This window comes from Oryctolagus cuniculus, chromosome 3, assembly GCF_964237555.1.
Source record: "Oryctolagus cuniculus chromosome 3, mOryCun1.1, whole genome shotgun sequence".
In the NCBI taxonomy this organism is placed as follows: domain Eukaryota; kingdom Metazoa; phylum Chordata; class Mammalia; order Lagomorpha; family Leporidae; genus Oryctolagus; species Oryctolagus cuniculus.
Genome location: NC_091434.1, coordinates 73717475 through 73789563, shown reverse-complemented (window position 1 = coordinate 73789563; position 72089 = coordinate 73717475).

Below are 72089 nucleotides of genomic sequence, written 5' to 3'. Positions count from 1 at the left end.
CATACAAATAGATGAGAGCTAGCTAGCTAGATCCATTTACATAAAATTCAAAAACAAACTAATCTCTCATGTTAGAAAAAAATCAAAACAATGATTACCTGCTTGGAAAAAGGAGAGAAATAGTGATTTGAGGAGATCCAAGGTTTTCTGTGGTAATACTATTCCTGACATAGCCTGAAACACTCTTTGTACAACTGCAAGAATTATAGAAGCCAATTGCTCGGATATGAAGCTATCCATGCTGTCCTGAGAAGTAGCATATTATAGTGATTGTAACTGTGGACTCTGGAGACAGCATATTGAAATGTCAAAACCCAACCCTTCCCCCTGCCAGGTTGGTAGCTTTGGGTATTTTACTTACTTCTGTGATTCTTTTGGTTTCTCATCTGTAAAATGGGGTTAACTTTATTTATCTACTTTATGGAACTATTAAGAGGATTAAATGCATTAATGCTTTTAAATGATTTTGAATAGAGCCTGCCACCTCATATTTAGTATGTCTTTATTTAATAAGTAATATCTTACAAAAATAAAATTTGAAATATTGAGTTTTGAGATACTAAGTTTAGAATTCAAAAGGCTTATTCATTTTTACTAAGTAGTACATGGGTACACTTTAACAGTACATGTGAATAAATGTATCCATAATAAGAAACATATTCTGAATCTAAATAAATTGTACCTTAAATTACCAGTATGAATACAAAGTAATTTAAAAATGTTATATAATAAAGGTTAAAAAAAGGATCTATACAAGTATGAAGACTTCAATGATACACTGTCAGCAATAATTTTTGTGCTACAGACAGGTCATCTAGCAGGTAGGCTGCTACTTCAGACTCCTAAGTTCCACTCAGAGTACCTGGGTTATATACCCAGCTCTAGCTTCTGGTTCTAGCTTCCTGCTAATGGCGACCTTGGGATGAAGCAGTGATGGCTCTTATAGTTGGGTTCCTGCTACCCATGTGGGAGATGTGGATTGAATTCCTGATTCGTGGCATTGTCCTCTCTGGCTTTTGGGAGCATTTGGATAGAGAACAAGTAGCTGGGAGCTCTTTCTCTCTGTCTCTTTGTGTTCCCAAAATTAAAATTTAAAAAATGTTATTTTGGGAACATAAAAGTATTCTGGAAAACAGTTTCCACTTATTCATATTTTTAGATTTTAATACATGATGTAAATAATATACATAATTATTTTTAAAATTCATGGCTGGTAAAACAAAACTATTGTAGCATTTTATAATAACTAGCCTGTTATACCTCTAAAACCTATGCAGATTGTCAAATATTCTCTATCTCCTTGTTAATAGCAAATTATATAAAATTATTTTTGTAGAGTTTGCAACAAAAGACTATTTTTTCCCATAGTGTTGATTATTAAGAGTTGTTATTTTTTTGTGCACACTCATTTTGTCTACTTTCAGAAATAAACTCTCAGCACAGTAGCTTTCCTCTGAACTATAGTTGTGCTGTATATTCATGAGCCCCAGCATCAAGGGCTCAGCAGTACAGCTCAGCGTCTTCAAACACCCGTGTCTCTCTACTTGATTCCTGCTATATCCTAAAGGGAGGGTATTTGATGCCATTAATTAATAATGCCAAGAGGATCCTCTAAGTTCACTGTATAATCATCCCAAACAATAGTCCCATTAGTCATTTTCTGCTGTCAGATGCTTCCAGAAATGATTAGAAATCTGTGAACTCATTTTTCTGGGTTTTAATGATTAAAAGTTAAACAGAAATAAAAATAGTAGTTTTTATATGTTCTATCTTCATTTTCTTTAATTAGAGTATAAATTTTAAATTCTAAACAATATTGTACAGTTATTTTTGTAATCCAAGCAAATTCATGGAATATGCTAAAGATTTGGATTCGAAATGATGCTTTATAGAATGTTGAGGTTATTTAATAGCTACAATGGATATGAAGTGTTCTGTTTTCTTTTAAATCAATGTTGATATCTAAGTTGCAGCTGGAAAGAGAAGGAGCTTTTCTGAAACAGGAGGAGGGAGTGGAGCTCATCTTCAGGAGTTGAGATTGCCCTGTCCCCATAATCACCACAGCCCATTCCTACTTGACTGACTGCACAGTACCATAGTCCATTCAATTCATGTTGAAGATGCGGCTGTGATTTCAGTTTATATCCACCTCTCTTTTAGCTTTGCTTTGTGACATATTTCTACCTTCTGGGCATTTACTTCTATTTAAATCACTGAGGAAATGTAAAACTAAAAATTAGTACCTACTTTGCCATGTATTTTGATAAATTTCATATAGCTATTATAAGGGAGTATTTAGAGCCTCTGTTCTCAAGATTCATTATTCTACATAGAAAATAAGTTTTGTGGCTTTTGGCAGCTTGATATTTTGTTATCCTTTATACAGGTAGGACAGAGAGTGGGCTGATTGAAGAGATTCATTATAATGTAGTTTCAGCTCCTTGATCCTGTCCAATGGGAAATAAATGAAGAAGAATCTGCTAAAAATAGATAAGCAGAATGTTGGATAAACAAAAAGAGAAGACACTTTCTTCTTTATTTTTTTTTGAGAAGGTTGATGGGAACTTTTTTTTTTTTCTTCCTGTACAGGACCCATAAATTAATAAGCACATAAAATATATATATTTTGAAAGTAAAACTGACTTTTGATTCATTTATGCACATAAACAGAACTGACACTTGGTAGAAAGGTACATTCCTAAATAAAACTATTCATAGATGAAATAGTTTTATCCTTTCAAAGTTAGCTGAAAAAGAAAAAAGGAAAAGCCTATATACTAAATCACATCTTCTAAATTACTTCATTGAAAATGGAAGATGGGTTTTGAACTTGAAGATTTAGAGAGTAGATATAGAAACTGAAATTTTGACAACCTCTACTAGAAACTAATGCACTTGGGAAAGCCAATGAATTTGGCTACAGGGTGTCTAGTGTCTAGAGGGCACTGCCGACAAAGTGATACAAGGAAACTGAGCAGAGGTAGCCTTTCCAATTTATTTACAGGGAAATACAACATTATAGAGCACCACCCAATGACGATTATTCAAGATGTCTAAAATTACCTTTCTATTCATACCGATACCATAAATACACACACAAGGGAACTTCAGAAAGGTCATGGAAAATATTATGAAATGATTATACATGGGTTTTGAAATTTTTCACACCCAAATAAGCATCAAGATTTATTTATTTACTTGAAATTCAGAGTTACACAGAGAGAGAAGGAGAAGCAGAGAGAGAGCGAGAGCGAGAGAGAGAGGTGTCCTCCATCTGCTGGTTCATTCCCCAATTGGCCGCAATGGCTGGAGCTGTGCAGATCTGAAGCCAGGAGCCAGGAGCTTCTTCTGGGTCTCCCATGCGGGCGCAGAGGCCAAAGGACTTGAACCATCTTCTACTGCTTTCCTAGGCCATAGCAGAGAGCTAGATAGTAAGTGGAGCATCCATGACTCGAACTGGCACCCGTATGGGATGCCAGAACTGCAGGTGGTGGCTTTACCCGCTCCGCCATAGCGCTGGCCCTGACAAATTGTTTTTTCAGATATTTCTCTAAGTAAAAGTTCAGAATACCTTAAATTCTTTTTTTTAAGATTTATTTTATTTATTTGAAAGAGTTATAGACAGAGAGAGAAAGAGAAAATCTCCCATCCACTGGTTCACTTCACAATGACCAACAGGATAACAGAAGACAGGAGCCTGGAATTCCATCCGGGTGACAGGGGCCCAACTACTTGGGACATCTTTAGCTGCCTTCCCACATGCACTAGCGGGGAGCTGGATCAGAACCAGAGCAGTAGGGGCTTGAGCCAGTGTTGATATGGGATGACAATATTGCTGGCTGTGGCTTCACCCACTGTACCGCAATTCCGGCCCCAATATCTTAAATTCTTTTTTTTTTTTTTTATTTTTTTTTTGACAGGCAGAGTGGACAGTGAGAGAGAGAGAGACAGAGAGAAAGGTCTTCCTTTGCCGTTAGTTCACCCTCCAATGGCCGCCGCGGCCAGCGCGATGTGGCCGGCGCACCGCGCTGATCCGATGGCAGGAGCCAGGAGCCAGGTGCTTTTCCTGGTCTCCCATGGGGTGCAGGGCCCAAGCACCTGGGCCATCCTCCACTGCACTCCCGGGCCACAGCAGAGGGCTGGCCTGGAAGAGGGGCAACCGGGACAGAATCCGGCGCCCCGACCGGGACTAGAACCCGGTGTGCCGGCGCCGCTAGGTGGAGGATTAGCCTAGTGAGCCGCGGCGCCGGCCCTTAAATTCTTGATAGTGCCTTAATGTATTCCACTAGTTATGCATAATCTTTCTTTCATGATTGCTACCTAGACCAAGCCTGTAGATAATATTCAGCTCAGAGGCTCTCAACAGTGCCCAGAGCCTTTGGCTAGGTGGTAAGCAGGCACAGGGATAAAAGAACCAGTATAGTAGAAGAAAGTCCTAGCAGGACATAAAAATTCAGATTTTTTATACTTCGTAGTAGGAATTCCTTTGTTGTGACTTGTTCTCCTAATGTTTTCTTTTTAAAGATATATTTATTAATTTGAAAGTCAAAGTTACAGAAAGGCAGTGGCAGAGAGAGAGAGAGATACAGAGAAAGAGATACAGAGAGAGAGAGAGACACAGAGAGAGAGATTTTCCATCTGCTGGCTCACTCTCCAAATGGCCACAATGGCCAGAGCTGGGCCTATCTGAAGCCAGGAGCCAGGAGCCTCTTGTGGGTCTCCCACTCAGGTGCAGGGGCCCAAGGACTTGGGTCATCCTCCACTGCTTTCCCAGGCCATAGCAGAGAGCTGGATTGGAAGTGGAGCAGCTGGGTGCTGAACCGGCGCCCATATGGGATGCCCGTGCCACAGACGGCAGCTTTACCTGCTACAACACAGCATCAGCCCCTCTCCTTATGGTTTTACACTTCATTTCTTTGCCATGAATGGCAGCTAATAACTAAGTTCCATGTGTTGATCCTAAAGATATTTAGTACAATTGACTCTCCTCTTCCTGCACAACTGGCTGTATGTTTTATACAGATATACAAATGAGATAATCTTTATATGATAATGCTTATAAGATGCTATTTTCGGACATCAAGTCACAATTCATGCATACAGGTTTTTCAATTACTCCTTTCTGTTCTTAGGTGTGTTTGAAAGAGTATGAAGCAGCCGGCGCTGCGGCTCACTAGGCTAATCCTCTGCCTTGCGGCGCCGGCACACTGGGTTCTAGTCCCAGTCGGGGCGCCGGATTCTGTCCCGGTTGCCCCTCTTCCAGGCCAGCTCTCTTCTGTGGCCAGGGAGTGCAGTGGAAAATGGCCCAAGTGCTTGGGCCCTGCACCTCAAGGGAGACCAGGATAAGTACCTGGCTCCTGCCATCGGATCAGCGCGGTGCTCTGGCCGCAGCGCACCGGCCTCGGCGGCCATTGGAGGGTGAACCAACGGCAAAGGAAGACCTTTCTCTCTGTCTCTCTCTCTCACTGTCCACTCTGCCTGTCAAAAAAAAAAAAAAAAAAAGTATGAAGCAAAAGTGAATGAGAGAGATGTAAACAAGAATGGGTATGATCCCCTGTGGCAAAAATTGTAGCCCCCAGGATTATTGGAACTGTCCAACACATCTCAGTATTCTACCATTGCCTCCCCCCCCAATCTGAAGTCAATTAAAGGTGCACTCCATTAGTTCCATAGCTCCCATCTTGACGATTCACATGCTGCTGACACTTCAGCAACTGTCTATTATACTTCAGAATAAAGTTCAAGTCTCTGATCATACTCTAAAAGATCCTACAAAAACTTTATCCTTGTCCAGCAAGCCCTCGCTCCAAATGCCCTTTCCTTTCTCTGAAGGTTCCGAGTTCCCCTTGTCAGAGCTTTTGCCTTTTTCCTTCTGCTTGCAGAGCTCTTTTGCCCTCTTCATTTTTGTGAGTGAAGTGTAGTCATTATTTGGCAGCATCAAAAGCATAGAACTGTCAAATGTTAAGTGTGACGTGGTGACAAATGACAACCACCTACAGTGATATCACTATTTCCATTTGTTTGGAATTCTTTATCACAAGTTGTCATGTCCATCTGGGCGATGTCTGACTGTCCCTCTTGTTTATGTGAGAAAATGAAGGGATGTTGGTAATTTTACATGAGAAACATTAAAACTACCCAAAGCAAACTTAGCCAGGATATGGCTACATAATTATGTGATTGATTAAGAAATTTGTATTAGATACATTTGTATTCAAAAATTTATAGGGAGTTCTATTTAAGAACTTAAAGTGTATTTCACAGGTTCAAATCTTGTGTACTCATCCTTTTAAACAACTACTAAGTGCAAGAATTTCTAAAAATTAGCATGCAAACACCCAGTTTTCATATGGATTCTAAATAAACATGTCCCCAAAGAAGAGACACAGAATAACCTGTAAAGGAACTTCTCTCTCTCACAAACATTATCCACAAATACACTGTGAGCTCACCACTGTGCCATGCAAAGGGAATATACAGTCCCTAATAATATAGTCCCCTGCAAGAAGCTAATGTTCTTTGGCAGAAATAAACTTAAAAATTTAATGATAAGCATATTATTATAAATACAATAGCATGATCATGTTAAAGGGACAAAATAACCAGTTAATTGCAAAGGAGGTAATATTGAGTTATTAGAGAGATTTTTCTGCAGTATATTAAAGTATTTGAATTTTAAAGAGAAAAAAACTTTATAGGAGTATTATTAGCCTGGAATATTCCCTGCCGCCTAACACAAAAGGTAGTTTTTGTAATTTCTTTCCTTCTACCCTGCTGCTTCCTTGATTATGAAAAAACAAGAAGGAAGGGAGCTCAGTGAGTGAGTTAGGGTTTAGTGACAACTTTAGGGTTAATGTAGAAAGAAGGTATACAGGTTGTTGTTCCATGTGAGTAAAATAAATAGGAGAAAAATTTGCAGAGACCTTAAAAAGTATAGACCTTCTAGATAATGCACCCTCTTTATGTCTTTAAGAACCTAACTACTCTCAGTAATGTAGAGTTGTATAAACTGATAAATGCTCCACTCATTTCTTAAGGTCTGGGACTGAACCATTTGGGACACAGAAAGGTAAATGGATATTCAGTGGGAACACAATGAGATGAAATCTAACCCAAGAAACCAGAATGTCAGAGAAATGAAGACAGAAATAGCACCAGGTGCTGATCTGACTTTGAGAAGCTTGGTGTTGAATATTGTGCAGAGGGAGCAGAAATGTGAAAGAAAGGAGATATTAATAGATGAAGCTATGTCTGTGGAATCCCCCACTGGTATATAGAAAATTTCTAATCAATCATTTTTTAATTTCACTAGCCATTTTGATTTTCTATTTGTATTAAATTTCCAAGCTGGTTACCTAATTGAATTGAAGGACTTCTCATTGACAAAATAATACTCAATACTAATAGAAAAATCCTGGGTTGATCTACCTAAAGCATTGTATCTTTTGCATTGCCATCTATCCTTTTTCTTGTGTCCCCTCTTCTCTTTATTTCACAATTATAGTCCAGCAAAATGGTGAGGATTTAAGGATATTTCATCCCTGTTCAACAATGTTATCCCTGTCTTATTACCATAGGTGCATTTAAGGTGTAGTTAAGCAAACCATATCAGGTACCTGGGATCATTCCATATGATTTTTTTTTTTTCCATTTGAGAGGTAGAGGGAGTAAGAAAACTCTGATGCATTGATTCATCCCTCAAATACCTGCAATGACAGTGGCTAAACAAGGCTGAAGCCAGGAGTCAGAAATGCTACCCAGGTCTCCTCTAAGAGTGGTGGGAACCCAGTTATTTACTAATGCCTCCGTAGTCGTCATTTGCAGAAGCCGGAATTAGCAACCAGAACTGGGAATCAGACTCAGATTCTCTGATATATCATGGAGGCAACTTAACTGCTAGGCCATGTACCAGCAGCCTAAATCTAATTTTTAATGTGTAACATTGCCTTCTTTTCTGAAATAGGATCTCAAAAGTTCTATAAGATCCAGGCCATTTAAAACCTACTTCTACTGCAGTTATCTTTGCTATGAAAGATGTAGCACATGCTGAAGTAGTCATCACTAGTACTTTAATCAGTTCTTGAAACCACATTGTAGGTTCTCATCACCATTTGGTAGACTCCTAAAATTTGATGTAATTTTGACTCAGATGTTAAAAATGTAAATTATTCAAAGTGTAGTGTCTTCTTCAAAGGGAATATAAATATGTGATTGTAAAGTGATTCTAAAATTTTGAATTACCAATTCAGGTATAATTACCAGATGATTATAAATATTATGTCAGACTTCATGTATCTTCCTACATTAGTTTCCATGGGCAATAACAAAAAAAAAAAAAAAAAAAAAAAAAAAAAAAAAAAAACAACCTCCATTAGTTTCCAGGGCAATAACAAAATATCACAAACTGGATAACTCAGACACTAGAAATTTATTGTCTTAGGTTTCTGTGAACTGAAAGTCCAACCAAGGTCAGGGTTGGGAGTCTTGGTTCCTCCCCAAGTCTGTGAAGGACAGTCTGTTCTAGGACTGTCTCCTAGCTTCTGGTGGTCCGCTGGCCATCTCTGCCATTCCTTGGCTGCTGCTGCAGTCCCAGCCTTCATTGTCACATGACATTCTCCATGTCTGTAGATCTGCATCCAAACTTCCCCTTTTACAAGGACATCAGTCTCATTAGACAGAAGCCCACCCTGCTCCAGTATGAGCTCATCTTAAATAATTACATTGGCAACAACACTAATTGCCAAAGAAGTCTTACTCTGAGACACCGGAGATTAGGGCTTCAAGAGATGAATCTAGGTAGGTGGGAGCATAATTTAACTCATAACAATTAATGAAATCTAATGGATCAGAAAGAATAGTATCAACGCCGATGCCATGACTTCCCCTTTTGTAGACAGTACTTAGCATTCCAGGCAGCAACTCTAGGTATTTCTCTTCAGAAGTTACAGTTACATTCAGGACAGCTAAAAGTATCAGATATCTAATTTCAGTGGACATTGATACAACCATTTTTTATTTTTATCATCTGGAGTTCAGAAAATATCATATCTTGCCCACTAAGTTTTGGCCTCAAGTCACATTTCAATTCTGGGGCCTGCAGCTGAGAACCTTCAAAAAGCGACTGGTCTGGAAAGATACAAATCATATCCTTTTTGTCCTGTTAAACCTTTACAGCTTATTGGAGTTTCTTCTTTAATGGAGGAATGCTGTTGACCATTTTTAAATTCTGTCAAATATATTAAGATCTCTATCTTAATAAAACATTCTATGTAGATTCTATTTGATGTAAAACTGTAGGTACCCCACTTGAAATAAAATTTGAAAATTCCATACTGACCCTGATTACTGAATTATTGGCTTCCTTAAATTTTTGAGCAACTTCCTTCATCATTTACAATCCACACATAATTTTAACTGATGAAATGGAATCATTAAAGAAGGAAATTAAAGAAAATAGGACAAGGAAAGAAAAGAAGAAAGGATAGAGAAGGGGAAGGAATGAGAAAGGGAATAGAACTGTATCTGTATCAAACTTGTTAAAAACTAAAAAAAAATTTCCGAGAAATTAAAAAGAAAGGAGGATCACCAGTTGTGAAGAAGCAGAAGTACTTTCTTCTGAATTTTCAGAAAGCCTCTGTAAAATAAATATTGTCTGTAAATAATTTGGTCTGCAGAGGATAAAAAGAGCAGATTGGCCAATTACTTTCAAACTGTTTGATCATATCCAGGTTTTCATTAATTATTCAAGCTTTAGGAGTCTTCAAAGAATCCCAATGCATATCTCAAAATAAGGAGGAAAAGCTGAGACATTGGGCAAATTATTTCAAGTTTAAAATTCCTTTCATATATGGCCCTACATACTTTTGAATGTTGGACTGATTTAATCCTTGCACATGAGAAGGAGGTTGACAGTTTAACCTTTTGGACAAAGGGGAAGGACATAAATTACAGGTGCTTAAAAATCTATTTGGCAGGTAGAGCTAAAGGTTCAGGATGAAATACAGTTTGTGATAATGTGACCCATTCTCAGCTTTATCTCATTATGTCTACCTTTTAGCGCTAGATGCACATTCCTTGCTGCAGGCTAACCGGTTATTAACCATATGGAACAATTATAGTTGAGTCTTTAAACCAAAACTAGCTGTAAGAACAATTTAAGAATCAGAAGAAGAATGAAATTAGATGATTAAATGGAAGATAGGGAAAGAATGATCTAGTGAGTTCCTACAGGAATGTGAAAGTGAGTTCCACAGAAATAATTCTGCTAAGTCTGTAATATATTACTTTAGTTTTCTCCCAATTGTAAGTTACTAGACCATTTTATGGGCACTATAATGTCACTAGAAGTGCATGTCTAACAAAATAATGGAGTGCATTACAAATTCTGCTGTGATAACCATTGCAGAGAAACTATTAGATTCATTTGTCAATGTATCTTGGTGTCTTACAGTTTTAAAGAATGGGTAGTTGTGCAAACTATTCCACATTTTAGAGGTATTATTTTTCTTCAGACACATTCCATTGTATCATCAATTTTGAGTATATCTCTTTGTCAACCCATGCCTTTCCAATAAGCATATTGAAAAGAGAACATATTTTGAATGACAAGAGTAGAAACAGCTAACAATGTATGAATGGCATTTGAAAGATTTCTTTATTGTTTCAAAAATATTTTGTCATATTTCTGTGCATTGTACAAACTACCTAGGCTATTCGAATATATAAAAATAGATCTGAATGTGAAAATCTGCTTCGCAGTGAATTCTTTGAAAATCAGAGATAGTAACACACTATTACAAATAATTACTTTATAATGGATACATTTAGCAAGCTTTCTAAAGCATCTCTGTAGAGAGAGTTTATAGTAGTGTATTTATTCCAAGGCATTTGCTTTACCAACTATAACCTCAACCTTCATTTAGTGATGTTATAATCCCAATCCTTTATAATCTCAAACATCACCACTCTTCACCTTCCAGCTCTTTTAACAATTGTTAAAATGGGTGAAGAAATGAAAAACAAAATGAACAGAAGGGAGTATGAAGGTTTTGTCCTAAGGAAGGAGCAACTAATTTGCTCTGTGCAGTCGAAAAGATCAGCTCTTGAGGCCGCTGTTGTGGCAAAGCAGGTTAAGCTGCCACCTGCAACACCAGCATTATATATATGTGCTGACTGAGGTCCCCAGCTATTTCACTTCAAATCCAGCTTCCTGCTAACGTGCCTGGGAAAGCAACAGAAGATGGCCCAAGTGTTTTGGTCTCTGCCAACGACAAGGAGACCAGAAGAGTCTCCTGGCTCCTAGCTTCTGTCTGGCCCCTTGCTGGGCATTGTGGCCATGTGGGGAGTGAACCAGTGAGTGAAAGATTCTGTGTGTGTCTGACTTTTAAAATAATTAGATTTTTTTAAATCATGATAAAAAGAAAGAAAAAGAAAAGAATCAGTCCAGTTGTTAGGTAGGGACCTGGATCAGGCAATCTATAATGTCATTCCTAGCCCTTCTTTGCTATGATGACAAGTGAGGGTACTACCAAAAAAAAAAAAAAAAAAAAAAAAAAAGACTGTAATAGAGCAATAAATGTAAATTGTAGTGAATTTTCCAAACTTGCTTCAAATATTCACATAGAACTTCTTAAATAAAGATTCTGCATTGTATTATTTTCAATCACATTTTAATTCCATACTTGGTATTTATGAGCTTTGGCAGGTCACTTAACTCCCATAAATCTGGCTCTGTAAAATACAAATAACAAGGACCTACACTGTAGCACAGTAGGTGAATTCTCTGCCTGTGGTGCCCACATTCCCTATGGGTACTGATTAGAGTCCCTTCTCCACTTCCAGTCCAGCTCCCTGCTAATGGCTTGGGAAGGCGGTAGAAGATGGCTCAAGGTGTTAGGCTGCACCCATGTGCAGTTCATGGCTCCTGACTTTAGACTGGCCCAGCTCCAGCCGTTGCAGCCATCTGGGGAGTGCACCAGTGGATGGATGACCTCTCTCTGACTCTCCCTGTCTGTAACTCTGCCTCTCAAATAAATAAATTTTATAAAAATACAAATGACAATATTTGTGTTTAGGTAAGTGAAGATGATTTGAGGTATTTCAAGCAAAGGTTTTGAATCAACAAACTGTTCAATAATATTGTTATTTATTGTCCAGTTGGATATTGACAATGATTAATTTGTTTTTCCTCTACTGTTCAAAACTATTGTGTATTTTATGCCAAACATCACACTAATTGCTGATGACTCAGTAGATGAAGAACATTCTCTTATCCCTGTTTGCTACTATTTGATTATTTTTAAATGTGAACTAAGTGTTTGTTTGAAAGCCTATACTTTGTATGTTGTAGCTTTTGTTTTAAAATTCATTTAACTTGGTCACCTCCTGTCTCGTATTGAGCCTCTTTATTTCAACTGAGTATTTATGCAACCTTTTTTTTTTTTTTTACTCTTCTTCTTCTTCCTGTTGAGTTCTTATGCATGGTCCGAGAAAAAGGGTGTCTGGTCCGTGGTTGCATCTCTGTTACCTGTAGTGCCCAGTAGGCTATGGATAAAATGGAGACATTGAGGGATATGGAGACATTGACTGACATGTGCCTACTGGTCGGCATTGATGACAGAGAAATCAGTGAGGGACCATGGACTTCTGCCTCTCCAGACCTCGGGCCCCACTTGGCTTCTCCTAAGAGAACTTCTGATCCTGCAATTTGTTCAGCAGTGGAATCCCCTAGTAGCAAGCTGGAGGAATCTTGCAGTCTCTTGATTAAAAACTTCAAACTGGTTTTTGTTCCTTAGTAATATTCCTGAGAACTTGTCGTGTGTGTTATATATTAATGTTAGCCGTCACAAAACACACTGGACACCAGAGTAAGGGAAAGGATTTAATGGGGAACACCCTACAGACCGGAGTGAAGGGGCGGTGAAGGAAAAAGAGAAGGAGACTGTAAGAGAGAGAGAGACAGAGAGGAGGGAGAAGAGAGATGAGAGGAGGAGAGGAGCCAAGAGAGGCCAAGAGAGCAGAACCAAGAGAGAAGAGTCAAGAGCCAAGAGAGCACTTGTGCAGGAACAGGCCCTTTTAAAACTTCCCCTGAGGGTGGGCAGGGAAGCAGGAGCAGTGAATCCCATTAGGATGGGGGTGGAGCCTGGCTCAGGTGGCTGGGCCTGGCAGCCACCTGGCTACAACTGCCAGTTTCCTAACAGTGTGCTCCCTCCACACCTCTGAGGGATGAAGAGAACTCTGGTCAGTTGAGGGCTCTCTCTTTACCTGGACCTGCCTAATATTTCTATGCACTGCAGCTCTCTGTTTGCAGAGGATTCCCAGCAAGGTTATTTTCTCATCAGTATCCACAGTCTAGGTCATACGAGTCTCCAGTGCAAGATTTATTAAATATTTTGGCGAGTTTCTGTCATGCAGTTCCCCAAAGTTTAATTGTAAAGTTGGTTCAGGGAGGAGGGTTCTCTGTTATCTCTACACTCTGTTCTCCTACCCTACACCTCTCTTTTTCTGTATTGTAGGAATCTGCTCCTATCACATCATTGGTTTTCTTCAATTTCTCCATAGCCTAAAGCCTCTGCTCCAGGTTCTCTGGGATTTGGCTCTAGGTATTTAAATTCAGGGTTTTGGAATGTTTTTTTGCTCTCCAGCAGCTGGTATTTGCAATTCAAAGCCATGGTTTTGAACACTGTTGTCTATGCTGTTGACTTACAAAGTTGAAATTAATTGCTCAAAGTTAAAAAATGTGATGCTTTGTTCTCTCTGAATCAACCTTACTCTTAGGTATAGGGGAAGTTCTCTTTACTATTTTAATAGAAAAATAGAGCTAAAAAAACTGGAAAAAATTAGCACTTACCTTAATATTAAAATATGCCACTACAGAACTAAATCCACAGTGAAATAAAGTAGTAAGTGTGCTTTACAAATATGTTTGTCTCTCTCCATTAGCAAAAATTAAAATACAACAAAACAATAAATGTGCTAGTTATATGTCCCTGTATTCTAACTTAATGTTTCCCAATTAAAACAAAATTAATACCAAAATATTTTTGCTGTAATAGAGCTATGCATGCTGTCACTGTTTGCTTTTCAAAATACTTCAACATGAACATTCTGTCTTGGTCCAGTCTTCTTAGATAAACATCATTACTCTATTTATGAAACACCTATCATGTGCCAGGCACTAGGATAACTAGGTGGAAAAGAACAATGAACATATCCCTAATCTGCTAAATGCTGAAAGTTCCTTTGTATAACCTCTGACCTAGTACTATGAAGAGTAAGATAGGTGAATAGGCAGCCAGGTAGTCCCAGGGGAAATTGAGGGTGCAGAATGCTTGCTTCCCCAAAAATTATCTTTAGCAAAGTCAAAAGTATCTGCCCTACTCCTTAGGAATTTCCAATTTTACCATGAGAATATCAAGGGAGTGGTGTTTCTGTCCTTCTGAGCTCCCAGTTAATTGATGGCTATTTTGTTTTATCCTGAATAAGCCACACAGGGTAAAAAGATTACAAATCAGGTCTTTAGATAGGTTTGTCCCTATCTTGTACTGATTGACAGATTTTTTTTTTTTTTTTTTTTTGGCTTCCAAAATTGTGCTTAAAAACCCCACTACTACCAGCCTCTTTGGGTTTTCCTCTCTTGAGGCCCCCTCCAGGCCACTCTGTCTGGAGGTCTCTGACTTAAATAAATCTTGCTTTTAAATACATCTTTTCTCTGCCTTGTCTGCTTGGAAATTCTTTTTCCACTTAAGGCAAAGAACCCAGGTCATCTTTTTTCAGCTGCTGTTTGCACTGATAACAGTAGAGCCTTCTAAACCTGCCTTTCCAAGAAGTCTACAGCCAGACCTGACATCTTCTTCACCTGTTCTGTCTGGTAGTAGCTACTGAGTATTTGGTATTTCTTTTTCCATCATCACTAGTGAGACCCCTCTGTTGTGTGCCCACAGGTTTATCTCAGATACATAATTTAATGGCTAAATTCTGTGAGAGATTCTTTTATTAAATACATGGAACACAGAAAAATAAATGCAGCTTGTAAGTAATTAAAAAGTATTTCCAACCTAATAGTTGTCATTTCCCAGGGTACAGGTATTTGCTTTTAGAAGAGCAGAAAATGATTCCATCAGATTTAACAATACGAATGTAATTCTTTTCTTCTTGGCTTATTACTTTAAAAGAGATACAGATTCTTTTCTAACAATATTATAGTCTGACTTTATTATTACTAAACTCTAATTAATATTATGTCTGTTAGGAAACTGGCACAGTTTTAGCCAGGTGGCTGCATGGGCCAGCTACCTGAGTCAGGCTCCACCCCCATCCTAATGGGATTCGCTGCTCCTGCTTCCCTGCCCGCCCTAGGGTGAAGTTTTAAAAAGGCCTGTTCCTGCACAAGTGCTCTCTTGGCTCTTGACTCTTCTCTCTTGGCTCTCCTCTCCTCTCTCCTCTTCTCTGCTCTGCTCTATCTTCTCTCCTTGCTAGCTCCTCTCCTTTCTGTTTCTCTCTTATATTCTCTTTCTCTCTTTTTCCTTCGCCGCCCCTTCACTCCGGTCTGTAGGATGTTCCCCAATAAACCCTTTCCCTTACTCCGGTGTCCGGGGTGTCCGGTGTGCTTTGTGACGGCTAACATTAATATATAACAATATCAAATTTGAAAGCATAAATACTATTTTACAGCTCCACAGGGTAGCTTTCAAAGTCCCATTAGGTCAAGGTTTTTAAAACAATGACATTTATTTTGAGTCTTCTTTATTCTTATAGTACATGATCTGATGGGAAGTCAGTATGAATTAGATGATTACGAGATTGAAATAAATTAACTGAGTACATCAGAGTTCTATATCTTGGACTCTAGATTTTCATAAATGTAAAATTTGAAATATACACTGTAATAATTCTCTTGACCAGTGTTTCTTAAACTTGTATAATAGGTATAGTATTTTAAAGGCAAAAATAAAAACAAAGGCAAACATTATCTCTTTGAGCCCCTTTGTCAAATTTTAGAGTAATGTTTCTTTAAGATATAAAAGCATAAAACCAGGCATAAAAGCCTATTCAAACAGAATTGTAACATAGTGTACCACCTAATAATTTTGTGAATATCTTGTTGGTGGAGCCTTCCTTTGTACTGTCTCATCATTGGCCTTTTCTTATTAATCTTTTTTTATTTTTTTTATTTTTATTTTTTGACAGGCAGAGTTAGACAATGAGAGAGAGAGACAGAGAGAAAGGTCTTCCTTTGCCATTGGTTCACCCTCCAATGGCCGCCGCCGCCAGCGCGCTGCGGCTGGCGCACTGCGGCTGGTGCACCGCGCTGATCCGATGGCAGGAGCCAGGTACTTATCCTGGTCTCCCATGGGGTGCAGGGCCCAAGCACTTGGGCCATCCTTCACTGCACTCCCTGGCCACAGAAGAGAGCTGGCCTGGAAGAGGGGCAACCGGGACAGAATCCGGTGCCCCGACTGGGACTAGAACCCAGTGTATAGGCACCGCAAGGCGGAGGATTAGCCTAGTGAGCCGCGGCGCCGGCCTTCTTATTAATCTTCTTGAAGCCCAAATGATTATATCTAGAAACATGAACTCTATGTTAATATGGGAGTAGTTGGTTAAATTATTATCAAATATCAATGCCCCCCCAGAAAAGGATAATTTTAAAAAGCAGTAGACTAAAATTGTTTTACAACATGAAAAGAAGAAAAAAAATCTCAAGGATTTTGTTTAACTCACCTATTAACAAGGAAACAAGATACTATCAACTGGTTTAATATGGTGTTTAAAGTAATATGTAGTTGAGTCAAGAATGTTGAATAGAATCTACAAATAATTGCAAAACTAGTTTTCTTCTAGAATTGGCATAGGGAGAAAAATCTATTGTTTCTTCACCAGAAGGAATTTACATGTCTTTGGATAAGTATCTCTGTAATTGCTATCAGTTATCTATAATTTATAGCCTTGTAAAATAGCTTAATCAGCCCTCCTTAGAATCAGACAATCTAGAGGGGTATATTAGATAATACATCCTTTTCCAGTGAAGATACACAATGTTCTTTCCAAAGTCTTTTTATCCAATACATAGTAAGAGTGAAGGGAAATTACCCCTCCAACCTCTGAAGATTCGCTGGAAGTAATTAACAAAGGACTCAATATTAAGAAAGGCATACACATTTATGAATGTGCTAAAGGAGGAAAATCACAGCATGGGATAATCACAGGAATGTGATTATGCACAAGCTCAGAGTAATTCAGAAACTTCCAGTCCCCTTTACAAAGGGAAGGGGAGAAAAGGGAGGGTTGAAGGAATAGTAAATTATTTTTAGTGGAACACAATAGGTTTGCAGAATATACTATGGCCTGGGACAAAGTCTGTTTGACCCTTATAATAAATAATGATTCATAAATTATTCTTCATGGGACCAAAATAGAGGACAGCAGTGTGCAACAAGTCTGTCCAGGTATGCTGATAAGATATGTCCCTTCCTATCATACGAGTACAGTTAGTGAAAACTCAGCAATAGAAAAGAGGTTTCTTCCTTCTAGGCTGCAGACTTTAAGTCTCTTCTAATGTCTGCTATGCTCTAAATTCCTTAGAGTGATAACACCTGCACTCCTTCAGTATTTACAAGGAATTTGCAGATAGCTTACAACCTACCTGAGTATCCATGTAGAAAATCTGAAGATCAATGTCTATTGCAGACAGCAAAGCATGAGTGTCTCTCTTGAGCGTATACGTCTGGCCAAATATTGATGTTCCATATGATTTCTTGGTCTTAAAGGAAATTTTGAATTGCCCCTCAGGTATAAAGACCAAGCAACCTATTTGGATAAGTTGGGTGACTTTTTCTAAGGGAAGGACTGAAAATTAACCCAATTTTTGTTTGCTTGTTTGTTTGTTTTTACTTTTATTTAATAAACATAAATTTCCAAAGTAGAACTTTTGGATTATAGCGGCTTTTTCCCCCCATGACCTCTGTCCCACCCACAACCATCCCATTTCTCACGCCTTCTCCCATCCCATCCATCAAGATTCATTTTCAATTATCTTTATACAGAAGATCAATTTAGTATATATTAAGTAAAGATTTCAACAGTTTACACCCACACAGAAACACAACATGTAAAGTACTGTTTCAGTACTAGTTATATCGTTAATTCACATAGTACAACACATTAAGGACAGAGATCCTACATGGGGAGTAAGTGCACAGAGACTCCTGTTGTTGATTTAACAACTGACACTCTTATTTATGGCGTCAGCAATCACCCCAGGCTCTTGTCATGAGCTGCCAAGGCTATGGAAGCCTCTTGAGTTCACCAACTCCAATCTTATTTACATAAGGCCATAGTCAAAGTGGAAGTTCTCTCCTCCCTTCAGAGAAAGGTACCTCCTTCTTTGATGGCCTGTTTTTCCACTGGGATCTCACTCGCAGAGATCTTTAGGTTTGTTTGTTTGTTTCGTTGGTTGGTTTTTTGCTAGAGTGTCTTGGCTTTCCATGCCTAAAATACTCTATAGAATACTATACAGCAGTAAAGAAAAAAAAATGAAATCCGGTCATTTACAACAAAATGGAGGAATCTGGAAAGCATCATGCTGAATGAAATAAGCCAGTCCCAAAGGGACAAATATCATATGTTCTCCCTGATCGGTGACAACTAATTGAGCACCTAAAAGGAAACCTGTTGAAGTGAAATGGACATCATGAGAAACAACGACTTGATCAACCCTTGTCCTGAATGTCGAGGAACAACTTAGTATTTTATTCCTTTTAGTATTTTTTTGTTCTACTTAATACCATTGGTTGAACTTTTTAATTAACAAACAATTATTCTTACGTATTTAAATTTAACTGAAAAGTGATCTCTGTTAAATATAAGAATGGGACCGGGGCCGTGGCTCACTAGGCTAATCCTCCGCCTGCGGCGCTGGCACCCCGGGTTCTAGTCCCGGTTGGGGTGCCGGATTCTGTCCTGGTTGCTCCTCTTCCAGTCCAGCTCTCTGCTGTGGCCCAGAAAGGCAGTGGAGGATGGCCAAGTGCTTGGGCCCTGCATGCGCATGGGAGACCAGGAGGAGGCAACTGGTTCCTGGCTTTGGATCGGCACAGCGCACTGGCTGTGGTGACCATCTGGGGGGTGAACCAATGGAAGGAAGACCTTTCTCTCTGTCTCTCTCTCTCTCACTGACTGACTAACTCTGCCTGTCAAAATAAAAAATAAAGAAAAAATATAAGAATGGGAATAAGAGAGGGAGCAGATGTACAGTTCGGCACATGCTCAATTGGACTTACCCCTAATGGTAGAGTTAGAAATCTGCAATGGGATTCCAATTCAGTCCATCAAGGTGGCATGTACCAATGCCATCTCACTAGTCAAAGTGATCAGCTTCCATTCATAATTGATCATAATGATAGGATTAAGTGTCAAAGGGACAGCATAAACAAGACTAGTGTCTGCTAATACTAACTGGTAGAATTAAAAGGGAGAGAACAATCCAACATGGTAAGTGGGATGCACAGCAGACTTATAGAATGGCAGATGTCCTAAACAGCACTCTAACCCAAGATTTTTATACATGGTAATTTTGCATAAGGTCAAGTTATATTGAAAAATCCAACCCTTCAATAGCAGTGTATGAGTTCCTTTCTCACATATCAGATACTCAACTAAGTACTTTGTATATATAATGGAATTAAATATCAAATAACCCTAAAGGTGTGTACATTTTGTGGTTGAGAAAATTCTGCTTAAATTACTCACATAGTACATATTAAAGAAAAGATTGCAGAATTAAAAATAAAATATAATCAAATATGTAAGTTTTTAATGAAATCTGTAATAGAATAGTATCCTAAGGACTGGTTTGGAGAACATACATTCTTATCCTGAAGATAGATGCTCATTGCTCAAGTAATATTTGTGGAACACATCTTAGTCATTTTAATTTTATCTGTGAGCATGTTTCATGTGTCTAGCCAACATATTTCATAGCCCTGTTTATACAGTCGTTACAACACTTGACAAATGGTATTAAATTATCTTTGGATATGTTTATGTCTTCTTAGCTCCATTGGCTATGCTATGAACTATTTTAGAGGAAGAGTTATGTGCCTCTACGTTCTTATAGGAAAAGTGGCACATAGTGGAAGCTAAATATATATTTGAAATTATCTTAACTACATACATGCAATAAAGCTAATGTCTAAAACTTGAACTCTGGAAAAATTTAATCCCAAGTCATTAGTTCTAAAGGTTTTATTTCTGTTTTCAGAATGTTTTAGTGCTGTTAGGCAGATTTTAGTGTTTAATAGATCCATTAAGTTAGAGTTGCTTAAAATTTTGTTGTAGTCACATGGAAAAGGTTGGTCTTATCACTGAATATGAGCCTATAGATCAAAGGTCATAATGTGTTATCTTTGGGAATTACTAAAGGAGAAAGCTGTAACAATACCAAAGCTATTAGAAATAATCTAGAATTTTATATGGCAATTATATATTTAATGATTGAAAAGGTCTTAAGATCACTATTTGTAAGATTCTTTAAATCTCACAAGGTCAGTACCACATTTGCTTTAAAGTATTTCTGTAAGCAGTATATGAGAGAAGGTATATGTCAGATAATGACCAGGAAACATAGAGAGCTAATACTCACATTGGCAGAAGCAAAACAAAAATAGGAAATGGGTTTGGAGGAGTAGAAATTGGAAAGGTAGAAGATAAAAGGTAGCATTCTAGGAAGATATTTTATTATATTAACTTTCTAATCCTCAACCATGTCACTGTTGAAAAAAAACATAAAACTTTTAAAACTTTGTTACTTAGTCAAAAGAAAATTTCCTTAAATGTTAAATGTGTGAAAACTACCCAAGTAGGGACTGTAATTCTCTAATCAGTATTACAGGATTCCTTTTAGTTTTATCACTAACCAGAATGAGAAAGTAATTAAAATGACTGTCTGCAGTTAAGATTGAACTAACTATTTTCTGAGTATATGGAATGGCTCTTGTATTTGAGATAGTTACCTGGAGTTCCAGCTACTCTGGAGTTCAAGTGGCCACTTTTCATTCTGCCAGCAGAATGTATCCCAAACTGGAAGTTATCTGGTGAGAGACTGGGAAGACTGGTGGAGATTAGAGAGAGGAAAATGTTGTAGATAGTTAGTTCATTAAATATAAAACATTCATTATCCATTATGGCTTTGGTTTAAAGTAAACTTCTTATTCCAGTTTTAAATGTTGAACTACCAGCTGTTACTAGCATGTTTTCTCTTAGAGTGTTCTTTGCAAATCATGTTGGTTGTCTTCTAGATAATTTCACAAAATAAACAATGAGATAGCCTGCCTTAGAAGACTTGGTAGTTGTAATTGTGTGATTCACATTTTTATTTGTTTTTGCTCTTTTTAATTATATTCTTTCATAGATTTATTCTTTAAATGACACCTTCCATGTTGTGGGAATTTTGGACAGATAGATGTTAGAAAACCAAAAATGAACAGGAGGATTTTTGATACTCGTTAGCTTATGGAAAAGTTTTGTGGGTTTTAAAATGGAATTTTCCACAGAGGGAATTCATTTAAAAGTAGGCTGAGGTGAGGGTGATGGGTGTTATGACACAGTGGGTTAAGCTACCCCTTGGCATGCCACATGCCATATCAGAGTGGTTATGATTGAGTCTTGTCTCTTCCTCCACTTCTAATCCTGCTTACTGCTAATGTTCCTGAGAGACAGCAGATAATGATTCAAGTACTGAGTCCCTGCCACACATGTGGGAGATCAAGTTGGAATCCTGGCTCTGACTCTGCCTGGCTTGTTGTATCAGGCATTTGGATAGGGAACCACCAGATGGAAGATCTCTCTCTTGCTCTTTTTCTTTCTCTCTTTCAAATCAGTAAAAATGAATAAACAAACATTTAAAAATAAAAAATCGAAGTGTCTTGATGAGTGGACTACATTTACCAGAAAGCATTTTATGTTTGAATATTGGCCTATCTGTAGTGATACTTTGTGTATGAAGTATTGCACCTGTTAGAAGCTTGCGTTTATTGCAGGTGTGCATAATACTTGTTTTTGGGAAAGCTTACAAATCCCTCATTGGAAGCAGGGTCAGCAGAAGTGGGTGTACCTGTCTTCCCAGTTGGGACTTCTTCATGGGAAAGAAGATCATTTAACGTGTTATCTTCATGGACAGTTGTATATATAAATTGCCGCAGGGCCTAGACAGCCTAAATTATGTTTAAAAAATCCCAGTGGCCAACTGAAATTTTACTTGAAAAATATTTTGACATTTTGATTTATTAGACTTAGAGAATATACAAGGGACCTTCAATAAAGCTCATGGAAATGCATATTATGAAAAAAGTGTGCTTGGATTTAAAAAAAATTCACACCAAAATAAACTTATCTTTTGATGCCATTTCCACGAATTTTTTGAAGTGCCCTCATTTAGGCTTGGTTTACTAGGAAGACACTATTGGATTGCTTTGTTTTGAGTAATCTACCAGCTTTTAATGACTTAATAAGTACCAATATTTTCAGTTTAGATTGAGTTGAGGCTTAATATAAAATAGTTCATTAGGCTTTGGACTTTCTTTCAATGTTGTAACAGCATAACTCTTTGTTTTCAGCCATTTTAATTGTCTACTTTCCTCAACAGGCGCTAAGCTCTGTATGAGAAGGGACTGTGTCTGTTTTATGAACCATTGTTTCTTCTAGTACACTGCCACTGTGTTAACTCTGGATGTATTTGTGTTTAGTGAATCTTTAAGTAGATGCGTAAATGAAAGAATGAAGATTTGGCTTTCACTGGCCAGGAAGGAGGTACCAATCTTTAAAGAGTGATTCAAAATCATTATAGAAACAGAGAAGTCTCCTTCCATTTCATTGTTTGTTTTGCTTGTGTGTTTCTAAATTCAGGTATAAATTAATCACAATAAAATGTACATGTTCTGGCCGGCGCCGCGGCTCACTAGGCTAATCCTCCACCTTGCGGCGCCAGCACACCGGGTTCTAGTCCCGGTCAGGGCGCCGGATTCTGTCTCGGTTGCCCCTCTTCCAAGCCAGCTCTCTGCTGTGGCCAGGGAGTGCAGTGGAGGATGGCCCAAGTACGTGGGCCCTGCACCCGCATGGGAGACCAGGATAAGTACCTGGCTCCTGCCTTCGGATCAGCGCGGTGTGCCGGCCGCAGTACGCTGGCTGCAGCGCGCCAGCCGCGGCGGCCATTGGAGGGTGAACCAACGGCAAAGGAAGACCTTTCTCTCTCTCTCTCACTGTCTACTCTGCCTGTCAAAAAAAAAAAAAAAAAAAAAAAAAAAAAAAAAAGTACATGTTCTATAGACATACTTACAGGTTTTTTTTTGAAAATTATATGCACTAATATAATCACTTTCCCAATCAAGAAACAGAATCATTTTCATCATTCCAGAAAGTTACTTCATGTTATTTTCCAGTTACTCCTTTACAACCAGTGTTATGATTACCATGACAACTTCCATTTGCCTTTTCTAAAATTCATAAAAATTTGATGAAAGAAATACTATTTGTATCTTTTTTATTCCAATAATTTTCAAATGTTTTAGATTTATTTTTATTTTCCTTATAGACATTTAATTGGGGTAATGGCAGTTAAGAAGTTACCTTTGTAATAGAAAGATTAGTAATAGAGGGCCATGCTTTAAAAAAAAATGCCTATATCTCTCCAAGGAGAATGTATTAATCTCACCTTCCCCAGTCTCTATGTGCTTTTAAGAATAACAAGAATATTCAAGGTCATTCTTAGAAGTATGCATCAGAAGTACTTTCAAACTTAATTTGTGGTAAGTGCCTCAGTAGACAACAGATCATTTGACAAATCAAATAGATGAAGATGGACACATCTTAGACCAAGTAGCACAGACCAGGCCTCCCAGTTTCTCCAGTTTTATATATCCCCAAACCATTGCAAGCTACTCACGACGTGACTAGCAGGTTGTTGAGGTCAAAATTAGATTACCCCACTGAAAGTCTTCTTTAAAATATATTTTCAGGAACACATAACTCTTTGCAGTGTAAACAGTGGTGTTTGGGTAGAATTGTAAAAAAGGTTTACAGAGAAACATAGTCAGTTTGCTAGCAGTGGAGAGAAGCCTGCCAAGTAAATCCTGTGGAAAATGGATTCAACGAATTAGAGCAGTCTATAATCGACTGCCAAAGCCAGCTTATTTTATTTGCTAGCTCCAGAAAAGGATGTCTGAAACTTTGTGTTGATGGAAGGCTATCTTAAAGAACATGCTGGCAGAGCACACTTTTGCACTGGCTCAGGTCAGTGTTATTATAGTCTCCGTGGGGGTACTTAGGACACTGGTTGGGATTTTTAGGTCAGAAAAAATTAAGCATAGGAGATTAGGGACCAAAATGTGTTAGAATATCTTACAGCAGAAGAAGGCAATAAAACGGTTTCAGGGAAGCCATGGACAGGACTGTGTAAGCCTGACCATATGCTATTCTTGCAGAAACACCTGCTATTATTAGTGATACTACAAAACAAAATTTTGTCTAAAAAAAGTAAGCAAATAGTTGTGGAACATTATTAAGAAGATTTTATGAGATAATGACATCATTCATTCAAAGGTGGATGAGGAGGACTGTAATAATGTAACAGCATAAAATTCCTTTCCTGATGTAGTATTCTCCAAGTGCTTATTATTTTGTGCATGATGGTTTGGTGCAAGATATGTGGAAATTTCACAAAATGGCAAAAAGAAAATCTGAACAATTTGTGATAAAGTACTGATGTTAGCTGAACACTCCAAGGTTACTTATATATTTTTCTTTCTCCTTAGATTTGTTAGAGACTCTTCAAGATCTGCTCAGTCAGTCCAGGAGTGGAGGAACTGTGTGAAGGCGCAGACACTTTACCCTGAGAGGAAGGCAGAAGCTTTCGTCATAGGGTAACAACCAGTTCCAATTTTCGCTTCTTATAGCCTTTGAAAGTTAATGAAACTGTGATATAAAAATAGACAATATTATTAATGTTAAGTGTTCTTTGTTCAGAAATAATTTCTTGGCAAATACTCATCTTATATTTGAAGTAGGGTGATGTGTAGAAACAGGAGAAGCACCAGTCTGGCCACTTAGGAATAGAAACACCACTAGCAGAGATGCTGTTGCAAGTGGCTTCTCCGACTTTTTATGATGAAGCACACGGCCAACCCTGAAGAGGCTGCTCACACAGGAGAGATGATTGGCAGTGTGGAGCATCTCTAGGGGTGAAGTGGTCCAATCTTTGTACATCTGTAAACCGTTGTGTGTAGGGGCTCTGGAAAAAAACAGAATGAAAGCTTTTCTTCTTGAAAGGCCTGAAGTGTACCCTGCATTTTATGCATCTCTTTGCTTGTCTCTGAATTTAGAGTTTTTCTTAGCCAAAGATACTATTTTGGGTCCTACATTTTTACGTGAAGTTACTTTTACTTAAAGATGGTTCAGTCTTGAGCTTGTCAAGACTGAATTGGTATTTTTCTCCTTCTCTATCAACCCAATGATATAGAAGCCCTCCCTTCAAGATTCCTGGGCACATCTCATTTCTGTAAAACCTCCTGTTGTCCTGGTGGAGCCAGAGCTCTGGGGTGTTTATGCAAAACGGAATCTCCTGCATGTCAAGGGCTCACATGATCTGAGGAAGTTGTGTACTTTTAGTCCTCACAACATTTGGTCTCGTCTGGGTGAATCGTGATTCTTTTACCTAAGTGGCCAAACAGTGCATCCACAGATGTGGGACCTGACTCATACCCAGACTGAATATTGTAGAGCTGTGGGTTCCAGGCCAATGGGCAGAATCTGGTATTTGCTTCGTGTCTTTTTCCAGTATTGTCCCAGGTATACCATAGGCCCTGATTCAGGAGTCAGAGGTAGTGGGTTGCCAGTGTTGTCATGATGACAGAGCAGCAGGAAATGCCGTTATGATTATGGTTATAGATTGATTGCAGTTATAGAAGTTGTTTGTCTTACCAGGAGTTTGTAATGCTTTAGTTTGCCTTTACAATTTGTGTTAGAGGTTTGCCTTTTCCTTTTTCCCTTTTATTTCGTTAACAGATATTATATAAAAGTAATTTTTAGATTTGCAGAAAAATGAGTTGGAAAATACAGCATTCCTACATACCCCACTTCCCCAACACACCCCCACAAATTTTCTCATATTAGTGGGGTGTATTTGTTCAAACTGATGAATTGTTATAAAAAACAACCTGTGGTTATATAGGGTTTGCTGTGTTGTCCATTCAATGAGATTTGCCAAATGTATAATGATATATTACAATCATTATTGCATCATACAGAAAAGATTCAGTTCTCCAAAAATTCAGTGTACCCCATTCGCCATTGTTGCCCTCTGCTCACCCTGGCAATCTCTGATCATTTTAACTGACACAGTGGCATTGGCTTTTTGTGAGCATGTCACATAGTTGGAATCGGTATGGTTAGCCTTTTCACACTGTATTCTTTCACTGAAGCAATATGCAGTTACGGTTCTTCTATCTCTTTTTGTGGTTTGATAGCTCATTTTTGTTAATAACTGAATGATATTCCATTGATTTGAAGTGCTGCAGTTTATACCTTTATCAACTGAAGGACATGCTTGTTGCTTCTAAGTTTAAGAATTTTTTATAAACTCACTATAAACATTTGTCTGCCAATTTTTATATGAACATAAACTTTTAACTTACTTGGATATATACCAAAGAGTATGATTATTGAATCTAATGATAAGAATATGTCATATTGTCAAAAACTTTCCAACTATATTTCAAGGTAGTGGTGGCTTTTTCTGTTTTGGCCAGCAATGAATAAGAATTCTGGTTGCTTTACAACGTGCATAAGCATTTGGTGTTGTCACTGCTTTCAGTTTTAGCCATTTTTATAGATGGTCGTGTTTCTTCATTTTTTTAATATAATTGGTTATAAAAGAGATTGTGACTTCGCAGAAGATTGAATTTTTAGCTATGAGAATGTTCTGCAATATTTATTTGGTAATGACGTTAAGAATCTGAGTTTTTCTTTGGCAATACCAATTATGGTAACATGGCTTGATGAGATAAGCATGTTTCACCTACGTGTATGTGTGTGAGTGCATCAGCTATTCTCTGCTATACAAATGGGTCATAATAAGAAACAATTCATCTAATAATATACCACTGAAATGAAAATATACAGAATCTATCAAAGATCTTTTGTTTCTAAAAATGAAATAGGAATATTTTATAGATCCTGTTGTTATAATAAGGCATGTTTGATACTATTCAAAGATAGCTTTTTGGTATGAACAACAGGGTTATAAATAAACCACATCAAATTAGATAGATAGTCTTTATTTTTATATTCAGTTAAATTCAGCCATGCTGTTATACCCATGATGAGAGTCTTCACGATCCTTTCAAGTTACAGTATTTTTTCTTAATGTTTGATGCATGCTTTTGACTTCATTGTATTACCTTATAAACATTTCTGATGAGACCAGCTTCAATAGTAAAGGGTTACTGTCTCCAGTGGAAGAAACCCTCTTCTCATATTTCTGTCTTCAGAGCATATAACAATGCCTGATACATAGGTGAATTTTGCTGAACACTTTTTTGTTAGTTTATAGAGAGCCCTACACAAAATACATGTCTATTAACAAAATCCTTAAGATGTCAAACATTATATTTTAAGAACAAAAGAGGTGAAACACTTGAAGTCAAATAAATAATTTTGTGTAATCATCAAGACTAACTTATTTTACAGAATATGGATCCAGTTTAAAATTTAAACAACTAGCATACTTTGGCAGTTTCTAAGTGGAAAACAAATAGAAATGCAAATCATAAAATAAATATGTTTTCTACTTTCTAGAAGGAATGTACCCGAGAACAGGAGGAATGAGAGAGAAGTGAAAAAATGAACTATTATGTTAGCGATCATCAGTTAAATATGTATAACATTTTATAGAGAAGTAGAATTATAGGAGGTATGTTGACATTGGAAGTAAGTTAAATTTGTGTAGCAAATTCATTTATAGTCTGGTATCTGGAAGACTGGTTTCTCAATCGTTACTATGGATAAGAAATACCTTGGGTTCTTGTTTAAATTTTCTTTTCCTAGACCCCATAGAGGGATATCTGACTCTTTACTTTTATCAAGCTTCTCAGGTCTTTGTATTACAGGGGCTCTGTAGATCACATTTGGAGAAACTGTGAACTGCCCCATTTCTACAGTCCTTATCCTTTAGTGTAGTTTGTGTTAGAGAATATTCCTGAGACTAGGGTAAGAGGGAGACCAGCCCCAAATGCAGGAATCAAGAGAATATGCCAGTAAGATCAAGTAATTTCATGACCACTGACAGTTGATGGAAAATTGAAGATCCTGAAAATGTCAAAACAGACTAACTGTAATGATCAGCACAAAATGTATGTCCATGATTAGACTATGTGCAAAAAACAGTACCTTTAAAATAGGTTAAGAAGTTATATCTATATTCAGTGAATTACTTCTTTAAAAGTTATGTTATAATGTTTACAAACTTAGGGAAAATGATAAATAAGTCCAAAGGTGGGGAAATGATTATTTAGTTGGCACCCTCACTCCAAAAGGATATTCCTTTGACAGTATTAAATAAGGACATATAAGAAGTATCTAGGGGCCGGCGCTGTGGCTCACTTGGCTAATCCTCCGCCTGCGGTACCGGCATCCCATATGGGCACCAGGTTCTAGTCCCGGCTGCTCCTCTTCCAGTCCAGCTCTCTGCTGTGGCCAGGGAAGGCAGTGGAGGATGGCCCAAGTGCTTGGGCCCCTGTACCTGCAGGGGAAACCAGGAGGAAGCACCTGGCTCTTGGCTTTGGATCAGCGTAGCTCCGGCTGTAGCAGCCATTTGGGTGGTGAACCAACAGAAGGAAGACCTTTCTCTCTGTCTCTCTCACTAACTATCTGTCAAAAAAAAAGTATCTAAAGTAAAGTTTTACGAAAGAAAAATGAGACTCTGCAACTGTATATGTGACATGACTATATTCACATAATATGTTATTATATATATGGTGAAATTTCAGGTGTTTTGAAATATAAAATTTTCTTCTTACATGATGCAAATTCAAATGTTAGCTCTAAAAACCTAGAGAAGGTGAGTAAAAATATTGAGATTCATGAGCTTTAGTCATGTGCTTTTAAGATAAATAATTTTCAAGTAAAAAAGTGTTTTGAATTTTTGCTATTTGTCAGCCCTTAGTAAGTTTTCTAAAGCAGTATGCCTATATCTAGTCAATTATCAGAATTTGGGGGGGTTTTTTAAAGAATACAAATTTTTTCAAAACAGTGCAAGTAATTCAGTTTCTATAGATCTGAGTTGAAGCCCTGGACTATGAATTTTGTAAAAATTTGCCTGGTGACTACTGATAAATGAAGTTATAAGTTGCTGTTGGGTAGATAGTTTACATGTTCAAGAATTTCTACAATGCTCTAAATGAGAGAGCTGCAAAAACTTAGTGGAAAATTCATTTTATGGAAAAATTTTTCATGGAATTCAGGTATTTTGTGTGTGTGTGTTTTTTTTTTTTTTTTTTGAGGCAAAGCAAACTCACCTTTTAATTGCATTTTCCCATGAACATTTTGAAGTACTCTCATATATGAGTGAAAAAAAATACAAGGTGAAATAATGTCAAGTTCTAGAATATTTAATACCTAAGAAATAAAGTAGAAAATCCAAGGAGGGGAGGAGTAGCGAGAGAAGGATTGTTTGGGAGTACCTTCTGGAACAGGAACCATGTGAGCTGTTAGCAGTTGCGGAGGGAAGGGTGGTTGCCAGAGCGAGTCTCATGGATTCCTTTCCTCAGCTTAGTATAGAAATAAAAAGCCAGGAAACAGTTTGCGAAGAGGCAGAAACTTTTATTCAATTGGCAAGCGACAGACAAAATGTCTAGTCTGCGAGGAGACCAGGTGGAGTGACGGAGCCGGACACTGGCTTTGAGGAAGTGTCCCACGTTTTTAAGGCATTCCTCTCTGTTCACTGGGTTATCCTTTTGGGGGTGCCCATTGGACAGGGGGTGTCACATGTGTATGTTGATTGGCTTGGGGCTCATGGAGATAGCAGGCGGGAGGGAGGGGTGGTCTCCTGGAGACTGTCCATCTCCCTAGGGGCTCAGCCCCCTCCTCTGCTAGCTCTGGGTGAAAGATTGCAGCCACCCTGGAGGTGTGATTTAAAACCGCAAGGTCACACATGCAGCACAAGAAGCTGTTAGTGGGGGAGATGCCAGTTGGCCTAGAGACAGGCTTTCCAGCCACAGCCGGCAGCCTGCTTGTGAAGGACAATCTACCTGTGTCTGAAGGGGCCCCCAGAATCCCAGCCCCGCTGGCCGACTCCAAGCACCTAGAGATGGTGGTGAAGAGTGACAGCGCCTGGATGCCAGCTTTCTCACGCATGCAAAGAGTAAATCCCGTTCCCCTTCCTTGGAGGCCCAGGTTGCCCTAGGCTTTTCCTCCTAAGTTGGATTCTGATTTTGAAGCAAGAAGTGCCTCCTAGGAGAATATACTGCTCATAATTTTGGAATGAGGAGGCTTGTATGATCCATAAATCAGTGTTTCTTATGGTGGGAGACAGAAGGTGAGGAAAGGCATATCAGAGTATGTGTGAGAGGCAAACCATGATTTATGCTTACTAAAAGACAGTATGACTTTCAGAGGCATAGAATCAATCATACAGTCAGTTGAACTTGAACCTTTAAATATAGTTATGATTTGCTTTCCCAGAACATGAAAGTAGAGGTAAGAGGCATTTTAGGTAGGAGAACACACACACACACACACACACACACACACCAAAGTAAATCAGTCAAGTGTCTGTCTTTTTTTAGTATAAATATTGTTTAAACTTCCAAATGTACAGTAAATAGTTTGTATCACAATGGGATTAAATGAAAAGGTGTTACCAGGTTCATTGGAGTTGACTGAGGAGTAGGTGTGGATGAGGCTGGGTGGAATTGGTAGTCACAGTGAGGAGGGCTTTAAAATTCCAGAATAGGGGCCGGCATGGTGGCGCAGTGGGTTAACGCCCTGGCCTGAGTTGCCGGCATCCCATATGGGTGCAGGTTCGAGTCCTGGGTGCTCCACTTCTGATCCAGCTCTCTGCTGTGGCCTGGGAAAGCAGTAGAAGATGGCGCAAGTTCTTGGGCCCTTGCACCCACGTGGGAGACCTAGAAAAAGCTCCTGGCTCCTGGCTTCAGATCAGCACAGCTCTGGCTGTTGCAGCCAATTGGAGAGTTAGCCAGCTAATGGAAGACCTCTCTCTATGTTCCTCTCCTTTTCTCTCTGTGTAACTCTGACTTTCAAATAAATAAATCTTTAAAAAAAAAAAAAACAAGTAAAATTCTAGAATAAGAAATTTTGAGCTGGCCTTAGAGTGTACATTTCGGAGAATGGTAATGAGAAGATAAATTTGGATTTTGAAGAAGATCAGCCAACAATAAAGGAGATGGCTTAAAGAGAGGGGGAGCAGGAACTGCAATTAACATGCTAATTAGCTAATTATGATGAGAGGAACCTTGGATGAAGTTATTAGTGAAAAAGGAAAGGAGATAGTAGATAATGTAGGGAAGTTTATAGCTCAGGGTAATAGTCATTGGTCACCTCTGAATGCCAATCACTGTTTAAGGCCATTCCGATACTCAGTGATCAAAATGGATCATTTATTGTATCAGGTAGCTGAATATTTGTGCTCATGCCCCTGAAAATTCTTGTGTTGAAATCCTAACCCCCTGTGTCATGGCTTTAGGAGATGGGGCCTTGGGAAGGTGCAACATCACCCTCAGTCTATCGTGGGAGGATAAAAGGAGAAAGAAGAAGGCTCTCATGAGAACCTGCCCAAGCTGGCACCTTGATCTCAGACTTCCAGCTTCCAAAACTACACAGAATATATTTATGTTGTCTATAAGCTCCTCAGTTGGTGATGTTTTACTTGAACTCAGAAGCAAACAAAGAGAACAATAACTAATGCATACTGAAAAGGTATATGATGTTTTGAAATTTGAAAATGTAGAAAAATACAAGGTCGAGCAGAATAAGGGGTAAGAGAATGAGTAACACAGTGCAGTTTTTTTTTTTTTTTTAGATTCATTTATTTATTTGAAAGGCAGAGTTTGAGAGGCAGAGGCTGAGAGAGAGAGAGAGAGAGAGAGAGGTCTTCGTCTGCTGGTTCACTCCCGAGATGACTGCAATGATTGGAGCTGTACCCATCCAGAGGCAGGAGCCAGGAGCTTTCTCTGGATCTCCCATGTGGGTGCAGGGGCCCACGGACTTGGGCCATCTTCCACTGCTTTCCCAGGTTATAGCAGAGAGCTGGATAGGAAGTGGAGCAGCCAGGACTAGAACCGGCGCCCATATGGGATGATGGCATTGCAGGCAGTGGTTTCACCTGCTATGCCACAGCGCCAGCCCCCACAGTGCAGTATTAAATAGTCATAAGAGCCCTCACTGAGAAGGAAGGATCTGAGCAAATGCATGAAGCAGGCAGAGTGAGCTCCTACCTGAGAGAAGGTGTTCTGGGCAGAAGGAAAAGGCAGCACAGAGTTCTGAAAGTGAGAGTGTGGTGAGGATGTTCAGCAATAGCCACACACATCGTAAATTGAAATCTATCCCAAGGTTCAGTTGTACCAGTCCCCAGATACTGATGTGGAAGATTTTCCTGCCGGAAAGACAGAATCTTTTTTCTAGGTTCTGCTTCAGGCCGGATTGGGTTAAGTTTGTATAGTACAACAGAAATAGAAGAGTGAATGAAGGAGTCAGTCTTGGGCTACACCCATAGTGAAACAGAAAACCAGAAAGATTGGAAAAGTCATGTAAAGTAAGGGAGACTGGAGAAATCAGAGAAAAACCAGGATCTTCTCTGCACTTGTAGCCTTGAAAGAGGGCGTGCAAAGACAAGGATGTGCCAAGGTGTCAAATTCATTGCAAAGATTAAGGTGAATAAAAATGGGAGGGTTAAAAAACCAGTGGAGTTAGGAGAAGGAGCAATTCAAAGGGCAATTTCAGTGGTTTGGGAGCCCAGGCATCCAAATTAGCCAACAGGTCCCCTTTCCTGTACTAGCCATGAAAAATCTGTGTTGTTCCGAATTACTAATTAGTAGTGTCTGAGAGAAGCAGCATATTGGCTTTCAACTGTCCATTTGAGACATTTTAATAATATTTTGAAATCTGCCTTTTGTGCAGAGTGTTGACAAATTTGAAAGACTGAAATTAAACATGGCAGGTTTCAACCTGAAAATGTATGTAACTTATGCTTCCCCTTGACTTCATAACGAGGTATGATATTGACTTGTTGGGAAGCTCAGGTATCCACGGGCTTTGGTGGAGTGATGTTGCAGTATGCTTAATTTGCAGAAATTCCCTGACCTGAAGTGTGCCTTTCTTCAGGTCATTACTAAAGCTTGAATTTTAATGCATAGAGCCTTTTCAAAGGACACATTGATTTTTTTTTTTGTTGTTGTTGTTTCAGAAAGTCAGAAGAAACACATGGTTATAACAGGACTAAGATGGAACCCGTCAATACTTGATAGTGTCTTAATAGCTCCTTAGAGGATTTTTTTTTTTTAATTTATAAAAGTGCAGGAAGCATTGGCTCAATACATCCCAATCTGAGATGTCACAATTGATACAGCCCACTTTGGTTCCTATTCTGCTCAGCACCTAGAATTCATTTTATAAAACTATGTGTATCTCTAGGTTATGTAACAAGTCCACCAGAACAAATGCTTTGAAAGAAATAAGGGAGTAAACATTTAAAGAATGGGAATACATCTTAATATAAGAATAAGGATGGGCTTGGTTTTCTGGGAACACATTGAGAAAATGTGTTAACATTGATGTGATATGTGGCAAGAATTGTAAGGAATTGCAGAATGAGTTGTAAGAACTTTCTGTAAGATATCAAATTTATAATCAAAATAAAGCCCTTGCCTTCTTCCATCATCATTTTCCTTCTTTCAGATCTCCACCAAAACCTGTTCTTAGGAGCCAGCACTGTGACATAGAAGATAAAAGCCGCCTCCTGCAGTTGCTGGCATCCCTTGTGGGCGCCAGTTCGAGTCCCGGCTGCTCCACTTCAGATCCAGCAATAGCCACACACATCTTAAATTAAAATCTATCCCAAGGTTCAGTTGTACCAATCCCCAGATACTGATGTGAAAGATTTTCCTGCTGGAAAGACAGAATCTTTTTTCTAGATTCTGCTTCAGGCCAGATTGGGTTAAGTTTGTATAGTACAACAGAAATAGAAGTGAGAATGAAGGGCCTGAGAAAGCAGTAGAAGATGGCCCAAGTCCTTGGGCTCCTGCACCCACGTAGAAGACCTGGAAGAAACTCCTGGCTTCAAATTGGCCCAGCTCCAGCCATTGTGGACATTTGGAGAGTAAATCAGTGAATGGAAGACCTCTCTCTCTCGCTCGCTCTCTCTCTCTTGCTCTCTCTCTCTCTCCCTCTCTCCCTCTCTCCCTCTCTCTCTCTCGCTGCCTCTGCCTCCCTGAAACTCTGCCTTTCAAATAAATAAATAAATCTTAAAAAAGAAATAAAAAAACCTGTTCTCAAGAAAGGACCCAGTATCCAACTTTTATTTATTTATCTATTATTTATTTATTTTTAAAGATTTATTCATTTATTTGAGAGGCAAAGTTATAGATAGAGAGAGGAAGAGACAGTGAGAGATCTTCCATCTACTGGTTCACTCCTCAGATGGCTGCGATGGCCAGAGCTGGGCCGATCTGAAGCCAGGAGCCAGGAGCTTTTTTCTTGGGCCGTCTTACGCTGTTTTCCCAGGAAGTGGAGCAGCCAAGATTCAAAATGGCGCCCATATGGAATGCCATCACTGCAGGCAGTGGCTTATCCTACTATGCCAAGGTGACATCCCTTCCATATTTTATAATTTCATGATTTTATATGAAAGTTACTCAGCGTGTACTTCTCCAAAGAATATTTACATCTTAAACAGAAAGGGAGGGCAATATCTTCATTTAAAATAATTATACAACAGCTTATTCACTCTTTATGTAAGACCTGGGGAATTTTATTGTTTTTTTTTCATATTTGGTGGTTGTACTTTTACATTTATTTTTGCCTGTATTTTATATTAAGGGAAATCAGTTGTTCCTATAATTGCAACATGAGAAGTCTCATTGTTTTTAATTAACCTGCTTTTTTGTTCTCAATTCCCTAATTAATTTGGCTAAATTTGTTAGCAAATGAAAAATTCTAACTATAATAGTTGCATGCTGCTTTAATTATTTACTATTTGAATCTTCTATCATTATTTTTTCAAATAGGAAAAAATCAAATAAGATCTAGATTTTATATTCTGTGATAAAATTCACCACTGATTCTTTGAAGGTATTATTCCAGATATTATTTTAAAGGTAGCACTATTGGTTTTATTTCTTAGAAGGGGAAAAATGTCAGTCAGGGTGATAAGATTGTAATCTAGTATATTTTATATTATGAGACTCAAGGATTTAGCAGTAAAAAGAAATCTTCACTGAAGAAAAAATGGCATATTATATTAAGAGGAAGAGAGTTGAATTGCTGTATATGACAGTAAATCTGGCAACACTAGAAGCGGTTATTAAAAGCATTCTTAAATCTTTTTATTTGCATTAGTCATTGTAATTGCATCAAAACTATAATTCTTCATTTTTATAGGCACAGAAATATGTATGGGGTTGTTTTCCTTCAGTTTCCCAAAGTATGTAGGAATATGCTTTTTAGAAACAGAGTAAGAGAGAAAATAACTTTCAGGAAACATCTCAAAGTCCAGCAGGAAAGACTGAAATAAATCATGTTTTCCTTTTCCCAGGAAAGAACAACAAAAGACTAGTTTGGTGGATGCAATGAATGAATCAAATCAGAGTGTGTGGCAGGCTGGAATCTGGAGATACCACAGTTAAATTAAGTTGATTATCTGTTCTACCACCACAATAGCTTAAGCAAAATCCTGGTGGGAGGAAGTGTGTATGTGTGCGTGCACACACACACATATCTTAAAGACAGTCCACAGATAGATAAAATAGGTTTGTTGCTTTGGAAACATCATTTCACCTTCTTTCATTTGAATTTTCCCAGAAAAACATCCACTTAATGTCACAATAGCCTCGCAGGAACAATTTAATAGTTCCTGCTAAAAGCCTTTAAGGACTCTCAGGGTAGGAGATGCAGTTTTGCAAAAGCTTCTCGGCCTCTGTCAATCTTAATTTAATGAACTGGAAACCTGAGGGGCTTATTTACCAAGCCATCAGTTGCACAGAACAGAGGAAAGAAAAATTCTTTATAAATTGTAAAATAATGACCAGATAATTACAGGTTGACTTTCTTTAGTTGCATTTCTAAAATATGAGTTCAATATAACTAGTTTTATTTCACCACTTCAAATGGTAACTAATCAGAAAAATACCCTTGTGGTGCCAAAGGAATGGCCTTTGAAGCAAATTATCTTCTTTTATATTTATTATATAAGTTGTGAGACTAGAAGACTGGCACTGTTCTCTGAGTTGCCCATACCTGGATTTTCTGGTCATACCTTCAGTAGAGTAACCACAGGCATCTCAGAGGCTTTGTGCTACACTAGGATCTCAGATACACTTTGGCTTTGGAGAAGAAAAAACGCCAATGATGACTTGATATGAAGCAAAGAGTGTTTGCCCCCTGTGCTATATTTTTTATGAACACCAATAATTCTTGGATACATTGCTGGTACATAGATATAAAGATGAATACAGTTGACCATCTTCTGCTAGTTTTAGTTCATTTGCTGATTCAAACTTATTCATGATGTGAGGGTAGAAAAATGTTTTGAAAAATGATTCCTGGGAAGAGGTTTTTCTTATTGAGATAATTGATTATCAGCTCTTTAATAACTGTTGATTGTTATAATCACAATCCTTTGTTGATACTGGATAGTGAAACTACCACCTCTAAATAGAATGATTTAGGTTATTGCATTGGTTTGATGCTGAATTCCTAGAGTAGAACTGTTGGTCTCCCTTTAAAACTGACATCTAAGGAGCTAAGGAAGTAATCAACTTCAAGATATACTTTATTTTTTGAAAGGCAGAGTTACAGAGAGGCAGAGACAGAGAGAGGGAGAGAGAGAGAGAGAGAGAGAGATCTTCCACCTGCTGATTCACTCTCCAGATGGCCGCAGTAGACGGAGCTGCTCCAGTCCGAAGCCAGGATCCAGGAATTTCTTCCAGGTCTCCCTCACGTGTACAGGGGCCCAAAGACTTGGGCCTTCTTCCACTGCTTTCCCAGCAGACAGCTGGATTGGACATGGAACAACTGGGACTTGAACCAGTGCCTATAATGGATGCTGGCACTGCAGGCAGTGGCTTTATCCGCTATGCCACAGTGCCAGCCCCGATATATTTTATTAAATTATAATTCAGCCATCATAAAAATGAGTGTTAACTATGTAAAGTATTGTGCAGAATAGCTAGAAAAAAAAAGCTAGAAATCTCTTTAAAATGGATATTTTGCGGTTGCCCCTCTTCCAGGCCAGCTCTCTGCTGTGGCCAGGGAATGCAGTGGAGGATGGCCCAAGTCCTTGGGCCCTGCACCCCATGGGAGACCAGGAGAAGTACCTGGCTCCTGCCATCGGTTCGGCGCAGTGCGCTGGTTGCATTGGAGGGTGAACCAACGGCAAAAAAAAGGAAGACCTTTCTCTCTGTCTCTCTCTCACTGTCCACTCCTGCCTGTCAAAAAAAAAAAAAAAAATGGATATTTTGAACTCCTGATTTAATTTATTTCTATCATTGGATCTAAATAAGATAATCATTAAATAATAAATCAAAGCAAGTAGAAAGTGGCATTTACATTGAAATTGTGTTTATTACTATAACTTTATAATTGTAACTAATTTTGTAATGTTCTAGCTATAATAATAACTAAGATATCCAGTTATTCTTTCTAGTTTTCAATTCTCAAGTTTTCAGGTTTTCTATATATTTAAAAATATTTTAGCTGGAAGTTCAAACATAAAAGACAGTAACAGCACCAATATGTAGAACCAGTACTTTTTGTTTACAAAACAAAATAAAACAAAACAAAAAGGTTTTAAACAATATGAAGCTGTCTGTATTTGCCTTAATTGTAATATATACAATTAATTTGATAATTTCCTCTGATGAAACCTTTATGGTCCTCAAGATAGCACTCAGAAATGTTAATCCACTCATCATAGAAAGCAAAAAAAAGTAAGTCTATGAGGCTGAGCCACCACTGAACTGCTCTTATAATAATTAAATACCTTGGAATTTACCTGGAACTACCTACTTCTTTTTGTCATTAAGCCTTCAAATTTATGTTGAATTTGACACAAATACATTAATGAATTAGGTATGGCGTTTATGGCACGGTTCTAGAGCCTCATTTTTGTTTTAAACTATTAAATTGCTAATTCCTTTGAAATAAGGATACTAGTGAAGTTTTACATTACTTCTACATTCCATTATTCTCTCTTTACAATAGAAAGAAAAGATAAAAACAAGTGTGGTTCATTTCATTTGTTCAGCAAATATTTAGTTCATTCTCCTGCATGCTAGGCACTAGGCATCACATTAAAGGCTGATACTTAGTTGGGGAGATACACATCAAACAAAACCATGCAGCAATATTTCCCACTTACTATTACAAGAAATACTGTAAAGAAAAGAACAGTTAGATGAGTAGATATAATAGGATATCTTAACTTAGTCAGGGGGTGAAGAATCCCAAGGAGAAAGAAATGTGAAGGTTAGGGAAACGTGCAAGGAAAACTAAGCAGTACGTTCTAAGAATATATTCAGTAGGATAAAATATAGGCCACAAGTGTAATTTTATAGACTTCTTATTAACACTTTATAACATATAAACCATTTCATAGTACCTTCAAAATTGAAGTTACTGATATCCTGCCCAGTAAAACTTCTTACATTTTCTCTTCAAAGTCTTTTTCTACACAATAATGGACTGACTCAACTATTATAGAAGTTATGACAAGCAGTGAATAGACCTGATGGATATTTATGTGTGGTTATTTGTGAAAAATTCAAAGATGCATAATCTTCAGATCAAGATCTGCAGAATATCTGCTTCACTTCACTTAATGACCAATGAGGCTTCCATTGGTTTCTAAATTCTTTAAAAACAATGAAAAATCTCACTGTTAAGTTTTTATTATGTGAAACTTTCTCCAATAACTGACATTTTATAATGCCAAAATATTGTAGTTTAACACTTAAGACTCTTTAGAATGATCTAAAACTTACATTTCCAGCATCATCAACTGCTATTTTGTGACATAGATTCTATGCTTTGGCCAAACTGATGTGGGCACCGGTGTTTTAATTTTTACTCCATGTCCTTTTCCTACAATGGAAAAAGCATTCTAAGTGCCAACACATATAAGGTACATGAAGTGATAACAAACTTGATTCAAAAGGTGGGAAAGTGAACACATGTTCTTGCATGAGCATGGTTTTCCCCACATAGAGAAATACCCTTTATAAGTGGCTCAGAAGATTGCCCAAAGGGAGAAGGGGTTGGGGAAGGAGAGAAGATACCTGTGCAGCACCTCCAACCATGGTGTACAGCAAAAGAGAGAGCCCATCCCAGTTGTTACCTCTTTGTGAGGTAGAGGGTAGTGCCCCTACAGGCCTGGAGGCACCCAGGAATTTTATGGTAGCTCCACAAGTTCCACAAGGAGTTTCATATTCATATTTTCATGGTGCCTACTGTTAGGTCCTAAATGAAGCAGTGCGTCCCAAGCAAAAGGGCTTTTTGATTGACAATTAGAAGGATAGAATTACATTGTGGGGGGATTTGCAGGTACTTGCAGCTCACTGCAGACCTACCTGGCTGCCTACCTATTTGTCTCACACCAAAATTAATTCATTTACTCTTCACCTAATATACCTTATCTCAGTTCCAAGAAATTCTTTCCCCATCTAAAAATGCCCACCCAATTTCTCTTCTTCAGATACCTATTCAGTCTTCATGATACATCACTGACTACTTCACTCCGGTGTGCACCAAGTTCTGAATTCAAATTTTAAAAATTGTGCTCTATCATGCTATTTCATGTTTCTAGATGCCCAGCTTCTTGATAAGCTTATGAAATTATGATTGCATTAATTGTGTTAAAACTATAAGTGTTTTTTGTTCTCCTTATTATTCATATGGGTTCTATTTACACAATAAATCCTTATATTGTCTAGGCACCTTTTTATGTTGCAAATTCATCCTTCTAACTAGTGCTTAAATCCCTAAGTCCTGGTGCATTGCTCATATGCACCGCACTGCTGAATAAAGGCAAGTTACTGGGTTGATGAAAGAAAACATACTTAGCAGTAACTGCCAAGCAGCAAAACTGCTGCATCATCAACAAGGAATTTCTGGCTCCCTAGGTTAATATGCAGTGGGTACTATCCCATAACAGATTAATTGGTAGCAATCATGAAGAAGTTAAAATACTCTCAGAATGTAGACACTACACTTGAATCACAATGAAGTTTCTGAATTCTGTGCCAAGTCCACAGATTGAATGTCTACTGTTATTTAGTTGATCTTATTTATTTAATGGTAATCATTTCCTGGGACTATGTAGTACATTACATTGGAGTGGATATAATTCTAACAGTGAGTACATATTTCAGGATTAGTTATAAGTAGCCAAAGATTAGATATTGTGTGTTATTATATGTCAACCAGGAAAATAGCACTCACCAGTTTTGAGGATCTCATAATAAATCATCCCCAAGGTAATGCTTTGGTTCTCATTGTGATTAGTTTTCATGGGAAGGTACTGTTATTATATAGAACTGTTGGAAATATAAAAAAGACTTTTTTTCTTTTAAATACAGTTAAAGTAGAAACAGAAAAAATGATTTATCACAAATGAATACCTTCCTTCAATTCCCATTGATAACTGACTACTTATAGTACATCTGTGCAACATAATGTATACAACCATAGTAGATAAAATGAGTGTATTTCTCTATATATTGATACAAGAGAATCCCCAAAATACAATAAATGAACAAAGCAAGTTGCCTATCACTGTGTATGATATACTGTAATCAACATAAATATTTTATTTTTTTTATTTTTTGACAGGCAGAGTGGACAGTGAGAGAGAGAGACAGAGAGAAAGGTCTTCCTTTGCCGTTGGTTCACCCTCCAATGGCCGCCGCGGCCAGCGCGCTACGGCCGGCGCACCGCGCTGATCCGATGGCAGGAGCCAGGAGCCAGGTGCTTTTCCTGGTCTCCCATGGGGTGCAGGGCCCAAGCACCTGGGCCATTCTCCACTGCACTCCCTGGCCACAGCAGAGAGCTGGCCTGGAAGAGTGGCAACCGGGACAGAATCCGGCACCCCGACCAGGACTAGAACCCAGTGTGCCGGCGCCGCTAGGCGGAGGATTAGCCTAGTGAGCCGCGGCGCCGGCCTAATCAACATAAATATTAATAAAATGGAATATGGGTGAATATGTATATGCAAGGGATGCATTGGGAAGATTATATAATGGGCTGGTTATGTTCGATGCCTTTGGAAAGTTAATTAAAATAAAGAGATGAGAGGGAAACAAAACTGAATAACCTTTGAGTTTTCTGAATTTTTAACCATGTAATTATATTAACTGTCTTTAAAAATGTTAAAAATAAAAGAAATGACCAAAAGAAAATGTTAATTGTGTTAAGTGTGACCAAGCCAATGTAGGTTTTCTGAAAACTCAAGACATATCAAGCTTATAAAAGTCTGTAAAACATCTTCAAAACTCCTCTTCTTGATTTTAACATTCACAAATTCATCAATGCTATACTTTAGAAATGTGATTAGTGACACTTAAAGGAGAAGAGAAATGCAGTTAGAAATGATGATTCCACATAGAAAAGCATGGAAATCACCATCAAGCCCTTGTACTTGATCATGACGTGTTAAGTTTATGTGGAGCTTCAGCACAAGGTGCTACCATGGACTCACCAACACCCACTTCACAAGAATGCATCTTAGATCCATATGGAGAACAAAATTGATACAGCTAGAAAAAACAAACAAACAAACAAACAAACCTAGATTCTATATTTACTGTGTAATTGGTCTTAGGGACACAAATAGTAATTCCATTCTTCTCTAGAGTTCAAACACTGGTTCAAGCAATCAACTTCTATGAAGTCTTGCTGGCACCTCTAATCAAATGTAGATTATGCCTGCTCCATATACCACTAGTAAATATTACACACCTCTGTTTGGAATTTAAGACATGGGCCATGTTGCCCTTGCTGCAGGTCTGTCTTTTCATGTGACTGCTGTACATAATGAGCCTTTCTTTTCCATCTTCTATCACTGGCGTATGATACAGTATGGTATATACAGATTTAATATCTGTTAAATGAAAGACTGTTAAATGAGATTATGCAAAATGAAAGGCTGTGTAGATTTAGAGCATAGTTTTTTGTTTTGTTTTGTTTTGTTTTGTTTTTGTTTTTGTTTTAGATAAATTACCACACTAGAAATAGAGCTCAAGGAAATCTAAAAAGAATATCCCAAAAGTGCTTAGAGAAAAGTGTTAGGTAGGAAACTTGATGAGCTGATAACATTTCAAGTTAAACTTTATGGAGTGAGAGAGAAAGCAGTAAAACTATATACTATGATATATGATCAATGCAGCATTCAAGTACATTAATCGTAGGATATCTAGGAGGTAAGTAAGACATAGAATTACCAAGATTTTATTTTCTAATACAGGAGGTAAATCAAGCAAATAAATATTGACAACTTAAGTAGAATGTAGCATAATATACATATAGATGAAATAACCATGCTGGTTGGCCTTAATGAGCTAGCTGGTTGGGTTTGAATGATGGAGAAGGCTATTCCAGGTAGGGGAATTAGAACAAGTACATGCCTATATATTCTATGGTACATGTTGCAAGCTTCAGATTTTATTGACATAGATTGGGAATTTAGCTTAGCAGTTAAATTGCCATTTGGAATGTCTGCATACCATTTCAGAGTGTCTGGATTTTACTTCTAGCTCTGCTCCCAATGACAGGCTCCTGCTAATATGCACCACAGGAGCCTGCAGGTGATGTCTCAGATAGTTGGTACATGCTGCCTATGGGGAGAATTAGGTTGAGTTCTGGGCTCCTGGCTTGGAATGACCAAGCCCTGGCTGTTGCTAATGAGGAATGAACCAACAGATGGGAGATATCTTTCTGTCTCTCTTTTTCTCCCTCTCCTCTCCATTTCAAGTAAGTAAATAAGTATTTAAAGATATTTTTATTAACAAGTGTAGTGTGCATAACATATGTGAGTAGAGGATCCCTAAGCCAGATCAGGCATGCCAATATTATGATAACCTAACATGTTATGCTGTTACTCTAGGAGTATAGTCAATAGTAAATGGAGAATCTTTAAACCTGAGAGATAAGATCATAATGTGGCTTTAAGAAAATTAACACCCTAGAGCTCACATAAGAATGTAGTGGAGAAATCGCCAAATAGATCTTCAAGAAAAATAACACATTATTAAAAGAGTATAGTTATATATCATAAGAACAGAGGATCACTGGAAGAGAAGAATAATTCCAGCAAGAAATCTTGGTGACTATAAACAAGTAAAATAAGAAAAAGGTAGATTTGTTTAACAGATAGTAAGAATGTAGAGAATTATTCAGTAAAACTTACTAGATCAAAATGTTTATTCACTTAGACAAAAAGTTACATTAATATATTACATCATTTATAGATAACACCAGGAACACGTAAGTATTAGGAGGGGTTTATTGTTTATTAAAGTTTATGAATTATATTTAGTATTTGTATATAAAATAATTTAGATTTACTAATTTTTTATCAATATTATAAGATAAATCACAATGGTTTTACAAATGGCAAACATTTTGGTTAGTAAAAGTCTTAGTTTGAGCTGGTCAAACAGTGTACCATAGACTATATGCCTTGTCAATAAATCTTTTTTTTGCAGTTTAGAAGCTAGAAGTCTGAGATCTGGGTGACAGCCTGGTGAAATTCACTTCCAGATTGCAAACTATCAACTCCTCCTTGTATCCTCACATGACCAAAGAGCAAGAGAGCTCTGTGAGTCTAATTTTTAACGATACTAATCCAGCTCATGAAGAGTCTACTCTCATGAACTCCAAAGGTCCTCACATCCTAAAACCATCTCACTGAAGGTTAAGATTTCAGCGTATGATTTTGGTGGGGACACAGACTCCAGTCTGTAATAGGAAAGTTTGTTTTCCTTCAAAATATTTCTTTTTTAATTCATTTATGTGAGAGACAGAGAAACAGAGCTCTCACATGCTGGTTCACTCTCTAAATGCCTACTTTGGCTAGAGTTGGTCTAGGGACAGAGCAAGAAGCCAGAAATGCAATCAAGGTCTCCCATGTGGGTAGCATGAATTCAAGTACCTGAGCTGTCATCACTGCCACCTCCCAAGTTTTTCAGGAAATTAGAGTCAGGAACCAGAACAAGAAATGGAACCAGACACTTCAGTGGAAGACATGAGCATCTGAAGTGGTAGGATCATTGCCCTCCCCTCAAAATGTTTCCTTACTCATAAGAGGCCATTTTTAAAGATAAATTGTTTTTTAAGAAATTTTAGATTAATATGCAGTGCTTTTACATCTCTATGAGATATAATACAGTATTTGAACACATGTATAGGACATCAACCCATTAGCCTTTCCATTTCCTGATCTTGCCTTTCTGTTGGAGCCTACTGTCTCCTACCTTCCAGTCTTTTATGCAGTATATAATGCATTATTCTGAATTGCAGTCATCCCGCTGTGCTATTGAACACTAGAACTTATTTCTATCTATTGGTTTTTGGTACCCACTATCCAACCTCCCTCTAAACCCACTGCCCTACCCTTCGCAGCCTCTAGTAATCACTAAGTTCAGACTACATATTTAATTTCCAAATATTAGAACAAATGTTATTTATCTATCTTCATCTGTCTTGTTTAATTTACCATAATCATCTCTGGTTCAGTCCATTTGTGCAGATTCATTCATTTTATGACTGATATTCCATTGTTATATGTATCACATTTTCTATAGCCTTGCACATTTTGTACCTTGATAGTTTTTGCTTATCAGCGAATACTAAGAGTTACTCTAAAAACAAACTACTTTTTTAGGGATATTTTGTTTTTAAAAAAATAAGATTATTTATTTGAAAGGCAGAGTTATAGAAAGGCAGAGGGAAAGAGAGAGAGAGAAGAGAGAGAAGAGAGAGAAGAGAGAGAAGAGAGAGAGAGAGGGCTGCCATCCACTGGTTTACTCCCCAAATGGTCACAACAGCTGGAACTGTGCCGATCCGAAGCCAGGAGCCAGGAGCTTCCTCTGGGTCTCCCACATGGGTGCAGGGGCCCAAGCACTTGGGCCATCTTCTACTGCTTTCTCAGGCCATAGCAGAAAGCTGGATCAGAGGTGGAGCAGCCAGGTCTTGAACTGGCACCTATATGTAATGCTGGCACTGCAGGCGACAGCTTTACTTGCTATGCCACAGTTCCGACCCCTTCATGTTTGTTTTGAAACATTTTTAAAGTAAAGTATATATACAAAGTAATGCTGATCACACTCATAACTCAAATTAAGAATAAAACATTACTGGCATCCCAAGATTCCTCACTTTCCCAATACTCCAAATTTATAAATGGCTGGCTTGTATCAAAACAGATCATTAAATAGTTCAGTAGGTAAAGTTTGATGGAGTTTTAATAAATACTGGTTGAACTTTCTATATACCAAGAACATCAAAATGAAATCAAAGATAAATGACAAATTGGAAGAAAATTCATTTACCAGGATTCCTATTGACATGTTTCCACCAAAGTTTAAAGGAATTGTCTTTCTTTCCAGAGAATCAAAGATAAGTTTGTTTTGTAACTTGAACTTAGAATAGAATCCTGTATGTATTAGGTGCTTTATAAATATTGACTAAATGTTTTTGTGAAATGGGGAGAAGGAAGCAATTGGATTGTTTTTCTCTGTGTTAATATATACAGGAAATTATTATGGGGACATTGTACAGCCTAGTGGTTAAGATGACTTTGTCCCATATCAGAGTACTCAATTCCTGGCCCTAGCACCTGATTTCAGCTTCCTGCTAATGCACACTCTGGGAGGTAGAGGATCCCTGCCACCCATATGGGAGATCCAGATTGAGTTTCTGTATTGGGCTGGCCCAGTCCCAGCTTTTGGAGACATTTGGGAAATACATGCAGTAGGTAGGGAAGAAAATCTCTCTCTCTTGCTCTCTCTCTCTTGCTCTTCTCCCCTCTCTTCTCTCTCCTCTTTCCGTCTCAAAATGCACCACTTGGTGGTGGTGAAGGGGTCAGGGGTTGTGGTACAATTGGTTAAGCCAACATTTGGAACACTGACATCCCACATGCCAGTTCAAATCCCTCCAATTCAGCTTCCGGTAGTGTGCCTGCTAAGTACTTGTGCCCCTGCTACTCACGTGGAAGAGCAGGTCTTCAGCCTGGCCCAGCTCCGGTTGTTGCTGCCATCTGAGGGGTGAACCAGCAGGTAGAAGATTCTCTTTCTCTGCTTCTCAAAATGAACAGTGGGATAGAGGAGTGGAGTTGTGGCACAATGGATTATGCCACCATTTGGGATACTGACATCCTATATCAGACTACAGTTCAAGTCCCTTCCAATTCTGCTTCCTGCTAATGTTCCTAGGAAGGCAGTGAATGATGGCCCAAGTACATGGTCCCCTAGCATTCTTGTGGAAGCTCAGGATGGAGTTTCAGGCTCCTGGTTTCAGCCTGGCCCCTGGCTTTAGCCTGACCCAACCACAGATATTCCTGCATTTTTTATTAATATAAGGAGAACAGAGTTCATGTATTTCATTTGTACAATAAGTTTTGTTTAAAAGGCAAAGTTACAGAGAGGGAGAAGGAGAGACAGAAGGAGCAAGAAAGAGATCTTCCATCTGGAGTTCACTCCCCAAATGGCTACAACAACCAAGGCTGGACCAGCCCAAAGCCAGGTGCCAGGAGTTTCATTTAGGTCTTCCAAGTGGGTGCAGGAGCCAAAGGACTTGGGCCATCATCTCGGCTTTCCCTGGCACATTAGCAAGGAGCTGGATCAGAAGTAGTGCAACTGGAACTCCAACCCGTGCCTATATGAGAGGCCGGCACTGCAGCGTGCAGCTTAACCTGCTGTACCACAGAGCTGGCCCCACAGATACAGTTCTAAGATTACTGTACTGAGGCATGAATGAGCAAGTGGAAGATCCTCCCCACCACTGACATCACTGTGCCTTTCAAATAAATAAATATCCTTTTTAAAAAATGAATCAGTTGATAGGATCTCTCTCTCTCTCTCTCTCTCTCCCTCCCTCTCACTCCCTCCCTCCCTCCCTCCCTGCCTCCCTTTCCCTTCTAAGCTTCCTCAAGTAAAGGAATAATTTTTTTTAGAAAAAGAAGTTACCACTTCCTGTTCTGAGATGTTTTCATTTTTGATGTTTTTTTTTTTCCCCCCCTATGGATCTAATAGAAAACCAAATGCTTAGAACCTGTTTCTCCTTTAATGGCTGAGACAGTAGCAACAATATGCAAGCAAGCTTTTGTATTTTCTAATGAAGATATTATTTGTTGATTGGAGCCATAAGAAAATCATCTCAAATATATTGCAGTAAGGAATTAAAAATACAGAAAATATTATACAAATTAATTTCTACTGTTAACCAATTCTAGCCTGATAGTCTACTGTCCATGTAATCAAGAACTACTTCTCTGAAATTTTATATGCACTTTTTATTTCTGTTTTATAAGTGAGGCTCTTATTTTTCATTGATTTCCATTAGTTTTAGAAGATCAGTGGTCCAGAAACAGCTCATGAATCACATTATCTAATTTAGTTAAGGTGAACTGGAAGTTTCTCTAAAAATTCAAGAGTTAGTAGACAACTAAAAATGAAACTTCAAGCCGGCTTTTTAGTGGGCATTAACTTCTGCCATCTACCATGATTATCCACTCATACATTCCTTCACAGAGATTTATGACATCAGTCTGCTGGGTTTTCAGAAGCAGAACAGGTTTTCATATAGGCTAATCTATTAGTTCCAAACAACCTTATCTCTAATTTGATGAATTATACCTCTGATTGCATGATATTGAAGTCTATAAAAATAAACTATCTTTTTATGGTTGTATAATCCCATTTCATCCCAGTATCTGTGAACTCTCCTTATGGATAGGATTCCCTGGTCAGAGGATGCTGTGTGCTCCCATCAGTAGGACTTTGATCCTAATTGGCATTCAGGGGAAAGATAAGTTCCTGGGGCAAGGAGAAACCTTAAGGCTGTAAGAACAGAAAGGAATCAAGCATTAACTGTTTTTTCTTCAAGTGCATTGTAACAAATGGATATACCTTGGCTATCCTAACAAATAGAGAATGAGAAGTTGACTAGTTGGCTGCAGAACTCAAAATTTTGTTCTAGATGTTCATTTGATTTTTGATAGATATCCATCATTCAAACAGAGATAAAACATTGTGAAATAGTTCCCATGATGATGGTGACATCTGCTATGAATGTTAATTTCTTTTTAGATCCTTTCCTTTCTGTTACCTAACTAGAACAAATATTTAATACTCAGACTTACTTATATTTTTACTCTCTCACATTTAATCTTTCTTTCTTTTTTTTTTTTTTTTTTTTTTTTTTTTTTTTTTTTTTGACAGGCAGAGTGGACAGTGAGAGAGAGACAGAGAGAAAGGTCTTCCTTTGCCGTTGGTTCACCCTCCAATGGCCACCGTGGCCAGTGTACTGCGGCCGGCACACTGCGCCGATCCAAAGGCAGGAGCCAGGTGCCTCTCCTGGTCTCCCATGGGGTGCAGGGCCTGAGCACTTGGGCCATCCTCCACTGCACTCCCTGGCCACCGCAGAGAGCTGGCCTGGAAGAGGGGCAACCGGGACAGAATCCAGTGCCCCGACTGGGACTAGAAGCCGGTGTGCCGGCGCCGCAAGGCGGAGGATTAGCCTAGTGAGCCGCGGCACCGGCCACACTTAATCTTAATATCTCAAAAATTTTTCTTATTGAATTGCTCTTTAATCAGTTTTTACACTTATATCTTATAAGACTCCAAACTATTGACGTAAGGGTCTAATAATTTCAGTATCTTTCATTATTTTAAAGACTTCACTAGAACAAATAAAATTAATAAAATTAAGTTTTGGGAAATGATTTTCCATTTGCCAATTTTGAATACACAGGAGTCAGCTAATGGTGTTAGTAAGCTAAGCTGCAGGTTTAATTCTTGTGTGGAGTAGTCTTATGCAGAAGAAGACTATACAGAGTCCTCAGTGAAATCTTGTGACAAAAGGATAGGGATGTGAGTTACAAAGAACTGGAACTGTGGCAGAGCCAGCATTATTCCTTGAGTGGAAGAGAACTACAGTAACACAAAAATTTAGCATGTATTTTGTCAGTTGACTGATAGCATCATCATTTCATATGGGTACTTAAGTGGAGTAAGGACTCAGCTCATTTCTCCTTTAGCTCCACACCATTGGAAATCACTTAGAATCTGTGGGCATATTGAGCATAGCACTGCAGAGTATAAAGAATAATTGAGAAATGACCTCCTGCTAGAACAGCTATTAAAAATTACTTTTAATGGCTATAAATTTTGTATAAAATTAAATAATACCAAACATTTATATTTTCATTAATATATATTGAGATAAATAATTAATTTCAGTATTACTGTTTGTTTCTGATTTAGCAAGTCTTAGCTAATCAATATGGATATTGAAAGTGTATTTTATATGTGCCATATGTTCTCTGCATTTTAGCCAGTTGTTGGTGTATTAAAAGGAAAGTTGAATAACCCAAAATCATTTAAGGCTTATTGAATACACTAAATTACTTTTCAAGTATTTGTTTTTTTTTCTCTTAAAAGATGGTAATATTTTTACTAGAAATACATTATCACTCTAAGAAATTGGGAATATGAAAAGTGCAAATAAAATACAAATATGATAAAATTCACTGGAATCACTGACCTATCCTTATACATTTCTGTACAATACGTAAAAATACTATAAAGTATGAAAGTACTTTCAATTGGGAAGAGACCTATGTGTATTTTAGAGAAATTGTCAATCTAGGGTCAGCCCCTAGCATAGTGATAAACCAGGGTTTTCACATTGGTGACGCTCTGACACTCTTTCCCTTTATGAGCAATTTCTCAAGACTCCTGAGAAAAGTACCTGCTGACTTTCCTAAAAATATCTATTTAATCACTGTCTTTATCTCCAGGCCTCTAAGAAGAAAATTCCATGACCTTTTGGAAACCACATCAACCATTAACTAGCATAGAAACAATGCATATTTGTTATGCACAGCAAGTTAACTTCTAATCAGTGGCTTGTTTATAGTGTGAAACACTGTCTCAACATTTTCTTTTCCATTGTAAATATTCCCTCTCCCAGTGGCTATCAACTGCTAAATTAATCCAGTTCATAGCTAATTAATTGGTTAAGGTTGTTAAAACTCCTGAATGATTTGTAAAAATGTCGATTCAATTGTTTAACTTCTTAGCTGAATTCTAATCAACACTTTACTTTACCACATGAATTGAATTTTGGAAAGATTGTGTTGAGTTTCAGAATCCATGTATGTTATACGAAATTCATGTTCAAAATAACGCATAAGGAAAGTAACTTCACTGTGCTCCTTTATCTCCCATTAGCTAGTTCTCCCAGAAGGCAAACACTTATCAACACATTTGTGATAAAAGAATATGTGGGTGCTGTCTCTGTGTATGTCTGTTTGCAAATGTATTCTGTTAGGGTGCCAAATAGCCATACTGTTTGCTCTTGTCTCCCTGAACAATGTAGAACTTTTCCTGTTTGTGTGTGTGTAGTCATACCATTCTCTTTAGCAACTCTTTGGTATCCTAAAGAGTAGGTACACTTTAGTTCATAAAAGTGGACTACAGTTATTTACAACTAAATGTGTACCAGGTTCCTTACAACATCGGTTAGGTGAATTACCAAAATCGCTGCAGTGAATTTTCCTGTATATGTACCATTTTCTATATTTACAAGAACATCTGTAGGATAAATTATTATAAGTACTCCTAGGTAATGCAGCAGGTGCATTTGTTTATAATTGATATGTGTCATCAGATTACTCTTCATTGCACTTTATGCCAATAATACTTGCACAAGCTGGCCCTTGATTGTTTCTATGTCAGAATACCTGTTTCTCCACATCTTGAACAACCCAATATATTATCGATTTTCGATATTTGTCAATGTAACAGGAAATTTTTTTTTGTTGGCAGTGGTATAGTTCCCTGTTTATTCTCTAAACTAGAATCATATTACTTATTGGTTTGTAAGTCTGTTTTTATTCATTTACCAAAATATTGAGAAGATTACTCATTTATTAAAATATTTCTTATAAAGAAATATTTAATATAATTATTATTTTGAATGATTTAACCTTTATAGAAGCATTGAATATAATTGAATAAAATACATTAATGTTTTATCTTTTATTTATTCAGTCACACATTTATATCAATATGAGCTGATGTAATATTTTAAATCTAACAATGTGACCATTTATTTTCTTGTTCAAACTCTTTTTAAAGGTTTATTTATCTATTTATTTGAAAGGCAGAGTGATGGAAAGAAAGGACAGATCTTTAATCTGCCGGCTCACTTCCCAAATGCCTCTAACAGCCAGGGCTGGAGCAGACCTAATCCAGGAGCCTGGAGCTCTATCCAGGTCTCCCTTATAGTTGGCAAGAACTCAAGCACGCCAGCAATTATCTGCTGCCTTCCCAGGTACAGTAGCAGGAAGCTGGATCAGAAGCAGAGTACCTGGGACTGGAAAGTAGGCACTCTGATATGGGATGCAGGCATCCCAAGCAGCAGCATATACTGCTGGTGCAACACCCACCCCAGTTGTTCAAATTTTACAGACTGGACAATTGGGAGCTTTTTCAGATTTGCTCCTCTGTCCTGTTGGCATAGCTCCAAACTTTTTTGAGTTGAGCACTTCCTCATTTTCTGACTAAGAGACTCCAGATACTAGTGTGTCCTTGCTTCAAGGCCCTGTCAGTGGAAAGAGTACATTGCAGCTGTACCTGGGACTGGCATTGCAGTACAGTAATTTTAGATGCCTCCAGTGATGTTGGCATGACATAAGAGTGCTGGTTCAGCCCTGGCTGTTGCACTTCCAATGCAGCTCTCTCTTAATGTGTCCGAGAAGGCAGTGGAAGATGGCTCAAGTACTTGGGCTCCTGCCACTCACATGGAAGACCCCATGGAATTCCCAGCTCCTGGCTTCAGCCTCCCCCAGCTGTGGCTATTGTGGCTGTGTGGGGAGTGAACTGACAGATGGAAGATGGATCTCTCTCTCTCTCTCTAAAATAAAAATCAATGAATCTTTAAAAACATAATTAGTTATACCTCAGTATCTGTAGGGGATTGGTGCCAGGACCCCAAAGATCACAAAGTGACAGATGCATATACCTGTTATATAAAATAGCATGGTATTTGCATATAACCTGTGTACATGCTCTCGTATAGGTTAAGTTGTCTCTAAGGTAATAATAGGAACACAGTGTAAATGCTGTGTAAATAGTCGTTACACTGTGTTATTTAGACAAAAAAACAAGAAGTGAAAAGTCTGTATGTGTTCCCTACTGACATAATTTTTACAAAGTATTTTCGATTCACTGTTGGTTGAATCTGTGGGCAGGAAACCTGCGGATACAGACCCCTGTACTTAATGACGACAGCATCTTCTGCAAGGCAGTTGCTCCTTGATCACATCCTGTGATTACTATGGTTTATAGCACAGATTCTGCACCTGTTATGACACTGAAGTCTTACTACAACAGGACTAACCTTTAGTGAGTCACTGGGAAGCTTCCTATTTGGCAAGTACATTGTTACAGATATATCTTCCAATGCTTAGCATTCCCATTATGGTAGTAGATTTTTAAACAGATTTTACAAAAATAAAGAATTCCATTCTTTTGTTCAATTTCTTTTACTTTTTAATTTTTATTCTGTTTGAAAGGCAGAGAGACAGAGACAGAGAGAGATCTTTTCTGTTATCCACTGGTTCACCTTACAAATGCCTACCACAAAGAGGGCTATGCCAGACTTAAGCCAGGAGCCTAGAACTCAATCTGAGCCTAGTCCCGGCTGCTCCTCTTCTTCATGGCAGCTCTCTGCTATGACTTGGGATAGCAGTAGAAAATGTCCCAAGTCCTTGGGCCCCTGCACCTGTGTGGGAGACCTGGAAGAAGCTCCTGGCTTCAAATTGGCACAGCTCCAGCCATTGTGGCCATCTGGGAAGTGAACTAGCAGATGGGAGACCTGTCTCTCTGTCTCTTCCTCTCTCTGTAACTCTTTCTTTCAAATAAATAAAATAAATCTTTTAAAAAAGTTATTACTTATGATCTTTGTCAATATATTAGAAAATAAAGTGAAAGAAGATAATGAAAATTTATAATTTTTATACCACCAACACATAAAGATTATTAACTTTTTTTTGACAGGCAGAGTGGACAGTGAGAGAGAGAGACAGAGAGAAAGGTCTTCCTTTTGCCGTTGGTTCACCCTCCAATGGCCGCCGTGGCCGGCGCGCTGTGGCCGGCACACCGTGCTGATCCGATGGCAGGAGCCAGGTACTTCTCCTGGTCTCCCATGGGGTGCAGGGCCCAAGTACTTGGGCCATTCTCCACTGCACTCCCTGGCCACAGCAGAGAGCTGGCCTGGAAGAGGGGCAACCGGGACAGAATCCAGCACCCCGACAGGGACTAGAACCTGGTGTGCCGGCGCCGCAAGGCGGAGGATTAGCCTAGTGAGCCACGTTGCCAGCCAACATTATGTTTTATTTCATTCTAGAATTGTCTTTATGCATATGTATTTGTAAGCATCTTATTATACTATAAATCTTGAATTCAATTATATACATATATATATCTTGTACATACTTTTACCGTTTCATTAAAATAATGAACATTTCCATATTTTCTTCTATTTTGTCAGCATTTTATTACTGAATCAGATTCTGGTGTGAAATTTACTTTTCTTTTAGTCTTTCTTTGCATATTAGAATATTTTGGTGGGAGATTCCTAAACTTGAATTTTCTGTGGTCAATGATTTGTTAGATTTATGTCTTCTCGTATAGGTTTCAAAATTCTCAAAAATAAATAAATAAATAAAACCACGGAATTCCACCTAACAATGATTTTAAGTTGTCTGTCTCATACTACTCTTTCAATACTAGGAACTTTGAAGAATCTATTATGCCAGTTGCCCATTTATCTTACACTAGAGTATCCATGTTTGGCTGATTTCATTAGGTTTTCTTCAAATGAAGGATATTAAATCTTTTCCCACTGTATTTGATACAAATAAATTTCTCTATGTTTGTGATTTATATGTTCATTTTATAGGGATGGAGAAAGGCTAATGCATTTATGACTGCTTTTCTAAAATGAAACTGAAGCTCGTGGTTTCCATTTAATTATAAAAGTTTCATTTCTCAAATAAGCCTGTCTAGTAAATTAAGACTTCCTTTTTGCAAAACCCTAAATAAAAACTTTACAATCTTCCCTTAGTATCCGTGGTTCCAGGTCCCCCAAGACTCCCTAATCCAGTATAGTCAAGTCTCTTATTTAAAACGGGACAGTATTTGCTTATAACCTACACACTTCCTATGTAATTTAAATCATATTGCCTATTTATTACCTTCACCAAACTTTCCATCATTGGTTGAGGAGGGATCATGTTCACTCCTTAGAGAGGACAAAATGGATTGGTTTCAAGAGTGTATACACTAGCCAGACGACCTAGACTAAATTCAGCATTGCTGCTTATGCTTTTATGTATGTATGTACATAAGACAAATTACTTAGCATCTATATGCCTTATTTTTCTCAAATTTAAAATATTCTTAATGAACTATGCTTATGTTAAATAGGTCTACCTGCTTCATATAGTTTTATTGTTGTTAGCTCTTCTCTCATCAGCTAAGGTCTGTGGAATAATGAGTACACAAAAGGGAAGCCTTATTCGGTTTTACATCAAATAAGGCATTAATTATTACAACGGTTTTTATTTTGTTTTATTTTCTAACCATGCAGATATTCAGACTCCTAAAAGGCCTCCTGTTTTCCAGCTTTGTGGTCCTTGATCTGCTCCTCACATCTCTGGCCTGCTTTACAGTATAGCTCCTGTAGAGGAAGTCCTCATTCCCTGTCTGCTCTCATGTCTTGATCCCATTTCAGTTCACTTTCTTTCCACTGCAACTGTACCTGACTGTCTCCACTGGACTCCACATCATTGAAACTCATCACTTCTCAGTTTGCATCCTTCTTGACCTGTTAACAGAATTTGACACATTGAGGCCTTGGACCTTGTTAAGCAAATTCCTCTCCTAGACTCTGGGATACATACCTTCTTGATTTTCCTTCTACCTCTCCATCTGTCCCATCTCAGTTTTTATTACTATCTTCATTGCATCTCTCTAACTGAATGCTGGTGAATCTCCAGGCTAAATCATTGATTTCTTCTATGTCTGCATTCATTTTCCAAGTGATTCACTTATCACATGTCTAAAATACTGGCAATTTCCAAATTAATATTTCCAGTGCAAAGCTGTATACCGTGTCACATTCTTGACATTTATGTCCTTGCCACCTCCAGTGGGTATCTAATGGAATTCTCAAACTCAGCATATCCAAAACTTCTCACTGTTTTCCCAAATCAGCACCATTAACAGCTGTCCCCCTCTCAGTTGATAGAGTATCCATCTTTATAGTAACTCTGACAAAAACACTTAAAATAACCCTTGGTTCTACTCCTTGTCTTATGATTCATATCCCATGTTTGAACAAATTCTTAAAATATATTTTAAAATAGAAAATATGCCCCAATAGTCTAACTACTTCACACCTATTTTCTTGCAGCCAGAACTTCATTTACTGTAACTCTAGTACAAGTCACCAATACCTTTTTAAATCATTTCCATGCTTCTACCGATAGCCACAACTATGTCAGACATGAGACTTCAAAAACATTATGAAAAAAGCACATTATGGAAAGCTAAGCATGGACTTCAATTTTTTGCACCCAAATAAATTTCTTTTAATTACATTTTTTTCTACAGACTTTTTGAAGTCCTCTCATATAGCATCCAAAGCAATTCATTTAAATCATAAATCATTTCCATCTCTTCCTAGCTCCCTATGGAATCCTATTATATTTTAAATAAAATTCAAAGTATCTGCAGACACTATTCTTGTTTATGTGATCCCTTTGGTTCTTAGTCCTATCATTACAATCAATTGTGAACATAAATTGATCACTGGGACTAGTGAGATGGCATTGGTACATGCCACCTCGATGGGATTGAATTCGAATCCCCTGGTATGTTTCTAACTCTACTGTTTGAGGTAAGTCAGCTTGAGCATGTCCCGAATTGCACATCTCTTCCCTCTCTTATTCCCACTCATAGTTAACAGCAAACACTTTTCAGTTAAGTTTCAGCACTTAAGAAGAATTGTAAATACTAGCTGATAGAATCAAAAAGGGAGAGAATGATCCAACATGGGAAGTGAGATACACAGCAGACCCATAGAATGGCAAATGTCCTAACAGCACTCTGGCCTCAGAATCAGCCCTTAAGGCATGCGGATCCGGCTGAAATGCCCATGAGAGTATTTCAGGCATGGAAAGCCAAGACACTCTGGGGGAAAAAAAACCTAAATGAAAGATCTCCACGAGTGAGATCCCAGTGGAAAGAATGGGTCATCAAAGAAGGAGGTACCTTTCTCTGAAGGGAGGAGAGAACTTCCACTTTGACCATGGCCTTGTCTAAAAATGATCAGAGTCAGTGAACTCAGGGGGCTTCCATAGCCTTGGCAGCTCATGACAAGAGCCTAGGGTGATTACTGATGCCATAAACAAGAGTGCCAATTTGTTAAGTCAACAACAGGAGTCACTGTGCACTTACTCCTCATGTAGGATCTTTGTCCTTAGTGTGCTGTACATTGAGATTTAATGCTATAACTAGTATTCAAACAGTATTTTTCACTTTATGTTTCTGTGTGGGAGCAAACTGTTGAAATCTTTACTTAATGTATGCTAAACTGATCTTCTTTATATAAAGAGAATCGAAAATGAATCTTGATGTGAATGGAAGGGGAGAGGGAGTGGATAAGGGGAGGGTAGTGGGTTGGAGGGACGTTATGGGGGGGAAGCCATTGTAATCAATATTCTGTACTTCGGAAATTTATATTCATTAAATAAAAGTTAAAAAAAAAATTCAAAGTATCTACCTGAGCACATGAGACTACTTGATCTAGTTCTTGTTTACTTCTCTGAGCTCACTTTTTTTTTTTTAAAAAAAGATTTTATTTATTTATTTGAGAGGTAGAGTTACAGACAGTGAGAGGCAGAGACAGAGAGAAAGGTCTTCCGTCCATTGGTTCACTCTCCAAGTGGCCGCAACGGCCCGAGCTGCACCAATCTGAAGCCAGGAGCCAGGTGCTTCTTCTGGGTCTCCCATGTGGGTGCAGGGGCCCAAGGTCTTGGGCTATCTTCTACTGTTATTCCTGGCCATAGCAGAGAGCTGGATTAGAAGAGGAGCAGCCAGGACTAGAACCGGCACCCATATGGGATGCTGTGTGCACCATGGCGCCTCTGAGCTCACTTTATACAAACTTCTCCTTGTCCCTTCCTTCCTTGAGCATAAAAGTCCATCTATTCATCTTTGCTTCACTTCGCGTTCCTTCAGATATTTGCAGAGGTTGTTCCCTAGTTTTATTCAGATTTCAGCTTCAATGTTACCTCTTCAAGCAGGTCCTACCACTGTGCCCAGTGCTAATTAAATTCATGTCTTCCTCTGTGGTTTTCCTGGGTTTAGTTTTGTTTATTAGACTTACAATATCTGATTTATTGCATTTTTATATCTGTTTATCTGTTTTCCTCACTAGAATGTAAGCTTCAGAAGGGTATAGGATTTCTGTAATTTCCCAGCCCCTATATCAGCAGTTGACCACCAAAGGGTATTCATTGAACAGCTTCTAAAGGATTCAAGAGTGAACAGCCTCTTTACAAATGTAGTTTATATGTTTGCTGCTATAATAATTCTTTAAATAAAAATTTAATCTCTTTTTGTGCTGGATTGGAGTGAGTGACCCATCATATTCAATATTTGATGATTGTTTTATGTGAGGACATAAAATAGCTGTTAGAAATGAGAGATTCAAGGATGGAAGAAAACCCAAAAGCTCATCAAAATCCACTACAGGTCTTTTGCCTGCACAGCACTCAGGCAAACATCCATCTTTATTGAATGTTTGTCTTATTTTTATTACTCTTCCAACATTTCACAAACTTCATGGGAGACCTTTTCCAATATTTAATTATTCTTTCAATTGAACACCTACTTTTTAAGTTAGATTGATCAAAACAGTTTAAGTGCATTTCTTTTTTAGATCTTCTAGGCAAATAGAAAGTTATGTGTAAAAAGTACTCAGATTGAGCTGCATTTTCAGTATAGGACATAGTGGGGGTCCTAAAAATGTTTGTGAAACTATTCTCAAATGAATTATGTGGGAGCAAGAAATAATTATTTTAACTATCTTAAGAACTTTGGGGTTTTTACTATGAGACCTTTTTGTCCATTTAATTAATTTTGTTTTTCAACTTTAAATATTCTCATATTCATTCCCTTATTAAAACACAAATACCAAAGTTCATATAGCAAATGAAAATGAGTAATGTTAAATTAAATTGATGAATCCCAAGATCTTGAATGTCAAAGGAATGATTAGTTCATCTGAATGACATGTAATAGTTTTAAATAGTAGCTCTTTCCTTTAGCTCCAGGAGGTGTACTGCATAAATCTGAATGTGAGTTGGGGTGGAGTGGCAGGGGAACTGGAAGGGAGACAGAGCGGGGAGAAGGAACATGTCTAGAAAATTGATAATCATCAGATTTGTTTTCTTGAAAAAGATTAAGTGGAGGATGGGACTTTTATTCTTTAGGCGTTTTTTACCCTAATGTGTTAGAGTAACCCCAATGAAGAGTTATTTCACACGTGAAGATTGAATTCTACCCTTAGGGGAGTGCATTATTAAAGTCACCCACAAGCCACATTTCCAGGATTATAAAATCTAATTCAGTTTTTATAAAGTACCACAAATTACTTTTGACAATAAAATGTGTTGTAATAAAACAGCAAAAACATAAATTATTAAAATACAAGAGACCATGATACCACCGCCTATATAGAGTCATTATTATGCTTGTACTACTTCTTTCCTGTCTTTGTTCTGTGCATATTTTAACATGTCAATCAGAATATAATGTTAATTAACTCTATAATAATATACATTGACTTTTAATTAATATGACAATACATAACTGTTCCTCACAAATACCTAATTTCGGTAATCACATACTATCTCAAAATTTCTCACGACATGTTAATTTGCTTATATATTTTACCTATTGTGAATATATGAATTACTTCTAATATCTAATGTTGTATTTTTCTTTGGAAAATTTGCACATTGTTTTTGGATGAGTGCCTTTTAACAAAGAAGAATTTGGAGGCAACTGTTCTGAAAAATGTCTTTATTTTTAACATTTTGTTCTTATACATGCCTCATAATTTTGTTTCAAATTGCTAATTTGAATATATGTTGTTAATTGAACTTTGTGGTTATTCAAATTCGTATATGAACATTTTCTTGTGTTTGTTAACAACTTGAGTCTCTCCTTTGGGGACTTTTTCATATAACATATAAACTTATCTATTTGAATCCCACTATTTCCATGTATTCTTCAGTGACTATGTTTTACAGTCAGGATAAGAAAATCTAGTTCACCACCCATTTAATTTTTTGTATGTGCTATTTGGTTTAACTTAGTACTACAGAGAGGAGTAGAAAGATTCAAGTCCTTATAATTCATAATGTCCTTATTTAGGCTCTAATCAAACATTTTCTAAATAAAAAATCAAAAATGATTTTATTAGTCTTAACAATACAGTAGTATAGATTTATTTTATGTCTTTTTTGTTACCTCAGGTCTAGTGAAAATACTATTCTCTGTCCATGCTTTAATGTATTTCTTACTTTACAATTATGCTTTTCTTACTTGTACATACAAACCTACACACACACTCACTTTTTATCATTCATCTACTTCTAAGTAGATGGGGGAAAAATAAAATTCACATTATATGTTATGCTTGTGTATAGTCTATAGTAGTTTAGTACTTTTTTTTTAAGATTTTTATTTTATTTTTATTTGACAGATAGAGTTACAAACAGTGAGAGAGAAAGACACAGAGAAAGGTCTTCCCTCCATTGGTTCACTCCCCTAATGGCCACAACGGCCAGAGCTATGCCGATCCAAAGCCAGGAGCCAGTTGCTTCCTCCTGATCTTCCAGGCGGTACAGGGGCCCAAGCACCTGGGCCATCCTCCACTGCCTTCCCAGGCCACAGCAGAGAGCTGGACTGGAAGAGGAGCAACTGGGACTAGAACCGGTGCCCATATGAGATGCTGGCATGCAAGCAGAGGATTAACCTAGTGCGCCATGGCACCAGCCCCAGTACTGTTTTTAAAAACATAAAAAGATTTCATTTCATGTGCTTTTTGCTAATATATAAAAGTATAATTAATTTCTGTGTATTTCACTTAAATCTCATTTTATAGATTTCTTTTTTAAAAATATTTATTTGAAAGGCAAAGTGACAGAGGCAGAGACACAGAGACCCATAGAGGCAGGCAGGAGTGGGAAAGAGAGAGACCCTCCATCTGCTGACTTATTTCCCAAATCCCTACAAAAGTCAGGGCTGGGCCAGGTCAAAGCCAGGAACCAGGAAGCCCACCCAAGATTCCCATTTGGATGGCAGGATCTCAAGTAATCGGGCCATCATCTACTGATTTCCAGATGTATTAGTAGGGAATTGGACTGGAAATCCATTATACATATTTATGGAGTACCATGTGATATTTTAATATATATAAATATTATTAATGTCCAGTCAGATAAACTGTCCGTCTCCTCAAACATTTTAACATTTCTTTATGGTCAGAACTTTCAAAATCCTTCCTTCTAGTTTCTCATTAGAGAAATATGCAGTACTTTATTTTTGTCTATAGTCACCCTACTGTACAATAGAACTCCAGACCTTCTTATTCCTATCTAAATGTAACTTAGTATCTACTAATCAATCCTCCCCTATGTCTCTCTTCTCCTTATTCTTCCCAACCGCTGATAACCACCATTATATTCTTAACTTCTATGAGATTACCTTTTTTCAAAATCAACTTTCCCTGTTATTCTTTGACTTAATCCTTTAAATGTTTTCTTAGTTCTTTTTGATGATAGTGCTCTCAATTTCTTGTTTATCCAAAAATGACTGCCTTTGAATTGTTTAAACAAGTATACTATTCAATGTTAATGGCTTTTGTTCACCTTAGGGCTTTGGAGATCACAGTCAATTGTATTTTGATCTTCATTGTTGCTGTTAAGTCATTTTATAATAATTCTGTTTTGATAATTTGCCTTTATTACTTGACTGTTATTAATTTCTTTGTCTTTGCGGTTTTACATTTTGACAATAATGGACTCTAATGTGTGTGTTCTTAATCTTGATCAAGGGATTTGCTTTTGAGACACATGTCTTTTATCAGTTTGGGCAATGTTTAGTATTTATCTCTGAAGACAATGCCTTCTTTCATCTTTTTTTTCTTTCTTTCTGAAATTCCAGTTACATGTAGGTTGGGCTTTTATATATTTTCCTCTATATTTGTTAACTTGTCTTTCATATTTTGTATCTTTTCTTCTTTTTTCATTGTTGCATAAAAGGTAATTTCTTTAGAGCTTTTATCTAGTTCAATGAGCAATCTTAAAATTAGGATTCTTTGAAGGGAAAGAGTTAAACAAAAAAATTGATATTTTGGGGGATTAGATAATTGAAGAGAATTTGCTCAAGATCTGAATTTTTATGTAAACTAAATTGGAAATATTTTTGTGGGTGACCTTTTTCAATGGGAAAAATTTTTGTAAGCTATGGCAAAATTAAAGCTCTCTAAGTTGAGAAGTTACAAATGCGAGTAGCATGGTTCATAAAGAGATCTCAAGGTAATGATTGAGATGACCCATGAGTTGCTCTACAGACCTTTAGTTTCTCTGTAATCATTCTATGAACACAAACAATCAGAAAATGTGTGCGTGTATCTTGGGAGGAAAATGACCAGTTAATTTGATTGATTTTAGGTAAATTATTGAAGTGTCATTAGTTTCCCTTTATCTATAGTTATAATAACCTTAACTGTACTGGAAAATAGAAGGAAGAAGGAAACCACTCTTTATTAAACATGATATTCTACATTAAACACTATATACAGTCATGAGTCATTTAGTGATGAGGGTATATTCTGAGAAATGCATTGTATGTGTACACACACATACACACATACACGACAAGAGAACCATTCAGAAAGTTCATGGAAAAGCTCTAATTAAAAAACCTGCATGGATTTCAAAAACACTTTTTCATGAAAAAAAAATCTTTTAATTCTATTTTCCCACAAACTTCAAAAGCATCCTAGGACTACTTTTCTCTAACCATTTCAGTGGTCCAGAAGGAAAAGCTTTGTTATTCTCATTTTAAAGAGGAAGAACTGAGGTTAGAGAGTCATAGCTCTCTCAGGATTGCAAACTATCAATTGACAGAGACAGAGTCAACCCCATGTCTGAGTCTAGGACTATAATGTCTCATGAAACCACACTGTTTATAGTTTCTATTGCCCAAGTCGCCAAGAGCACAGCAAGGAAGAAAAGAGTAAGTTGCTGGAGAAAGTAAAGAATTAAAGCATTATGTCATAAAATTACAGAGTATTTGGTGGGGTGGAGATTATTATTTATAGTAAAGAAAAGTTGGTGATTAGGCCAGAAAGCAGGGCTGCACAGGCAAAACTTGTATACATCTAGGGATGCAATAAAATTTGCACCTTTAGTTGTTCAGTGAACAACCTACATCATGTCACAGCCCATCATCGAAAAATCATGGCTTTTTGATCATCCAAGCTCTGAAATACCACCTACGATGTGATTTCAGGAATGCTTCAGTTGTAAAGGTGCTGAATCTCAGGGAAAAGCAAGCTCAGGCAGCTAACAGAGTTAGCTTCAGCATTTCACTGGCAGGTCTTGTTGAAAGAGGCACCTCAGTCAGTCCTTTAATGTATTCAGTCTGGGAAGAAGGGAAGAAAACAAAACAAAACCGAAAACAGACAGAAAGCACATGGACACTGTCAGGTAGGAAGGCAGACCTTGGCCTACATGTGTGAGAGAGGCTTAGGGAGAAGAGGAGTTCCTTCAGGAAGGGGCATAGCAGCCTTGGAAGCACAACGAAGACCTTCCTCAATCTGACTACTTCCCAGGTGGCCCCAGGACACCTGCCCACACGGTTATATCTCAGGGGAATCTTCCTGGCAGTGCCAAGGCTGTTATCAGGTCTGATAACACTGGGTGGTAAAACCTGGAGAGGAAAGTCACAGGTTACACACTCTTTGTCCAACAAAACTCCAGAAGAAAAAGGGAAGAGGGGGAAGGCACAGCTGGAAGATTGGACCCCACACCCATATTGTTTCAGTTTGTTCTGAAGAGTTGAGCATCTGGCCTCTCGGATGTTCTGCCTTAGCAGACTTTCCTGGCTTGCTTACTGAAATTCTTTTCTTTGGGGAGATAAGAATCTATTTCAGTCATCTCTGGTAACAATGTGAAGGGGAGACACACCTTGCTATCCCCCCTGATTTAATGAATGCTTTTACTTTTGAGCAATAAATACCTAACATTACTTCTGTTTTCAAAGTAATTAGGATTTATTTCTTCTGTGTTAAAAAAGATTCTATACAGAATACAATAATAAAAGCTATTATGAGTCAAATTCTGTTTTGCATTTAATTAGTTTACAGGGTCAAAAGCTCAAATTTCTAAATGTCTAACAAAATATTTTCAGTGTAGCAGCGTTACAATAAGATATTGCCAGTCATGTAAGATATGCAGTTTCTTGGTATTAGCCAGAAAGTAAGAGACACAGAGAGAGAGGGACAGGACAGATAGACAGACATAGAAACAGAGAGAAGGGAAGAAGAAGCAGAGAGAGGGAGAGAGTGAGAAGGACAAGAGAGAATAAAAATTGATGTGATAACAATTAAAGAATTCTTAAAACCTTTTGAAGTAACTGAAGCAGTTGTCACTAAAAAGACTATAAAATATTTTATTAGTCTTAAAATATCAAATATGGGGCCAGCACTGTGGCGCAGTGGGTTAACGCCCTGACCTAAAGTGCCAGCATGCCATATGGGCACTGGTTTGAGTCCCAGCTGCTCCACTTCTGGTCCAGCTCTCTGTTATTGCCTGGGAAAGCAGTAGAAGATGGCCCAAGTCCTTGGGCCCCTGCACCCACGTAGGAGACCAGAGGAGGCTCCTGGCTCCTGGCTTTGGATTGGCGCAGCTCCAGCTGTTGCGGCCAATTGGGGAGTGAACTATCGGATTGAAGACTTTCTCTCTCTCTCTCTCTCTCTCTCTCTCTCTTTCTGCTTCTCCTCTCTCTGAGTAACTCTGATTTGCAAATAAATAAATATTTAAAAATATATCAAATACACAAAAAGAATGATAAACATACAATCTCCTTCCTCTCATCACTGTTTTCCAATCTGTATTTGCAAGCCCTTCAAGGAAGCTCACTGTACTCCACTTAAGTGGAATCTCCCTACCCTTTGCCCTCTTTTTAAAGACTTATTTATTTGAAAGTCAGAGATACAGAGAAAAAGGAAGTTACAGAGAGAGAGAGAGGTCTCCCATCCATTGGTTCACTCTCCAGATGGCCTTAATGGCCAGGGTTGAGCCAGACCAACGCTTAAAACAAGAGGTTCATCAAGGCCTCTCACAGGGTTGCAGGGGCCCAAGCACTTGAGTCATCTTTCACTGTTTTCCTAGGCCATTAGCAGGGAGCTGGATGGGAAGTGGAGCAGCCTGGACTTCAACAGGTACAAGCTGTGCCTTAACCCGCTATGCCACAACACTGGCCTCACCATGAGCTCTTAACCAAAGCAGTTCTTATGTGGAGATAAGATGTGGTTGTGTGTGTGAGGAAGTAGAAGAGAAAGGAGAATGTGCAAGAACAGAAAACAGAGATTGTGGCACAGGGTTAAGCCTGGCCAAGCCCTGACTGTCTCAACTTGTCGCTCCCCCTCTTCGTGGAGGAACGACACAGGACCCTGCGCTGTTCTTTTGTCTGCTCGGCCCTCCCCGGGTTTGCTGCTGGTTCTTCCCGGGTTGGCTACCGACCCTTCCACCTCCGTGGAAGGGCGGTTCCCCCTGCCACTTTCCCCACTTCCACGGGGGAGCGGCACACCGCCGGCCGGCTCTCTCGGGGGCTGCACAGGTGTTCCCTCAGATGTTCCCCTTAGATGTTCCTCGTGCATGTTGTCTCTCTCCTCCTTTATAGTCCTCTCCACCAATCTGTGCTCTGCTACCCACACACCAGGTACGCTGCTCTCCTCCAATCAGGAGCAGGTCCTACAGTTTATTGGTTGAACTGGAGGCAGCTGCGTAGAAGCTGTTTCCCTTCTCAGCGCCATATTGTGGGAGAGCAGATGCATAGAATAAGTCTTAATTCCAGTAATTTAGTCTAGTCCGGGTTGCTCCCCACACAACTGGGAAGTGAACCAGTGGATGGAAGATCTCTCTGTCTCTGTTACTCTGCCTTTCAAATAACTAATATAATAAACAAACAGACAAAACCAGAAAACATCTGAGTTCTTTCACTTAAGATTTGTCCCATGGAGTCTCTAGGAGAGGGAGCAGTGGTGTGTGAACGAATGCATCCGGGATCTACCATTATGCTACTGGAGCTTCCAGGAAGCAGGTGGTAGAGGAACAGAAAGGCCACCTGCCAGTAAAGATAAAGAAGAAAAGTCAAGGTGGGGTCTAGATTCCTTTTCTAGGTCCCTGCCTTCTAGCTTCTAAGTACAGGCACAGATAATGGTGCATAAACTGGTAAAGTTTATTTAAAAGGTGAAAAAGCAAATACACACATGGGCATAGTTCAGGAGTAGAATGGGCCAGGAAGAGAAGGAGGTGGAGGGAAGTAGAGACAATTTCTTAGTACCCTGTCTCATCCTCATCTCCAGGGGGGGAAGAGAGAGAGAAAGAGAGAGAGAGAGAGATTGGAGTAACAGAGTACTTCTCACAGTTGCCAGCTTCTTATATAAGGTTGGAAGAGGCATGATTACATCGCACTTCAGCTTCAAGGTAAAGAGAGAGACATCCTGGGAGTTCTTTATTTAACTGACAGATAGGCTGATAGGATTACATAGAGTGGAGGAGGTGTGGCTTCCAACTCTTGGCCCTAATCTAACCACCTGCCTTATTCCATATCATTTTCACTGAAGTACCCTGACATCAAACTTTGTAAGGTAGACTCCATTCGCCTATTACCTACTTTGTCCAACTTCGGTTTCTGAAAGCCTCCAGAAGTATCAGATACCTGATCCAAGTAACTCTGATGGTTGATAATGCATCAATGATCAGGAAAACTGGGGGAATACAATATCTATGCATGTGTCTGAGAAAATTCAGTGAATCAAGTGTAGGAAGGGATGTACTCAAGACAAAGTCTGGGCCGGCGCCACGACTCACCAGGCTAATCCTCTGCCTGCGGCGCCGGCACCCCAGGTTCTAGTCCCAGTCAGGGCGCTGGATTCTGTCCTGGTTGCTCCTCTTCCAGTCCAGCTCTCTGCTGTGGCCCGGGAGTGCAGTGGAGGATGGCCCAGGTCCTTGGGCCCTGCACCCACATGGGAGACCAGAAGGAAGCACCTGGCTCCTGGCTTAGGATTGGTGCAGCGCTCAGGCTGTAGCAGCCAACTGGGGGTTAACCAATGGAAGGAAGACCTTTCTCTCTGTCTCTCTCTCTCTCACTGTCTAACTCTGCCTGTCAAAAAAAAAAAAAAAAAAAAAAGAAAAAGAAAAAAAAAGAAAAGAGAGAGAGAGAGAGAAGTTCTGAAAGTCTAGAGAGATGGTGGATATGTATTCTACCTTCAATTGCCCCTGCCCTATTTCTGTAAATGGAACATTAATCCACCCAGTTTCTAAAAGAAATCATGAGTCAATCTTGCTTCTCTCCTTTTCTCTAAGCCCCTTCTGCATCCTATTTCAAGGCATCGGCAAATTCTCCTAACTTCGTCTCAAACACACTGTTCTGACCTGAACTTTTTCCCTACTTACATGCCTGCTAGTGGTCCTATTTCAAATCTGTGATCTCTACAATTCTGAAGTCATTTCCAAACATTTTTCTTTAAATTCCTGGATGCTCCTTTCTAAGTCACCCATGCCCCCAACTTCGTGCCTTTGTGAATGTTTCTTCCTAACCACATCATATTGTTACTAGAAATGTCAAGACGTACGCTGTATATGGATGCGAGATTACTAACAAAGATTTTTAAAACTAAGTAAAATTTTGGTGTAGTTGAATAAATCGCACATACACACATACAAATACACACATATGGGGAATCTTCAAAAGGCTCATAAAAAAGGTGTATTTAAAAAATTATATGTGGATTTAAAATTTTTTTCTAGCAGGGCCGGCATCATTGTATAGCAGGTTAAGCTGCCGCCTGCAATTCCAATGTTCGATATGAGCACTAATTTGAGCTCTGGCTACTTCACTTCTGATCCAGCTCCCACTAATGTGCCTGGGAAAGCAGCAGAGAATGGCCCAAGTTCATGGGCCTCTGCCACTCAAGCAGGAGACCTGGAAGAAGCTTCAGGTTTCTGGCTCCTGGCTTCGGCTAAGCTCAGCTGGAGAGTGAACCAGCAGATGGAAGATTACTCTCTCTCTGTCTCTCCCTCTCTCTCCGTAAATCTGTGTTTCAATTAAATAAATCTTTTAAAAAATTTTTCTACTGAAATAAACAGCTTTTAATTCCATTTACTCATGGCAGTTTTGAAATACCTTTGTATATGCTTTTAAAGTTACATGAATGTGTGCATGCAGCTATATATACCTGCATATGTGTATGTATGTTTTTAAACTGTTGAGATAATAGGGTAGTTGAGGGTACAAAGCCTGAAATACCAATGAAGACACATTGAAGGTGTTGTTCAAATCTTTCTGAATATTGTTTTATTCTTTTTCTGCTTTCTAATGTATTTGCCTGATTTAAACTTAAAGCATTAGGACATTGCCCTCCAATCACCCGGTGAAGCAGTGTGTGTCACACTGCTCACAGCAGACAGTTTTGATGGTTTGCTCCCTGAAATGAAAAATTAAAGAGGAAAACAACTTCAGTTCATTCTTACATAACTCAAATACTGTTTGAGACTATTACGTAAATCGTATTAACTGTTTAATATAAAACTAAAGAGATTTTTATAAGAACATCTTTAAAATACTTCACTGAGGCATCTTGCTTTTCACAGATAACTATAGCTGTCTCTAGAGCACTGGTGGGTAATACCATGGTGAGACTAAAGAATGTGAAAAAATATAGCGTACCCACCAGATGTTGTACCTCAACATCTGTGTGCTAGATACTTCTGTACCCCAAATTATTGCCTCACTACTTGTAAAGGAATACAAAGTAAACAGATCTACTTATGCTTAGTTTACAATCCTTAATAGAGAAACTGATAGACATAATGTTTTCTTGTTAATTGTTAAAAGATTGAGCTAAAAGTCAATGACAAAGGAAAGCATCCCAAGGAGAGTCAGGGAAGTGGGTTGATCTCTCTAAGCGCCTATGAATTATGTCAGCTTCCATCCTTTCCCAACAGTATCAGCATGATTAGAATTCTCAAAAAGATTATAAATTTTTATTTTTCTATTTTAAAAGATTTTTTTTTTGACAGGCAGAGAAGACAGTGAAAGAGAGAGAAACAGAGAGAAAGGTCTTCCTTTTTCCATTGGTTCACCTCCCAATGGCCGCTGTGGCCGGCACACTGCACTGATCCGAAGCCAGGAGCCAGGTGCTTCCTCCTGGTCTCCCATGTGGGTGCAGGGCCCAAGCACTTGGGCCATCCTCCACTGCACTCCCTGGCCACAGCAGAGAGCAGGCCTGGAAGAGGGGCAACTGAGACAGAATCTGGCACCCCGACCAGGACTAGAACCCGGGGTGCTGGCGCCACAGGTGGAGGACTAGCCTATTGAGCCATGGCGCTGGCCTTAAAAGATTTTCATGAGAATAGAATTTAACAGTGGAAAAAATCTGTATTTTACTAGGAAACAGACAAATATGACCTCCATGAGAAAAAAAACAATCCAAAAATGCAACTACTTGTAATTTCCAGAGAGGTACAAAGTACCTCAAGCAGAGCTTAGACAAAATTGTACATTATCCTGAATAACCTCAGAACTTCGCAATATTTTATAAAAATGGGTTGCCCTGTTTAGACAAAGTGATATCTGGTTTGAACTTCAACATGATATAATTTATGGTACTGGTGCATTTGTGAGAAGATGGGATAGTGCTGATTATTCTTCTAGCACAAACAGTAGGTCACAAGATATGCAGAACAGAACCATCGTAAAATCGCTTGCAGAGCTCGGTTCTTTTCTCCTATGAATCTGTTCATAGTTAGGCAAAAATAGCTTTCATTCTATTTTTATAGTATTATTTCTGAGATTATTAGAAGGTAAGGCAAAGCAAAGATAATATAATTTGGTTTGCAGAAAATATTCATGAAAACAGGAACTAATAAAACTTTAATTTAAATTAAGCTTAATTTAAACAGCTTTCTTGAAAGCCTTTAATTATTTTCTGTTTTCTGAACCTTGGCTAATAATCAACTCAATGATGAATTTTTCTTTCTCTAACAATTAAAAAACAACTCTATTCTGTGTAGGATAAAAGGCAATATTGAATATGATTCAGATTTTATTTATTAGGAACAGGTAAAATCCACTAAAACAAATTAGTCTAAAACAATTACAAAATGATCATTTCCCCAGTTTTGTGCTTGGTAGAAAATTCATCTTTCCTTTTCCAGATGAATCCTGCTAAATATGTTCTTGACTTCCCTGCAAGTTGTCTGAGGTAATATCAGTAGAAAAGAAAACTGACTAGACCAGATGTTGCCCAGATTTCTTCTATTCTGAATCGGTTTATTCAATGCACACATCAAAAAGACAGCCACACCAGTTCCCACTCAAAAGGTGGCTCCCAGACCAGAAGCACCCTTGTCTCCTGGAAGCTTCTTGAAGACACAACAATCTTAGATCCCATCTGAAACTGATTGAAGCACAATTTGCATTTTAATATGACCCCTGGATCATCCTATGCACCTTCACAATGAGAGGTACTGCTCTGGGGTCCTTATTGGTGCCTGAGCACTTTACAGGAAAAACCCTAACACTCACTGATTTTCTTTTAAGTATTGAAAACTATGTACCCTGCTTCTGTGATCCAAATTATACCAAAAGCCAGATGCTTACTTTCTGTTACCTCATAGAGGTGCCTATTAATGCTCACAGACTTCCTCATTTTTTTATTATTGTGTGTTTATTGTCCTGGCTCTATCTAGAGGGCAAGCATGCTTCACCACACTTATGGTTTTGGCTAATGTACCATTAAATTTACTTTTATATTTTATCTTCCTCTACATTTAAATCCAATTCTGGAAATTAAATTATTTACTCCGTCAACCCTTTAAACAGAAGTAAGGATATGGGGAGCTGGATGTTGACCTCATTCAAACAATCTGTGAACCAAATGGCAGTAATGGATATTAATACTAAATAATTTAAGTTATCGCTTTTCAATCTTGGCCCATCAAAATGAATCATTAAAACAACTCAGAATAAAAGCATGCTTTGTTTGGGTGAAATTCTGAAATTATTTAAAAACAGGATTATCTGTTCTAGCCAAGTGGTGGCATTTTTATAATTAATGGCTTATTCTTATTTCTTTTAACAATCTCTTTGAGCATATGCTTTAATGCTTGAATAAATTCTGAGGCCTTCTTTTTCAAAATGCTACTCATTTTGTTTTCTTGCCACGGCATTTCCCCCCTTAAGTTAGAAAACAATTTATTCCCTTTTCAAATTTGCAGATTCTTTGACTAAGAAGATAAGAGAGTCAATTTTAGATTTTGATTAAAGTCTTGCCAAACCCGTATTTCTTTCCTTTCTTCTAAGTACTAATTTCTCTAAAAGCAATCAACTTACATACAAGCAAGATCAGATGAGAATGAAAAAATCCTTTTTGAGTAAATGGAAGTTGTTAAATTTTTGACTGATCATTTCTTTGTTCTACCTTTCCCTTACACATACTGGAAGCTATCTCACATAAGGATTATGCTATCTGCATATGAAGAAAAAGTAGATGATTTTAAGGAACTTAAGTATTTCAAGAATAATCTCAATTTTTTAGTTTTGACTTTTGGAATATTCTGAAATATCTGGAAATCTCAATTCTCTACTTCCTTTCTATTGGGACAGAATTTTCTGAATGTACACACAGAATTTTCTGGAATCACCACAGTAGTGCCAGCAGAGTATTTATCAAGATTCTATTAGAATGTGATAGGCAATGGTTATGTTAATCCTTCATGAGTATCTCCCAGCTTAGCCCAGAAGGCTGCAATTACTTAACTCATTCTTCCTAACTAACCAGTTCTGAATTTCCATAGCAGTTAATGGCTTTAGTATGAGCTTTCCCTTCGATAGACAAATTATTTAATGGGAACAGAATAGGGCTCAGAGATTTCCACAAGAGGCTTTTGTTCTTGGAGCTGCTGTTGTATGACCTTGAATCCTGGCAGGAGTTACCTGAGCTCGACTTTCATGGTAATATCAATGTTGATACTAAACTCACTGGGATATTTTGAGAAAACATTAAGTGATTTTTATAAATTCTTATGAACCAAAACTTAAATAAGTCCGAACTATTAACTATTTTCTTCTGCTTTAATTGAATGTTCATTTTTATGTACCTTTTTCAATATGTTTTTGCTTGTTCTGATAAAAGAGAAAGGAAAGGCTCTGCCTTTTATG